Source organism: Lepeophtheirus salmonis, chromosome 14 (genome assembly GCF_016086655.4).
Source record: "Lepeophtheirus salmonis chromosome 14, UVic_Lsal_1.4, whole genome shotgun sequence".
NCBI lineage: Eukaryota > Metazoa > Arthropoda > Copepoda > Siphonostomatoida > Caligidae > Lepeophtheirus > Lepeophtheirus salmonis.
The window spans coordinates 29,881,407-29,942,354 of NC_052144.2; the positions used below are offsets into that span (position 1 = coordinate 29,881,407).

Genomic DNA, 60,948 nt, shown 5'->3' on the forward strand with positions numbered 1-60,948 from the left:
ATTTAAACGATTTTCCTGAAGTGTAAAAATATATTCTCAATTTGATTAGAAACTTAATGTGACATTGTATAATTTAGAGACACCCATTCACAACTTTATCTATGGGAATTAATGGAATTAATTAACGACAATGTTATTAAGTAGAAGGCGGTTTTAGGAAGTACATTATTTTATTCCATGTCGTCACTTTTCCTTACAGATAAAATAATCCTAATAAGTTGAATATGCATCACAATGTACTCACTCTGGAGTACTTTTTCCCCCCATATGCGCAATAGGATTATTAAAAATAATAAAAGATGGATAACCCATGTCCACAAGAAGGATTTGGCTACTGGTTTGAGAACATTTGAGTGTATATTGAGACGAAAAGGGTACCAGTGTAGGGCAACAATCAAGATGAACGAAAACAGTGAACTTATTTAACTGGTCAAATATCATAAACACGCTCCATAAAATTGGGGAACATGTTCAATCAAACGGACGTAGGATTACCACGAACAAACAATAAGGTGGAAGGATGTCAACGTCGGTTTTCCTTGCAAGTTGCTTCAGCCATCTAGTTCTCTGGAAGTTCTCGAACTTTTAAAGGATGAAGAAAACTTGATCTGCATAGAGATTCATTCAACAGCTTGCGGGTCATCCTCCTCCTGTTCAAAGAAGACGATATCGTGATTATAAACAATGAATGATGACTATATTAAATGATTATGAGAATTGTGGAAAATTAGATTATTTACGAGCTCTTGCATAATATTGCATTTTGAATATATTTTTTTTTAAATTGATATATGGGTTTTTTTATTGTATCATGTTTATATTTTTTGTTAATTAAAATATATATACAAAATACTCTTTTAATAGAAAATAAATATGCAAAAAAAATCGACTTAATTTATTTTTTGTCTTTTTATTTGAAATTGGTTTATTAATATACATAGGTGGGGATACACCAAGGGAGAATCCACCCGGTGGAATTCACCAGCGGGGAATTCACCGGAGGCAAATTCTCAAGGGCGGAACTTTCCGGATACTGATGAATACAATTTTTTTTTTTTCAGTATTCATGCGACCTCCGGTATTTATGAATGCTCCAAAGCATAGATTCTTTCAAACAGTTTTATATCTTGCAAGCTCCCACGACACACACATCTCTCTACAGTAGAGCAACTCTAACACTACAAGCAGCTGTATTTACTGGCATAAGAGGCAATAACTGCACAAATATTAGGAACCTAATGTCAGTTGGACAGGTAAATTCAACTTTTTCTGTGTCTATGGATCCAATTTTTTTTTTACCCATTCTCATAAGTTTCATGTATGTCCTTGACATTGACAACAACCTTCAATTTTTGTACGGTATTTGCTTGAAATTCTTGAGTAACTGCAAATTTATTTATGGATGGTTATTTGGAAGGATTTCTAGGTTTTTACAAGATTAATGCAGGCCTTTAAGATATGTAGATTTAATCAATACAAACGGATTTTATGGAGATTTTTTTCGAACCTAATCCTGCTTTAAACACACCGAGGAACATGAGGAAGTACTATATTCAGTATATCCTGTATACACGCTCAATACTACATGCAAAATGCCTGTGAAAATCCATTAATATAACTACATAGCTATTTCGTAGATCAAAAATGTGTATGCGATTTCCAACAGAGATAACAATATACAGTACACCCAGTTCTACTAGTGACGAAGTCCGAAATTATAAAGAAATTTTGAATAAAGTGAGGAGTGAGAAATATATATATATATCTCTGGATTGGTGCAAAGGTCATTCTGATATTACAGGGATGAATTTGCAGATTATTTTGAACGGAGTGGTACTGAGAGTAAAAATCACAAGACTGTAGGAGTGCCACCAAGCTATGCCAAGAAGAAATATATGAATTATTCTGTGAAGTTTGATGCAGAGACTACAAAAAAGATCCAGGCATGAAAGATACACATGTCATGCTAAAAGAACCGAAATCGAAGGTTATCAAAATTGGACGTGAAAGCAAGATAATAATGGTTCAAGCTTACACAGGTCACGACCCTTTTTTGACCCACCTCAGCAAATTGAAGAACACAATTGCAACGTACAGTGCGTTTTTTGAAGAGCCATAAAGTTCAAACCACCTCATCAGTAGGTGTACTGCTCTCTCATATGAGAGACAGCAAACAATGTAAAAAGTAGAAGAAGTCAAAGTAAATATTAAAAACTAAATTGACCAAAAATCAATCAAAATCGACCTTTTTTAAGGTATTTTTTTAAATTGAGTTGTAAGGTCTATTTTATAACTTCAGCTAGGATATAAGGCACTTGAAGAAAAAATAAAAAAGGTATTAATTTCGAAGTAAGGTTCTTCATTTTACTCTATTTTGTAGCGGTTATGTACATTTTTTGTTTACTGTAAGCAGTTGGTATGTCTGACTTATTTCTCTAACTACTAGATTATTTTGGCCCTTTTTTCTGCTTCTTTTTGGATAAAGCATGTGTGATACAATAAAGGTAACGACGTGTGTAATCGTGTTCATTGCATTAAGGCTTATGTTTCTATTGTTTTATTATAGTGCATATATGTATGTATATGGAAACAGCAATAAATTATTTAAGTGAAAAAAATGTCAACATTGAATGTGTTGAATATTATCCTGTTGATTTGCTGGAAGTGCGTTATATTGAGATTGTATTCACTTACTTTATAAGTGGCAAGGTTAATAGAAATACAATGTTATACTATCATGTAATAGGGCTTGCTAGAATTTTCAATTTGATGTATTGTAACGACTGCTGGGCAAGACGGACAGATGTTGACGTAATAGAGAATAACAACGGTATATTAAAACCATATAATACTAGGAATTATATGATAAATATTAATAGTATATACTCTTTAATGTCACTATTAAAAAGCGTGGTGGAAGTCAAACATCAGTCGGAAAAGTGTTTTGGTATACCCTTGTATTTCTATTAACCTTGAATAGTGGTATAGGTGCCTAAATATACTCAGTATACTGTAACTCTCACATACAAACAGGCTACTTACAATAAATTTATATAATTTTGTTAAAAACGTGGAATCCCACGAAAAAGTTAAATCTAAAGCATGAATTCCGCATTGTAAAACTTGAAACAACTACTTGAATGACGTCAAAACATAAATTAAACTGTATTTAATGTATTTTCTTCATTAATTAGTTTTTCTATTTGGACTAGAGTCCTTGAAACTCATGAAATATTGATTTTCCCACAGCAACAACATTTCAAACTCACATAACTTACGCATTTGAAAATTCCCGAAGCGAAGTTTTAATGAAATTTTTAAAATTTTACCATTCATTTACAATTTTTTTATCATCATGTCGTTATATTTTGTTCACAATAAAGAATGACAACCCATCGGCAAACAATAAAGAACTGTCAGCTGTGTAGCGTGGAATACTTGAAATATGGATTTGTATCAGCACCTCTGAATCAGCAGGAACCATAGGGAAAGAAATACATAGAGCTGACAAGGGATTTCTATTGGGTGTTTGACATACTAAGTTATTTGTATATTACAGTCCGAAGGGTGATGAAGGGATATTTTCAATGTTACCAAAAGGGAAAAAGTTGATCATTCAATTTTGTGTTATACAGGGCTGCCGAGATAAATCCAGACAAAATTCAAAAGTCTCTTTATAAAATTGTAGACTAGACAGAGATGTAAGCTTTAAAACAACAATTGTTTGCTTGACATATATGTATTATTTTATTCAATGTGACGGCCCTCAGCGGCAATCACTTTCTCGATCCTGGCCCTGAAACTCTTGCAGACATTCCCAACATCTTCAGCCAAGATCCTCGCCCACTCCTTCTTCATGGTTACCTTCAGGCTGTCCATGCTGTTGTGATGCATTGAGCTAACCTCCTTCTACAACTTTATCTAGAAGTAGTAATCAGCGGATTGCAATCGGGAGAGTTGGAGGACCATGTCTTGGGGGGGCAATAATAGTCCAAGTTGGTCCTGATGAACTATTGGCTGATCTTGGACGTGTGGCGAGGGGCAGAGTCCTGTTGCCCCACGTAGGGATAAGAGACTTGCACTCACGGAAGCACAAAGGGCCTCAAGCACTCCACATACACACTAGAATTCACCTTTTTTCCCTTCTTGAAGAAGAAGCGTGACATGACCTTCCCTATACTGGTGATGACTCCCACGACCATGATGGAGCTGGGATTCTTTGACTTGTGCACATAAAGGACATTTTTATTGGACATGGAGAACCATCTGTCATTTTGAGAGTTCTTTTTGAGTTCAATAGTGAATATTTTCTCATCTGAGAAAATGATGGTGAGACCTGCATCGGACGTCTTGAGCCTAGAGAGCAGAGTCTTGCATTGGGCCAACCTGACCTCATTCTGTTACTCAGTCAACAGATGACGCACAGACAACTTGTATAAGGTCATACACAGCTCCCCCAATGCATTTTGGATGCTGCGAGCCACACCCTTCTCCCTAGGCAGTATTGTCTAATTCAAGAATGGATCAGCGGTCATGATCCTCTTCAGGCCTGCCAGAAACCTAGGAGTGACTTTACGGTCACTTCTAGCACCATGTGAGGATCTTTCTTCCTTTTCCTCGTTTTTGAACCTGGTGTAAATGTCGTAGGCAGTGCTCCTGTTGTATCCCGTGAGCTTGATGATAGCTACTGCTCCATGGCCTTCACGTACGAGTTTAATGACAGTGGATCTTTTGGTTTGCTCCATGACTCTAAGTTTTTATTTTGATAGAAAATCGGAAGAATATTATACACAATACTACAACCTCTTAATTGAGACACTCTGATGTGAACTCAGTGTAAGGATGCCAGTGTTATTATCAATTGAATTAGGTCCGGAACTATCTAGGCAATCTTATACGTGTTCATATTTCAATATACTTCACTAGTTCGGATTACATAATTAACCATTAATCATACTGACTTGTTGATAAGGATAGTTTTAGACTGAACTTTTACTACAATGTTAAAATATTGTGCTAATATTGTTTGCTCAAATTTGTACAAGAGTTTTTCATCTGGACGTAGTTTTCAAAGGTTTATTTGAGATCCAACTAAAGTTTAGATTGCAACTTAATCATAAAGCCCCAGTCAATTTCAAGTTTTATTTTCTTTTATAATTATGGTATATAGAGATTAGGGATAATGGATAAAAGCTGTCCATCGAGAGGACTTCACGTTGTCCTTTCATTCTATATAATGCTCTCATCATTTTGCTGGAGAACTATTTAAACATCCAAGAATACAGAGTGAGTGTAAAAAGGAAATTAAAATACAACGCTGTTCCTAGCAAATTTAGTTTAATTTCTCATAAGATTAAGTAATATAAAAGTCAAAGAAATCAAATTGATGCAAGGCAAATTGACAAAATCAAATAAAATCGCAAAGAAAGAAACTTTAATCTTCATGCCATACCTCTCATTGTGGGGTTTCTTAAATTTTTCGGATTTGTAAGAAACTTTTACTTTTCTTGGAATACGTATCGTACTAATTCCTGCACATTTTATTACATCCCCACTTGAAAATACATTCCTGCGGCAGTGCTTTGAGTATATATTATTTCTTGTCAACCCTCGATCCTTTTTCTTCGATTTAAGTTCCTCACCATGTGTTCCCGTGTTTCTATCCCCCTTGACAATTTTGGTGACGAGTAAATAATATAATTATCGTATACTTATTCAGTTATCTCCAAATACACAACAATTTCCATCCACAGATCGTAAATTTTGGAGATTATTGTAATCCTATTTTGAAATGGGTAGAAATATTTAAAATACATCCGAGGATATTTCTTATGTTCTTTATTTAAACAAGAAACTAACCTTCAATGTTCGAAAAAAAAGGTCCTTCATGGACGAGTTTTGATATGAAAATCTATAAAATATTAAATGAAAAAATGATTATTAGATGTTGTTCCTTCAAAGTTATTGGGTTGTATCAAGATACATGGTTTTTTTATACAATTAAGTAGTGTCGATTAGAACTTAGAAGTATATCTTTTAATAACAACTCTCTAATTTGCCTCACATTATGAGTATTTTAGTCCTAAAGATGTTGCAAGTAAAAAAATAATGGAACTAGGAAAATTGCCCAAGGAGGAAAATTTACAAACGTGGAATATTTTTATCAAAAGCATAATTTTTTGTTAGCTTTGAACATACGAAATTACTTATAAAGTTTTTGAAATTGCCTGAAATTAACTAAGTTTTGTCTGAAAGACAAAGTATTTTGAAAATGTATTTGTTTCATTTACTTTTATCAGAAAAAATTTACAATATTAAGCTTCTCACTGCATTATTTTTTGCTCTTTTGAATAGTGTTTGAATGAAAGTAAAAGAAGATGATTAAAAAAGAGCGCTAAAATTTTGAAAAATGAGCACCCAAAATATCAAAATTGAGTAAGTTATATTTAAGAAAAAATATAATTTTATAAGGATAACTTAAAGCAATTAGGTTTGTTTTATATTTATCATAATTTATGATCCATATTTTCTCTATTTATTCAGTTTAGAAAAATGAGCAATTTTCACACAAAACAGGACAAAGTGAGCAGTTTTTTGAGCGATTGAGTGATCGCTTACAAACCCTATTTCTAATGATTACTTATTGGAGAAGCAGCATTTAAATTTAGCTTTTGTATCTTATTTGGAGAAAAGTATGAATAACCTGTATTCTATGTAAATATGGGAACTCGATTTCTTTAATTATTCTATAATAAGTTAGATGTTTTGTAAATAAGTATAACTTTGAATGTGTTCATTATACTCATTGTCTATGTTTTTGACCTTATAGATATGTACTTATATAATAATATTAGACTAAAAAAATAAAGGACCTATGTTTCATTCCATATCTGAATTTAAAAAATCTAATTCACAAGACAATGATTCACTCTTTTCTTCATCTTGATGAAAAAAGGTGTTTATTCTGATCAAATTTGATTTCAGTGACGTCATAAATTGCATCAAAATTGAATGAGACTCCATTTTGGGAGCTCAAAGTTGATATATTTACTATAGAAAATTTATAAATTTTGATTAAACTTCATCCAATGACATTAAGTATAAAAAAAGACTTAGTATATACATCGAATACTACTAAAGCAAATAATAAAGACTGATATTTGAATTAAATTTAAGAAATATCGACTAAATATCCTTAAAAATGATAAAATGTCTTCATTTTTTGTATGTGATCCATTAAAGACGAGAAAATACGGATAATTTCATATTTTTTCTTATTTAATAGTGAATTTTTATCTGCAATATTGTATAGCATATTTTTAATACATTTTAGGATAAGATATATTTCTCCATCGTTTAATATCTTTCCATATATGTCAATAGGGTTGATCTCTCCGAGAATGATAATGTTAAGTACTTTTGTTTTTTATATAGATATTAACAACAAACGCATTAACTATTTCTTGTTACATACATTGGCGTTGATGAAAAAAGCAGACATATGTATGTTCATTGACAACGTGATATCATTAAAAAACATGACAAACTTAGAATTACCAAGAAAAAAAATTATATTCATACATTTATTATTTTTTTAAAGTAATGGTTTCGTCAAGTTTCTACTTATTTTTAGTAAGAGGCCAAAAGTTAGAACCTTTTTACTACTAACTCAAAATGCTTTATTATGGAATGTCTTTTTACGTGTAGGCGTTTGAATGAAATGGTTCGAATATATAGTATAGATTGGGGACCCAAAAACTTGCAAAGCATTTAATTAAGATTTAATCACCATTATTTTTCATTACAATGTTTTATTATGCGACTAAACGACATTTAAAACAAAAATAAACAAGTTTTGTTTTTATACCATGTATTTATGTTAAAAATGTCAGAACAGCAATAGAAAAGGCAACGTGTGTGCGATCTCCTCTGTACCATGTCAGTGTGGAGAAGACTGCAGGGAACGTTGGTATCTACACCGGATTGCCCACCACACCAAGAAGTCCAGAACGGCGTCATACATACAAGAACATCCAAAACTTCTGCAGCAACATTACGGCTGACTTCTCCATATGACCCCTTTCCAGCCCTGACCTCAATCCCCTGGACTTAGACGTTTAGGGCGTCTTGGAGAAGAATGTCTGCACCACTTATCATCCAAATTTGGATTTGTTCCGAGATACCATCATGAAAAAGTGGTACGCCATAAACAAGGTCTTCATCGTCAAGAGCTGTCAATCTATTCACCGGTATGTCGAGGCTGTTATTGTTTTTGATGGAAGACATACTGAATGAAAAATATAGGACAATATAATATTTAAACGGTACTAGGAAAACTGCTCTGGGGAAAATTGCCAGTGGAAGATTGCCATGGAGAAAAATTGCCAGTGAAAAAAATTTTTTGGGAGAAAATTGACTGTATTTTGTTCAAACTGCATGGTGAATGATAACACATTATAAATTCGCTTAAAAATACTCATGACAAATATCTAAACATATTTGTTTGTTACATCTTATTATTCTTCGCAGCCATACTACTCCAAATTTTTGTTTTTCAATAAAAAATTTAATATTTGATTTTTTTTCCAAAAATTTTAAATTTCATTTCATTTTTCAATTTTTTTTATAATATTTGAAAAAAAATTTAGAATAGCTAAGGATATTTGAAATTTTTTTCGAAAAACTTAAATTTTTTAAATAATTTTTTCAATAAAATTTAATTTTTTGGTTTTTTTAACCCCCCCTCCCAAAAAAAAAGATAATAATAATATATATAATCCTGCTGACGTCCTTGGTATTTAGTACAAGTTTTACTACTAACTCAAAATGCTTTCTTATTCACGTCTTTTTTACAATGATATTTTTCAATGAAATGTTTTCAACATATGTTTAGTACATATACTCGTATGTGTACTTAAAGATAATGAACTAAAAGGATTCATTTACGGGCAATTGACTATTAGGAGGAAAATAAATGAGACGGTCAATAGTAATATTTCTCAACAGTATATTGTACATAAATAAGTAGGACTTATAAGTACATGAACGATTTTTATATGAAACTATCCGATGGGCACACATTGATAAGGACACAGAATGTTATGATCTTCAAATTGATAAAATTATTATAAACAAAATAAGATTTTGGGATTTCTACTATATGTAGAAGCATGTAAATAGAGTTGTGCAATATAAGCACAGCTGGTATGTAAAAATACATGCGCGTACACTTTGCCAAAAAACCTTGCTGGCAAAAGGAACCTTGCCGAATGTCATTTTTCGAACGGACACATGGCTTAATGACCACTCGGCCGAACGGACACATTGCCAATGACAACTTTGCCGAATGGACACATTGGTGAATAGACACATTGCTAAATGGACAATTTGTCAAAAATAATAATAAATATATTTTATGCTGAGTCATGCTGTAATACTATGTAACTATGTTTTTTTGGATGTTACCACAATTTTAAAAATGTTAAATGATTAATCCTTTTCCACAAATTGAAAAGATTAAGTGTTCATTAATAAATTATCACCTTTGACTCTATAATTCTTAAGATGGTTTGTCATTGGAGGAGAAGCTTACACTACTCAAGGAGCACAAATCCTTGCGAAAAAGGAAATGCAAAGATCAACCATTTTGTGTTAGCTTGGTAACCCCGTGATTTATTGGGTAGTCGACATTATTTTTGTTACAAAAGTTCTAATAACAGTTAGAGTGAACTGTTAAAGCAGTCTCATAATGAAAGGACTCAATTAATTATTAATTAATGGCAATAACATAGTAAAACAGAATGAATATCACAGAGAATAATTAATGTGTAAAAATTTCTACTAATGAAATGGAGCCAGAAATATAATTTATCTTTAAGTACAGAATCAAAACGCATCTCAGATCTTATTTGAAACTGATGTAAAGGGGGTTTTTATGATTATAAAAGTGTTTTAATTGATTCTGTATCTTGTTCTGAACTCGACATATTTTCAGTTTTAGGTTAGAAAATACTCGTATGACTTATTTATCATTCATAGTGATAAGGATTATCATACCTTATATATACCCTTAATGAATAAAGAATGATTTTAGGTCTTAACCATTGTAAATATAAAATAAAGATATGTTAATTAGGTACTACAACAATTTGAAGATGTAACCATAAAACTAAAATATTAGTCAATATGAAATTTATATGTAATTATAATTTGACAATTGTTCAAGCCTAATCATTCATAATTCATTAAGATCGGAAGAAATGGACTTCCATGTTCTCCAAGAGATAGGACCTAAGTCAGATAGAGGGAATCGAATGAAAATACTTGATCATCCATCCAACGAGATGTTCTTATTCGGAGCTCTGTATTCTATGGGGGACGACGGAATGAAAATTCATCGAAGGAAAATTACTAAGCTTCATAAGACTTTTTCCTTGGGAAAAAAATTCCAGGATCGAAATAATGAAGAGATCCATTCAAAATGAGTAGGGAATTTAAATATTTCAAATATAATTAGTTATTACTTTATGTAATGGCACAACTTGCTGTAAAAGCAGTTTATTCGGTGAATGTGTTTAGGTTTACTAATTTTTTTTATTTTATCACGTTCATTCAAATTACTCGCCTTTTTGGCCTACATTTTAGTATTGAAAAACAGCTAACCCCTCCGTTACAGAGGAGCCGCATGACGGCCATTCATCACTACCAAAGTTTCACATATCTTTTCAGAGGCCTCTAAGTATAATGACTAAAAAAGTTCAAGCTCTAGAGTTGTGTGAATAACGAGGGTCCTTCATGCTCAGGAAAGCGGTGGTTAATAATCAACTTTTTGGATCAGTGGTTCACTTGCACAACCCATGGACCGGGCTGTATCATATGATATTATAAGGGGTTCTTGATACTCATGATAGTGATGGCGATAGGTTTTGATACCCTTGCTGACAAGCAGTTCACTTGCGTAACCGGTGGGCCGGTGTGTATTACACTTTATATGTGAAGGTGTCTTTGATACTCAGCATAGTGGTTGCGATAGGTGTTGATCCCCTTTAGAGACAAGCTGTCCATCTATACAACCTGTTGGCCTAGGTATATTTTGCAAAATAAAATGAAGTCTCTCGTAACAATTTCTTATCATACAATAGTTTCGATTGTCTGAATAGAATATCAATGATAATACAATAGGTCAGGAATGTTCAAACTTTTCATATAATGGAGTGCATTGCCACTTGAAATATTTTATAAAATTGCTTGTAATAAAATCCTTAATGATCAAATTACCAACAATCATACTACCTGACAATGTAAATGAATGTAACATGACCACTCTATGGGAAATTTGACAAAACCCAGGTATTTTGCACATTGCCCATAACATATATATTTCAATAGGATGAGAGGGAAAATAAATATTCACCGGCTAATAAACTGAGTGACATCAATCTAGTCGAAAATCTCATTAATTCCCTTGGAAAGTTTCTATGTTTGAGAATTCCCGGAACTTTGCAAACTTATTAAAAAGAAACAAATTTCATCGGAAAAGAATAGAAAATTTCTAAATAGGAAAAAATTATCATCCACGACAATCTTCATTTAAGAAAAACTTTGAAATTATCCTTTTCGTCAAAATAGATGGAATATTTTAATGGATTCTGTAATAAAAACGTACTACTTACACTTCAATTATATTATTTAATAATAAATATATGTATATTTATTTTTATGAATTTTTAAAAAAATAACTCTTTAGTTCTATTGTAATATTTAATTACTCATTTACTACACATGGAAAATAATACTATCCTTTTTAGTTGTCTTGGTATAAAAAAAAATCAGCGGCCCTGTACTTCATTTAATTACAATTTTTTCTATCGCAATAATTTAACAAATATAGTTTCTGTAATTAAGATAAAAGTTTTACATTTTCTCTACATTTTAATAGATAGAATGTCGAGTAATACGTAAACTACATAATTTTTTTTTAAACATAATGTACATCCTACAAAATGGCGATTAAATTTCCTTCAATTGTCTTATTACAAGAAATATTTTAACGATATAATTACAAGGCGTCCATAATAAATAATACGTTTAGTCATTACTCTTTACATTCCTTATTGTCAACTTATCGAATAAAATTTTATGTTGATATGTTTTAGACTTATAATTATTAGAAAGGGATGATTAAGTCAGTAGTAAGTTCAATAATTTTCCTTTAAAATAAGAAAGATAATTAATTATTAATATTTATAATTTAAAACAGTTGTTGGAGAACTAAGTATATATTGACTAATAAAGAACTCATTAAGTATCATTTAAATGATTAACTATTTAGGATCATGAGGAAGCTTGAATCCAACTAATCGAGCAGTTTCTTCAACGCTTCGTTCACCTTTTGCGTGAAACTCAAGACGAACGTTATTCCATTCTCTTAAACTGCGAAGATATGTGGTAAAAGTATCAGCAAAGTGATTCATTTCCTCACCAGCTCTACAGTATTGTTTAGATGTTTCAAAATACTTTTTGTAAACCTCTTTTATGTAAACATGCGTTTGTACATTTTGAACTCCAGCTCGTTCTAATTCTCTAAACAGAGATTTAAAACTGGATTTCGACGAAGAACTACAGTTCCTTGACAAATTAAAAATCATTGAAGTCATATTGATGAGGTAATTGATCTGGTTCTTCTAAATCTAAAAAGCGGCAATCAAAGGTATAAAAAGATAGATCCTTGAAAATCGTGGAGTCCTTCTAGTTGCTTTCAATAAGAGTTTATTTTTTTACAAAATTTGAAACTTTGTTTAAATAATATACGGATTTGTGTTCCTTTTCAGAAGTAGAGTCATAGATACGACTAAAACTATTATAAGTTATAATGATTGTATTCAGATCTTTCCAGTTGACCAGAGTAATGTATTAGTTAACTGTTTTGGACAATACAGTTGCCTTGTGGTTTCCTTTACTTTGAAATTCCTTTTAACGTTTTCCTTGAGCACAGTCAATCCTGAATCTTGAAGAACTTTAATCTGTAATGTAGAACAAATAGGATATGAAACAAGTGAATTTTAGATTTTTAATGAAATAAGGAGCAAGAGTTATACTTTCGACGAGTTAAAAATACGATTCTTGGTCAAAAACGTGCCAAATCCAAAAATCCAAGTAATTTGATATCGTAGACAACTATATTTTTTCCCAATAGGATCTTGAAAAAGTTTTGGTAAATTTTGATTCCTGAAACTTTAATAGCGTTAGAGACAAATCCCTAAAATAAATATGGAAATATTATTTAATCTAAATTCATAATAATATTGGTAAAAAAGGAATAAGAATAAACTTCTTCTTTTAATGACTAAATGGTGAAACCGTCTACATCAAATGTCAACGAATGTACTATATAAATTATAATAGAAAGTTTACAAAATGTTTACGCATAAAGAGTGTTGAGGACAATTTTTAAACCAATCAAAGGCAAAAAATATAGTTTGAACGTCACTAGTTACTATATCACTTTAAATTTATAGATATATACAGGGGTCGAAGATGAAATCCGAACCTTCTCTCGTATTTAACAAAAAAGAATGAAATTATTTGGTTTTTTCATGACCAAAAGAAAATGTTAATTAAGATATTTGGAAAGATAATCATCAGATGAAATATCTTAAGTATTTAATTTTTCATTCTACAGATTGGATATTTTAAGTTAGCAGTAACTCTATAGATATTATTAATTATTAAGATTCACCAAAATTTAAATTCACATCTGATGCATACAATATTAAGACAAGTAACACTGGGCCTCTAAATATATTATGATAAAAAAAGGCATTTATGGATATAGCCGTCGAAAATATTAAAAGAAGTGTAAAGACATCCCCTAACATAATATTAATGCTTGTTATGAAAAATTAGATAAATTTATTAATAAATTATAATTACCAATTAAATAGTTATGGGAACAAAATGGAGCCAAAGTTTAGATTCGTGTAGCGATGTATAATTAACAATATTCAATATTTATTGACATTGATTTGAGACACGGCAATGGTCAAAAATGTCTCTCAACCTCTCTTCCAAAAAAGGGAAAGAAAATGAGCACAATTAAAAATATAATAATACTAGTACAGGGAACCAATGTCACCTTGAGTCACCTTGGCAGGGAACAGTGTTCCCTGTCTGGAGTCATGTCAATGAGTTCTATTAATATCTGGAGTCGAACAAGGCTCATTCACTCAACCTCATTTTGGGTGAAGTGCATTTTTAGGGTTAAAAATCAAATGGCTAAACCTATTTGACTTCGTATAATATTAATATGTGCTATTATTACTCCCTTGTTACTTATTTAATATTATCAGCCTTGCGTCAGCAGAGAATCTGTATGCATGAAGTCACGTGCTACAATTAATACATCTTCCACATAATGACGACATTTCTCTCGGATCTAAATGATTATATCCCAGCATTTCTTAAGTAACATTGATTACTTAACTGAAATAAAAAATTATTTTTAAAAAAACTTCCCGTGAGTACGTAAATTTTTCAACCTGGGAGTGCTACATTATTTTTTTTTACAAGTCAGTTATAAAAACTTAGCAAAAATGAAATTGAGATCAAACGTTTTATTGCTTAGTTACAGTACAATTCGTATAATTTTAATTACAAATAATTCATGATTTTTTTTAGTATATCGAATGTGAATTTGTTGATACTGATGAAAATCCTGGGAATCATCCCGGATTACAAAGCCATAATTTTAAGAAAAGTCTTCTATGTCAAAAAAATTTCCTTCAGTATACTAAAAACATCATTATTTTTTTTCTCGAGATAAATAAGAAATTTATTATTATGGCAAGTATGAGATTCTTCAATTATGCCTAAATGAAGATCTTCATTATTGAGATCCCAATCTAATTTTTATGTATTCATAGTGTATAAGTAGGTTAAACTTCTAACAAAAAATTGGCAATATCAAACATGAATGGCTAGGCGCCATTTTTAATATTTTGTAATAATGTTTCCATGGTGTTTTTTGCAAAAATATTATTTTTAGTAAAAGTTATATTGAAGCACTTGCTCTTATAAGCATTTTAAAGCCAACATTTTTGAAATCGGTTGAGTCCGAACAATTTATGTCCCACTGAAGTTAGAGTATTCTTCGAAAAGGGCCAAACTTTGAGGGGCTCCAAAACGGGCACTTGTACTTGCATAAGTGTAAAATTTCGGATATAGTGTTCTATTGTTGGGATTAACACCCTCACCAAAAATTATCGAAATCGGTGAAGGGTATCTCGTGAGTGACATGGAATATATATATTTTAACGTATTTACAAAATGAAGATACTTTTTTTAAATTCTGTTCTAAAATATTATTCAGAATAATAAAAGAATAGTAATAAATCATACATAATTATCAACATAAAATGTAATATTTTCTAGAACAATTTAAACCACTAGCTGATATACATAATATAATTAATCAATTGCCAAAATTAAGGAAATTATTAGAAAGAATAAAACGTAGTGATAGGCTCATAGTCATGTATCCTGTTTTTAGTCATATTTAAGCATTTAAAAGATATTTTGTAGGCTTTTATAAAGCTCATGATAGCTCTGTAATTTATTTCTCACGTGTGGCATAAGGAAATATCTCCATCTCGCAAACTCCATGTGGCATTACAAATATTAAGAACTTTTTTCAACTTGTTTAAAGGCAGTTATACATTTTCACGAAAGAAACGGAATTGCACGGGTTAATAAATAATTCATATCATCTTCAAGGTTATGAACTCCTTTCTGAAATTATATTTCGAGCTCTTCATAGTTAAAATAAATTCTTTGACAATACAAAGTTATTCTATGTGATAATAATGTTTGCCTTTTCTTTCCATCTCCTCATTTGTAACAATGTTTTGTCTACGACGTGATGTTGGCAGTTCCCAAATTGAGGCATTTTAAACACATCCTTTCAGATTGTATGAACAATGATCTTTTAAATTGCTCCTCACAAGTTAAATTCATCCGATACACTTTTTTTCATTAGCAATAGTATTAACCTTGAAACTACATAATTTCAAAGTAACAAGTCTGATTTCATTTTCTTTCAGTGTTAATTACATCAGTTATGACTAGATGAAACATATTCTTGATTAAATTTTTTTTCCAGGACCATTACGAGACGAAGACAAAACAATTTATGTCAATGGTTCGTTTAGTTTAAACAAATTGTTTTGTTTTTTGACGAAATAAAGCCAAAACTATGTGACCAAGACGAGACGAATTAAAATAAAACGAAATGTGACGAAACAAGACTAAATTAACACTAATGACGACTCCTTGGTATTCATTACCATCAATATATATATATACGCAGGCTCTATTTCTGAATCCTTAGATTATGAATGGATAATATGTTTATTTGAAGGTTTTTTTTAAGTGTCACGTAAATTCTGTACTAAGAGTCAGGGATATCAATGACAATACCTTCTTCCATTAACTGTTTGCAGATTTTTTCTGCCTTGCTGGGTGAAATTTTGGCTCCAGGGACAAGTTTCAACGATACTTCTGATTTGTTATGGTTTCTTGTCAAGGTATAAGCCCAATCACTATCATCTAAAGCAGCTTCTTCATCGTCTCCATTAGTAACTATATCTTCATTAGAGCACCTCTTATTTTTCTTAGGGGTCGGATTAAATGAAGAGTGGGAAGCTTCATCACTGTAAGGCATCATTCTCTTGGGAGGATGAAGTGACTTTTTTTCAAAGGGTTGGCTAGTCGAAAAGCCTACATTGGCATTGCTTTTTGATTGTATTGAGTACATCTCTTTCTCAGCAATATTGCGTTTAGGAATCATATTTTTGGTAATATCAAAAAGTTCTTGTAATGGTTCAAAATTTCCTTTCTTTGCACATGTAGAATACAAAAGCATTACTTTCTCTATCTTGGCCCTTATTGCTTGCTCAGAAATTATCGGAGAATTTAATTTATCAACCCAAAGTAGAGAGACTTCTTTTGCTATTTCCACCACTCTATCTTTTCTACCTTTAATTGATCTCATAAGAAATAGGCTCCGACCAACGATATTCATCTTGAGTGGCATTACGCTTCTAGATGAAAGTGAGGACTCTTCAAGAGGTACATTAGCTCGGTGTGAAGTGGACTGGAATTGAACCAAATTTCGTGTCCATTTCTCCTTGTTCAGTTGAACCATAGTTGAACTTTTTTTGTACGACATATCGTGAGGCAAAATAAGGAAACAAAAGCTGAAAAGACAGATAAACTAGCCAAAGCCCAAAGATCGGTTCATTGATGAACATAAAAAAGCTGCATCTCTTTTCTCTTTTTATTAATTGACTTGTCAAGAAGTTGTGTACAATAAAACTATAAGTAAAGATTGCTTGAGGGCGCTTCCGTCGCGTAAGATCACGTCAACTGTTGTGTACCACTAAGGAATACTGAAAAAAGTATTTTACGCAGAAAAAACTGAGACTTGAATGTCCCAGCCTCCGATATATCCTTTCAAATTGCTGTGGGGAAAGAAGAAATTATTTTATTGTTTGATTTTTCGCAAGGTATACCTTGATTTTTCCTTAGTCAGCTTGGATCCAACCAAAGAGAAGAGGAGCTTAAAGTTTCAATTATACATTTGTGATTTATTAATTATTATAATAATTAATATATTTAATATTACAGTTATGAACTTGAAATGAGCTTGAATGAAATTTTAGGACTCTATTGAAATATACAAGGACTTTGACATGACTTAAAATTCGAGGTGGACTTGCAGATTAAGAACTTTTTCCCTGCTTTGATTAATGATGTGTCGTAAGCTGCAAGTGTGGAGCCAACACTCTAAAATTTCCACCTCTTAGCCATGAAAGGGAGTCTAAAATCTTTTATCATTCCTTACCTTGAGTCAGAGAGAATCATCTAAGGATAAAGGATATCTGTAGAAAAGATTAGACACTTACTAGAATTTAAGTGTGGGAACATTACATTTTTGAATAAGGACTTTCAAGACGACCTATCGGATAAAAAATCCTGATTTTCTTCAAGTCTATTAAAGACAATTTAGAAGAAGTAAACTAAAAAAGATATAGTTCCATCAAACTTTATAGCCGAAACTCAATCTTTAATATTGCAAAATCAAGAAATACAAATTAAGCAAGCCGCAGTTAGTATTTGGAATGATTAAATTAACAAATGGACGTTTTTCTTACCTGAAACCAGCTCAACAGTTTGTCAGATACCTAAATAAGTTTGTTTTTAGAGCAGGAGTTTATTTTTTATCCATATCAAAATCATAATAAGATTCCAGTGTCAAAAATTGTACATTTTATGAGGTCAAATAAAGTTAAGATTCTTGATGCAATTTATAACATCATAGCTTATTTGAAAGTTATTTTTGGGGAGAAAGACTATGTGGAACCAAAAGAGATGATTAAAAAAAATGAGGAATTTATTTATTTTAATGTCTCGTATACCAATTAGTTAAATTTTGCTAGTTTTCTCTCTTCATGAATAAGGATAGATGAAGACTAATATATGCAATGGAACTTGCTTATATGTGCTATGTGTATATTAAAAATATATGATGATATTAAATTGATTGAACTAAATGCTCAGAAGGAGGTTAATTTCATAGTTAAAAGCTATGGTCCCTCTGTTAATGTGCAAGAAAATAGAAAATGCAAAAGAGATAGTGATCCTGGAGCAAATAGAAAAGTGAATAAACTGTCAAATGTATTTTGAATGTGTTTCAATCTAAAAGATATTGTATTTAATATTATAATTATCAGGCTTATTGATCGGAATTTTTTCTGATGGGCGATCAATTGCGATGTTATATTGCTGATCGCAGTATCGCAATCGGTACTGATCTTTATATCGCAACAGAAATAGCCAAAAAATTACGATACGATCAATTTGTACAAAATTATAGATCATCTGATAGTGCTGTGGTTTTCAAGACCAATTTTTGTCTTGAGACAGCTCTCGAGACTGCTTTTAAAGGATTTTGGTCTCGTCTTGGTCTCAAAACATCAAAATCTTGGTATTGGGTCTATGCAAGTAAAAAAAATTGGGTAACAACAAGGTTAGGAAATTTCAATTTTCGTACTTCATCCCTCTTTCTTGCATTCCAGAATATACTCATAATTTATAACATATTTCTTAAAAATTAAGAAAATATCATTTATCATACTCGGCAATGTTCTTGTAACATAAGATACTTTGTCATAGTATAAATACCTTAATAACAGCTGACGTCATCTTTAATTGATAACAACAACCATATAGAGAAAGAAATAACAAACTCAACATGAAAAACTTTGTCGCTATGGATTTTTCACCGAACGATTTTTACAAGCAGCCTCTCAATTGTTATTAAGAAACAAAGTTAGGGAGATTGATTGATTACTCTTATGATACTTTCTCAAAGTTAAAAAATTCAAAATTACACGTATTCCGTGCGAAAAGAAAATTGAAAAAAATAATGGGTACTACCTATAAATCCGAACCGAATGTTTTTTTTAAGTTTTATCCACAGGATACACATTTCTCTTAGTATTTTTTTTACATTGATGATCCAAAAACGAGTATTACTTCCTAATTTGAAGTAACTTACAAAAATACCCTCTCATAACAACAAGTCGTGTCTAATTTCCGACAAGAGAACCAGTGCTGCTGTCTCCTGAAGCACCTGGTTTTGAAGGCATAAGCAAAGTTCAGAGGACCAGAATATTATTCATCTATATGTTATAATCATGAACATTGTCGATTGACAATAATTTATATGAAAAAAGTAGCTTTAAAAAAATGTCTTTTTTAAAAGAAAATCTGATATTTTCTTGCGAATGTAAATTATTTGTTCATGAAAATAAATGATCTTTTTGTTCCCCAAGAAAATATATGGGCTAGACTTACTTGAATCTAATAAGGTCAGATTGTTTAGTATATGTGGTTTAAAAATGAAGATCTAAAAAAAATTGGTGGGGGCATATATATATTGTTTGAGTGACAAACTATGAAAATATGTAATACAAAACGGTTTTTTTTTTTTGGACGGAAGCTGTAGCTTGGAATGTGTTTTAAGAAGAACAATTGATATAAAAGAGAATTTAAGAATGATTAAAAGCTAAAATTAAGGCAGGAATCTAAAAAATAATTACATATTACAAACAATAACACATTATATAATTAGTTGGATATAAAAATGGGTTTAATATCATCAGATGACTTAGTTTCTAACAAAAAGGACTTCCAAGAAATCGGAAACTCCGTCGAAAAATCCCTATTAAAAGAATGTGAATCCATCCATTTACCGTAGTTCAACGCCAATTCTGTCCAGTTCTGAACAACAGCATCAGTTAAATTGAGCCACTGTTGAATTGATTTAAATCGACGTGTAACCAAATTAGAAAATTCACTTCCTTTATAGCGCTTCGCCTTTTCACGTATGGCCCTAATCATAATATACCAAACTGTTTTAATTTTCATAAGGCCTATAACGTTGTCATATTCATCAATGAAATAAAAAAACATCTCCTTCATAGCCATAACCCATTTTCACCAACTCACTCTGTCGATTCCTATCCTTGACAACATCAAAAGAAACTGATTTGAGACCAAAATGTTCTTCAATGGTAGCATAAGCTATGTCAGGTCTGATTGCACATAAAGAGCTCGATCTTCCATCAAAATAAGGAAGAGTCCATGCAATAAAATTTAACTGAGGTGACTTCAAATGACTTAAATTCACAACATGCTGTGTACCAGGATTAAGTAACTCAAAAGTCCATGTTAATTTAGTATAATGGGAAAAATTATAAATCCGCTCCAGAGTCTCTTCATTCAAATCTTGAAAAGTTGAAAATACAGCCTCTGCGACAACTTTGGCTACAGAATATCTTGATTCCGTATATTTATTTAAATCATCTTTACTACGAGCCAGCAAATGTACATTTTTGGATCCTATACAAAGAACAAATCCTACTTCTTTGAAGAAATGTGCACTAAAGTGTGCAGCTTCCCCATTGGCTTTGGCAGTAGCAACTATTTCTTTGAATTGTGAAATGGGCTTTAAGAAATACAAATCCACATTGGAGTCTTTTCCCCCTTCTTCCTGATCTTCCTGTACGTCATCTTCGTCAATGGAACTCTCACCCGTGAACTTTTTTAGAGCAAAAATTAAGGGTTGATATGTAATTTGTCCTTCGGGATCTTTCAAGCGTAGAACGGAGTTACCTCGAGCTACTCTTTGTCTATAAATATATTAAGAAAATAAATTATCATTAATCAAATGAATTATGACTTAATAATGTGTTGAAGTTTACTGAATTAGCGGATATTTCTTGAATATTGTATCATCTGGGCCTCCTCCACCGACTCGGACATCAATGACGTCTCCATTGCAATTGGATGGAAGGATCCCTGGTGGAACTGGCCTCTCTATGACTTTAAGTAACCGTTTTTGATCTCTACACCAATTCAACCAATCTTCAATTTGCTTAGATTCACAATTATGATTACTAGAGTCCTTGGCATTTTCTTGGAGGAGAGCAAGTAAGGATTCATCTTTGAAGAGTTTTGATACATCCTCTCTTCCTAATAACTTAATTTCACTCATTTTTAGTCTATTTTTTTGAGGTTGAATACAATTTAAGGAAGTAATAGCAACACGAGTAGATACTATTAATGTCCGACTGAGAGTGACTGTTTATTTATTTATGAAATCTATTATTTAAAATCTATGACGCATAAATATAATAAAGAAAGTAATTTATGGGTATTTCACAATATGTGGAAAAAGCGGTAAATTCCGTTTCAAAACGCGCAACCTCTGAGCATTTTTACTGACGTCATAAATTGCATGATAATTTTATTTGACGCCTTTTTGGGGACTTAAGATTGATATTCCTAATACATAAAATAGACAAATTTCCAATCAATCTTCATGAAACTTCATCAAATGGCTTTAAGAATAAAACAAAAGAGCTAACATCTGCATTGAATACTACTTTAGGCAAATGATAAGCTCTTATATTTGAATTAAGTAAAAGTAATATGTACAAAAATTTGTTCCATTTTTGTATCGAGTTAATTTTTATCTATAATACTATACCAAAATAAAATTGTCCCTGAATTATATATCTAGTAATTCATGAATGGTCTAACACTCCAAAGGTGATTTTAGTGTTCCGTTCCAGAGATTATCGCAATATTTATTCTTAAATTGAAATATCATGCGCAATCAGGGTTTCACTTTAAAAAAACAAAAACATTTTTAGTGTCTTTCAAGGATACTTTCAGAATTTATTTTGCCCTATTTTATAAAAATAACGGTTGCTAACTATCCAACACCTATTTTATGTTTTGAAAAGTGTGTAATCAATTTATAAAATTTGATGAAAATTGAATTCAATGATATCAGTAGCGTAATCTATGATTTAGTTCATGGTTTTGAAAACACAAATATAAAATAATAGTGGTTTTAGTCATTAAAGGGGGCTCATTATAGCTGTATACTCAGTATAATATATTTATTTAAATTGCTGTTAAATATAGTTAAGTTAACTTTTTTAAATTAGCAGTGAAAAATATCAGAGTTCTTTTTGTGAAAAAATTTATTGGGTAAATTAAAAAATATGATACTTATTAAATATTGAATCGGCTCAACACAATTTAAAAAATTTATTAACCCGACTCGGTGGCTAAAAGTCAACCTTGCGCATCGATGCTTAAAATGGATAAGTATTTTATAGTCTTTAATTGATTAATTTTCGGACATTTACTTCGTAAACTTTGAACCATGGGAAAAGAAGTCCGAGATTCCATTAATTTTAAATCTATCTAAAGTAAAAGTAAAATAATGTTGTTTTTACCACATCTTACATCCATCGTGTGTGTACCAGGGCTCCCAGTGCTTGGAGTTTCTCCCCATATATTGGTTTTACAGTATCATCTTGTGTTATAATTTAGAAAATGTACTCAATTTTGTTTTGTTTTTTTGAACATAATACACTTTTAAAACCTTTTCAAACGTTTTGAACACGTTTTAACAATCAATTATACATTTTCAACCTATTGTGACGCTCAAGATACTTAGAGACCTGTTCCCAAGTATCTTGAGTCACAGTGCATGTTCGAGCAATTATGATCGATTGAGTCGATATCCCTCCGTTCCTACTCCAATAATATATTCTTCATTTCAAAGTTATTTCATTATTATTGAAAGGCTGTAATAATTGATTTAAGACTATCTACTGTCGCTGTCCCCGATTTCGAGAAAGTATGATGTGTGGACAAACTTATACAATGTACCCAGGAAGTTAATTGAGCTAAGTCCAAAGTTCATGATATCGTACACAGATTTTTGCCCACAAAAATAAAGTATCTAACCTCAATCCAGTATTCTGAAATAAGGTGAAAATATATTATATTGTTTTCCTATCATCATATTTGGATGAACGGCAAAATACAACCATCCCATTATTTCCATTTTGGAAGAAAGACTTATATGTTTTTATGGAGGGGCGCTAGAAGTTTATATTAAAGCCAAGGAGTTGCCAGCTTCAAAGGGTTTAGGAAACACTGATAAAATATTTTTACATATAAATTTATTAACAAATCTTATTTGAAGCAGTGGATTTACTGTTTCAGGATCCATTTCATACCTTAACTTGGTCATTTTTTTCGTAAATAACTATTGATTTTTCACATTTTTTTCCAAAAAATATAATATTTGATATTTTTTTCAAAAAATTTAAATTTTTGTAAATAACTATTGATTTTTCAATTTTTTTTCCCAAAAAATTCAATACTTAAAATTAAAATTTTGTAAATAACTATGGACTTTAAAAAAAAAAATCAAAATATTTCATATTTGAAATTTTATTCAAAAAAAAATTTACGTCACTCTGTTCTTTTTCTTACTTCTGACGTAGCCTGCGATGTAATAATGAGAATTATACTGATTGATAAAGCAGGCCTAACTCACACTCTAAAATTGCTGTGGGGAAAGAAGAAATTATTTTATACTTTGAATTTTCCTTTTTTGAATTTCTTACCAAAGAGAAGAGGCCGGAGTTTTTTATTATACATTTATGATTCATTGATTGATATTGTCATAATAAATGTATAATTTAAGATACGATGGTCAATTATTGTCTGAGTCAAATCTTCTCCAGTTAAGGTAAATCCGTTTTCTGGACCACGAATGAGCATCTTATAAAAACTAAAATATATTCGATCACATCATAACTCCTAATTATATGTATCTTCAAATAATAACAAAACAGTACTTCTAGCGAAGAAAAATAGTTCCTAAGCGCCAATACATTTTTCAGCTATTGATCACGTGGGTCATCGTTTCGCTACTTGGTTTAAAGCTTTACTCCCTTGGTTCCAGTTCTTTTGAAAAATGAGCATTATTATAGAATAATGTATTACTTGATCAAAAGACAAAAATAATAAATTATGAAATACCCATGACGTATCAAGGGAGAAGAGGGAATTGACAGCTGACAACAGAAGACATGGGGTATTTATGTGTTTGCGTGGTAACACCGTGACCTAACTATTAATATTCGAATGTTTTTGTCAACTATTTCTTCTTTTTTGACGACGTCAACTACTTTTTCACATCATCCATGAATTAAATTCATGCATCATCACTCTATGTATTTGATCTGTATGGGTTAAAAATCAAATAACAAAACACAATTGACTTTGCACTATATTACACTCCCTTATTATTTCAAGAGCATCAGATAATATTTGTGAAATCATGTCCAACAATTAATATCTCTTCCACGATGACAGCATTTTTGCACTGAAATAAAAAAGTTCTTGATTAAACAAAAAGTAAATGTAGAGTAAGTGTTTTAATCTGGGAGTGATACAGATATTATCTTTAACATTTTTTCACAACTCAATTACCAAAAATAAAGTTTAGATCGAACATTTCATCCGTTAAAGTTAGGAACAATCTTTTTTGGAATATATGTACAACGTAAATCTTTAATATAGAATTAAGAAAGAGAAAGGATTGAAGGGATGAATGATGATTAATTCATTTACAATATTAATATTATAAGTAGACTATTTTAGACAATATTTTGTGCGTGCCATTTTAATTTATTCACTCTACATTATTGAATAATTTTTACATTTTAGGCATGACATTTAAGCTTCAATAAATATTTCTACTTAATCCTATGACAAAAAATTGGCAAAACATTGAAATTTACTAGATTATTTTATACAAGGAATTTAGAGATCAATTTTGAATGAATATGTACATGATGCCTGAGAAGGGATTTTGGGATAAATCCTTAAATACAGTGAAATAAAGTCCTGAATATAAAAAAAAAAATATTTAAATAGGTTCTTGAACTCAAGAAAATCATTAACACTATAGACCCTATATACTAATTATGGACTTGAAAAGTCTCAAATTAGCTGAAAAGAAATATGAGGGTCGAATTGGACTCGATGAAAAGATTCAAGGTCTTGGACTTGTGACCAACGACTAGAGAAAGTTGCAGTATAATGACTTTTTCCATCCAAGTATATTTTTTTTTATTCATGACTATTTCACCATATTTTAGTATTTAAATTGTTTTTATTTCAATATTAAAATCTTATTTGAAAATTTTTGTACCAAAACAGACGCAAAGGTGTGTTGAGGACCGGGAAAACTTTTTTGACTCTTCGTAGCATGAATTGGAGAGAAGGTGTTATAGATCCCAGACGAAATAATAGATAATAATTATTATCAATAATAAAGTTTAAATAAATACTGGTGACAAGTGATGACGTCAAGATAAGTCCGATATATCCCTAATAAATGCAATATATATTATTTATTACGTTTACTTGATTGCTAAAAGATTTGGGCGTATGGTTGTTATTTATTGTAATAAGGGTTAAAATGCTTGGGATAGATGACTCGGGGAGTGAAATGCTGGGGGGTAAAAGGACAAAGGGTACTCACTCTGGGGTAAAATGGTGTGGAGGTAGTTGTCCAGAGGGGGGTAGAAGTCCTAGAACGCCATATCATATGTATTTATACCTAGAAGACGCCACAATATAACTGTCATACTTACTTTTAGAGGTTTGACTTATTTCTTTTAAAAAAATATATATATTTATCTGCTAAATTTAAGGGTTTTTTTTTTCAGCTAACTATTCTTTAGAACTCTGTAATATTCTTCATGAACCGAGTTCCAACTCTTTGTAATTTGTTTTATATTTTTCAATAGCTCTAACCTTCAAAATCAACTCTTTAAAATTCGTTTTTTTTTTTTAAAGTTAATTCTCGTCAACTTCCGGATATCTCCAGTAAACTATGGATATGATCTAGTATAAATTAGGCTTTTCTCTATCATCTAGCAAAATTTAATACATTTCTTTAAGCTCACATAGACATTATTGAACTTGCAAAAGGTTGTTTCACAATCACAAATTTAGTAGGATACAAGAAATAAAGAAAATATTTTTACAGGATGAGGACTCAAAAATTGGAATCTTCTTTGAGGCCGTCTAGCCTCAAAGCTAAAATTCTGATTTTTTTTGTACTTGGCGCTATTCAAAAGAACTGACTAAGAGCTACAATTTGATATTTGTTTTGTTTTTGTGCGATCAAAAATGTCCGAGCAAGAAGCAAAACGGGAGAGGAAATATTTGCATAAATCAATTTGGGAATAAAGGCTTCATCAAATAAACGTCTTCAAATCTATTTTTTTAAAGGCGTGTCCTTCTATGAAAGACAAGGAAGTGCAGGTTAACCTGATTCTAGCACAGCCCATTTGAACAGTAAGAATGAAAAACTGAAGAAGCGTATCTTGAGCCCTTTAGGGGGTGTAGAAACTTAGAGACAAGGGAGCCCAGTCATATAAACTATAAACTTGAAAGCGAAGGCTTTAGCGCGCCCTCTACAAATGGGGTAGAAAAACTGAGAAATCACTATAATGACATAAAATAAGTTCAAAAGGCCAATTGTGATATTTTTATGAAAAAAAAATAGTTATTATATTTAAATAGTCGAAAACATACTTATATAAAAAAATCAGGCCAGTGAATTCCATAAATCACAGTTTTGTATGAAATTATTTAATTCTAATAGCAAGCCTATCACATGCCTTTTTTTTTATAGATATAAGCATACTATTTGAATCTAATATATGAGTTTTTTTCACAAAAATATGACCAATGGTCGACAAATGGGCTTCTGACTTATGTTATGTCATTGAAGTAATGTCTAAGTTATTCTACCCCATTGGGCCATTTCTACTAGGCGCAGTTGAGCCTTCTCTTACAAATTTCTAGTATTATATAGGCTAGTCATCATTTTTTTACTGCACCAGGCAGATATGACGTCAAGGCGATGAATAAAAGCTCTCCCTGAAGAAAATATGAAACATTTATAACAAAATATAGTAAGTTGTTTTTGTTTATTAATGATATAATGAATAATATTAATTGTCAATAGGTGTAAAAGAATTATTCATGTAAATCCGGTGTGTTTTTTATGTGATCTTTTAATTTGTAATATAAAGAACGAATTTTATTTTCCTTAGAAGTTGTCATTATTATTTAATTCCTGGGTAGTGAACATCATTTCCTAAATAGATTAAATAATATTAAAAACCTGATTGAGCGTTCGTGTGTGAGCGTAACCCTGAGGATTTGATGCAGAGTTATAATTGTAAATCCTTGTTGGACTCCGAGTAGAATTGGGGATCGACATCGGAGTAATTCAAGCAAATATCCTTGGTTATATCCTTTTCTCCTTCCTCTCTTGTCAAAGCTGATTGTAGCTGATCTAATGAAACATTATGAGCATTATTCTTCCTCTCCTCCAAAACAAGAATAAAAACGCTTAAAGATATTAAATTAAATTTCAAATTTAAAAAAATCTATAAAAGGATTATTCCAAGTATTAAATATTTGATTCATTCACAAAAGTTTTTTTTTCTTTAATTATTTCCAAGTTTTCATCTTTTAACCTCTGACATTTATCCTTAAATAATTGATCCCCTTTATAAAATACTCTCTCAACGGTAGGTGAGACCAGCAGTTTAAAATCAAAAAATATCATTTGTGATTGATTAGATCTAACGTCAATTCTGCCAAATATTCAAATATTTTCGAGTACCAAATTATTAAATTGATAGAACTCACATTACCGCATGCAAATAAGGTAATATTTAGTGCTAATGGATAGTAGTTCTAAAACAGTGTGTCTGGAGGCAAATGCAAGTGTGTGTTATTAAAATAAGTGTGTCAGGAAATTTTTATTTGTCTTTTAGTATGCCTTGGGAAAAAAAAGTTTCGGAATCAATGTCTTAGGGGACATGTTATTTTGAGGTTTCGTGCACCACCATCCAGCCTGATAATTAGTTTGAGCTTGAGCACAGGGTTTTCAAGTTTTGAACTAATGCTTGCATGAGATTTTGAGATCTCTAAGGGATTTCTAAGTCTTTTTAGTGTGGCCAGCTACATGAGAGGCACACTCGTCAACCAAAACAGCAGAGAGCCACAGATACAATATGGAAAAATAATATTCTAGCTTATCTAGAGACATAATTTCAACCTTCTTTTCTTGCAATTTTTAGTCTTAAAATTTAAAAATCTTTTAAATATGATATCTCATTAGATGCAGAAACGGAAGAAGTAGTACAAATTGATATATATGATTGAAAATTCGAGCGATTTTATCGTTCTTTTAAAATGACGAGCGTGCTCCTGCTCTTGAATTTAAGCGTTGCGTTCCACTAATTCTTACGGCAATCACTCTTAAAATTGAAATAATAAATTAGTTTATTTTAATGATAACTTCAGAGAATAATATCTAAGCAAGTGTAAAGTTAATTATTAATTGCTTCAGAACTTCTTTATAAATTTTCTCTACACGTTTGAAACCTTTTCAAATGTGTTGCATTAAAACGTTTTGTGCACTTTTTAATATTCAATGAAATTTTTTCGAACTATCGTGATTGTATGGCGACAGTGCTGCTACACGTTTCAGACATTTAGTCTTTTAACTACTGTTAATATAAAACATTTGTGGATGTTGCTAAATCGATTCGAGTATTATTATAATATAAGTATATATACTTGAAAAAATACATAAAAAATTGACACAATTTAAGTAATCATTGCTACATACTTTTTTTATCTCTACAAACGGGGATTTGTGTGAAATTATGGGCAAAACCATATTTTTCTAATTAAAAAAAAAAAGATCGGGTGAAGACTTATTTTATCACTCAAAATATGTCTAAAAAAAATTTATTGACTGTATTTTTACTGTTGTTTTAGCAGGTTAGGTGGGTTTGCACAAATAATAACCTCTATATCACTAACATATATGTTTCAACAAATTAATCCACAGATACCTGATTATCTGAGATAACTTCATTTATCAGGTAATGAGTAGGCAAACTAATAATTTGAAATTTTGAGACGTAAATAAATAGTCATAAGGGATTTGAATCGAGTATTTAAAAATCAGATTTTGAGTCGTAAAACATTCTCCGACTTCACATTTTTGAAAGCAAGACTATATTGGGTTCGTTTACTAAACTGGAACTAATGCATTGAAGTGGTGTTAAAAAATTTATTTGCTGGAGTTTGGCAAGAACCAAAAATGTATAAATCATAACATATCAAATTAGCTTATGTTAAAATCTTTCTTATTAATCAAACTTATAATTAGAAGCTTGATTCTTTATTCATAACATCCTATTTCAAAAAAATGAATCAAATCTTATTTATTACTTCTCTAGATAAAATTCTATCAACTAGGATTTTAATGGAAAGTTCTAAATTCGTTCCAAACTATGACTATTCCTAATATAAAAACTTATTATCAGCTGTATAGTTTTATTTCACTAAGCTTTTACAAGAGAGTATGCCTCAACATAGCAATTCAGCCTCACTTACAGCTTGTAATCCTAATTTATTTATTCTACTTAATGAAATAACGCTTAAAGAAAAAATAAAAAACAGATGATCAATAAATTAAACGGAATGCATACAAGTCTGGTCTTAACAAATAACTAAATAGGGGATGTGTGTAACGAAAAAACTTACTATAGCGATTAGTAAAGGAAAAACGGTTGATGGGTGTGCTCTTTCTTCTTTTTTGTTCATTATTTAATAAGTCGTGTGTGTGTATTTACATCTCTCTCTAAAAAAAGAATTCTCGCCTATTTTTGGTGTAAATTGTTATAAAAATCTATAATAAAATGAATATAACGAATTTAAATATATATATAATGTCATAGCGTAGCTTTACATTTTTAATTCCCGTATCAGGAGGATTTGCGTTGAATTTTTTGTCTTGAATGCGTCCACTTTATACGTATTCACCTTGTAACGCTTTTGCCTTGTGACATTTCTGCCTTATACCGTTTTTGCCTTGTACTATTTTCCTTGCTTCGTTTTTGCTTGAGACTTTTTGCTTTGGATAATAATAACGGAAATGCAACTTCTTCTTAGTTATATATGTTTTGAATTTTTACCCTTGTGTTCCAGCTTTGAGAAATTTTAAACAAAAAGATAAACAAACTAGACAATCACAAATATTCAAACTTTAATACGTAGGTTTCAATGCATTTGGAAGGGCAAAGTTAAAAATAACGAGTGCACTGGTCAAAAGAGTTTTTAATCCATCGATGAAGTTTTTACAGACGCTTAATTATCAGGTTAGTGTATTTCTTTATCAAATGGCTTATTTGAATGTGATCAGGGGATGCTTGAAATTTATACATTAATGAGCTTGAAATGTTAGCAGAAAGAAAAAAACTCAACTGAACTTTTTTTGTCACTTCAAACTTTGGAGTTCAATTTGAGGAGCGCGTATTCAATCAAATAATTCTACAGTGATTCCAACCAAAGGTAGATTACAAGGAAGACGTATACATCCGTTTTTAATTTTTTTTTTACAAGTTTGGATTAGGAGAAGGGTATCGTTAAGGTAATACGGTGATGAGTTATGAAGTGTCTTCATATAGTGCTATGACAACAACTAAGGTGGGTATAGTAAATAATCAACTAAGGCCAGAGGTGTTAGTATCGGATAAATTTTAACGAGATTTATGAAAAGCTCCTTTAATTTAAATCCTCCGTTGCCTAAGTGTCAGGCTACTTCGGATGTTAAAGCGCTTTTGAATAAATTTAAAAAATTGGGGTTGCCAATTAATCTTTCATAATAAATGTTAGCAAAGAAACCCCTTTGCGTCAGCAGCATTAGCTTGCATAATAAGGGTTAGTTCTTGATTAGGATCGAACTATATAATAAATTTGATGGTTTGGTTTTCCTACCATTATTAGGTATTGAGAAAAATTCTAGTATGAGTCATATGAGAGGGGAGTTAATTTAGCAAGGTTCTATGTCATAGAATATGTTAAGAAATACAAAAGAAGCCAAGGGAAAATTAGATAAATTATTTGTAACTTTAAGAGGGGATTGCCATCCCACTGTAACACACATTACGAGTTGGAAGAAATATAGTGATCTGGGTGAAAGTGGGTGTGTGTTCTTCCAAGAGATGCTACTAACTAAACATAACCTTGATATGCACCAATAGTGTCATCTCTCGGACTTTGCACGGACTTTTCAAACGACCCTCGTGGCTAGAGTAGAGCGGAATTACAAATATTTTGCTACGCTATTCATAAAATATGACATTTATACAATAGATTTAGTTAAAGTCTACTATTTTAGCATTTTTCCCAACACTAATGCTATTTTAAATGTAGAAGGTTCTCCTCTTTATAGCAGTAATTCATTTTCTCCCCCAGAATCATATAATAGGCAGCTGATATAAAAAATGGTCTTGATTCAGTTGTACCCTATGTATGTCTCGTTCCCGCCTTCTCCTCACGCTCTTACAATAAATAAAAAATCATCTCTACAAATTAAAAAATGCATTAGAGTCAACTAAAAGACTCAAGGGAAGGAGAGGACAGACAATAAACCAACAACGACATAAGTATTAGAGGAAAAAATAAGTTCCTCATCTCTGGATTCAGAGAGTATAATTGTAAATACGTGGAGAGTGGACAATTTTCAGGAATACACAATATGAACCAAAAAGAATGTTGTATTTTTGACATAGAAAAATTATATTGATTGTTATTAAAAGGTTGTTATCATTTAAGTTATCATTCTAACTCTCAATCTTAAGTTTAAAAATGGTCTTATCCATTTCTAATCAACTATTTGTAGAACTGTAAGAATCCTTATCCTCACTTTTCTGATGCACTTCATCTTCCTAAATTATGAAATTGTATGTATGTTGTAAAAATCAAAAATTGATACGTAGTATGAGTAAAGAGTATGTAATTCAAAAATGCTTTAAAATGATAAATTATTAAAATATCGATATATCAGAGGGTTTCGATAAACAAAGAATTTTGATTTCTATGTACTGTATGAAGATAAGGTTTTGATAGATGTTCGTCTGTTGTCGTTGCCTTTATTTAGGAAATATAAAGTAATCATTCCTAAATAAAAATTATCTTGACTTTCACGAGAGGAAATGCTCGTCACATTCCTCAAAGCTCCTTAAAATTGCTGTCAAGGAAAGAACTCTATTTAAGTAAATTATCATGTACTATTTGTCAACAAAAGGATTTGTCGAATTGAGGATCGACATCGGAGGGGAAGGGAGCTGTGTTTATTTCCTTCATCTCATAGATAGGCATATCACGATAACACATTTTGCTGTGTGATTAATTGCCCCAGAAATTATTGTCATAAGCGATAATATTGCCATTTTGACTCCATTTTCAACTTATATAATGATAATGGTATAATAACAAGTACAACCTTTCACAGATCAATACACTTTTATTTCTAAAGAACACTGGAACTAGACATCTGGAAGACATTTAAAATATCCAGAATTAATTAACAAAATATCCAAACACAAAAAATAAAATTGTTGTTGTAACCAAAAATGCTCTTGAACAAAAACAAAACACAGCTAATAACAATAAATACAATTTAAACACTAAATAAAAGAATGTGAACCGGATTGCACTTTAACAAATAATAAGAATTATCTCAGACATACACGCAAAACTGTCAATTAGGTTCTTTCTGGAAAAAAAAAGAACAAACCAACAACAAAAAATATGACTGAAGGCGGATCCCTCAACAAGTTAAATGCAAATCTGTAGCTTCTTTAGTCCTGTAGATTCCAAGTAGGAAATGCCAACATGAGATTAAAAACTTTTGATATCCAGTTACTTTGAAGCGTGCAGATGGAATTTACTACAGTCAGCAAAAAATTATCGCTCATATAATTTATCGCTTAATTAATCAATTTATTGCAAATTGCGACAATTGACAGCTAACCTGCTTTTCTCAAAACCATTCTTCAAATTGTCAGGGTGACCATGTTAATTTTCGGTTTCTTTTTTTTGCTTATAGGCAGATCATATTATTTTCATCACTGATTGTAATGACCCTGGGTTCATTGAAATGATTACACACAATTTAGCATGCATACCTTCCTCCTTTATTATTATTATTATACTTATATACTAAATTCAAAATTTTCAAAAAAATTGTTTGAAATGAAGTGCAATAATAATAACACAAAAGGGAGAAATTACGCGTGCCAAATTACTGCGTAAGCACTTAAGTAAGCCCATCTTTAGTAGTCACAGGTCTAGGAGCACATTGCAAGATAAATGATTATTAAGCAAAATAATTTAGGATATAGTCAACATTCCAGAATTTTAATTGAATAAAGTTTAAATTATGTGTATCATGTTGTTACTTTTATTTTAATCGCAATCCATCCATCAAAAAGACACCAAAATAAGGCTCAATAGTATGTCGGTAGTTTGTCAATTATTCAAAAATTGTTGAAAGTTGTTAAAAAATTAACCAGAGTTAATTCAAATTCAACCAACCAGGACACTTATAAGAGAGGGAAAACAGATAAGCTGACAGCCTACATCAAAATACAGTGCAAATTTTGGTATAGCAGAGTTCGAACCATGTTATATTTCAGTTGGAAGGGCATAACCATCGTTATGGATGGGCACGGCCACCTAATGCCATGGGCAGAGTTTGAAATATTACATAAGCTCCCCTAAAACTTTGTTTAATGCCCCTCCCCATACTTAGTGCACGGAAAATATGTTTTGTCAAATATTAATATGCAACATAATTAATAGTTAATATTCTCTATCTTGAGTTTCAGATTAAAGGGGGATTACCCCAATTATTTTGCGTGTACTAGTATACGTGTATATATAAACTCTAATTAGTTGAATAAAGGAAGTCTCCGTGAGAGCAACTAATCTCCTCATATCATATATTATTAATATAGAGATGAGTTTTTGTAAGAGCACAAGGAGAAAATGGGAGCAAGATAAAATGAATTAAGAATATTGTTAATATCACTTCCCTGTTATATAATTTTGGAAAAGACAATGAATTACTGCTTTAAAGAGGAGAACCTTCTTTATTTGAAATAACAGTAGTCTAGGGAAAATATTATAATTGCATTTAAATTCATATATATTTACATATTTTATTATGCATTTTTAAATCAATTTACAGCAGAGATAGGCGAGATTTCTTCTTTTAAAGGGAGATATTAACACATCAATTACCTATTAAATAATGAACAAAAAAGAAGAAAGAGCACACGCATCAACTATTTTTCCTTTTCTAATCACTATACATACTTAGTTTTTTCCAAGGTTAATAGAAATACAAGGATATACCATAACGCGTGTACAACTGATGTTTGACTTCCACCCCGCTTTTAATATTGACATCATAGTACATGAGTAGTTGCGTGTTTTCTCAACATAGGGTTTTCTTGCTCAGCAGTCAGTACGATACATAAAATTGAAAATTCTGGCAATAGTGACGTCATAGACTATGAGTGGTTGTGTAAGTCGCCGTAAGTAGATAATCATAAGTAGAAATTAATAAAGGAATTAAATCTCAAAAGGACATGAGTATTATATACTTATATTAGTTTGTAATTAAGGCTTCAGAGAGTGGCGCCGTATTGCGGAGAAATAATACAACTTCAAGAAGGATAATAGCCAATAGGCATGAACTTTGTTTATTTGTCTGTTGCTTGACAACCACCTCTTGAACATTCATAAATCAATCTCGCCCCCCCCCCTCCCCCAATTATGTGAATATTGAAGGAATCGTAGAAATTGGTATACTATCATGACGCCGGATACGATCTATTCCTTCCCAATGTGAAGTTGGTAGTATGGATAACATAAAAAGGAATCTCGAGATTTGTGTTCCCATCTTATGAGGGAGTATACTCTTTCTTATTCATGTTATATATTTGATATTGGTGAATGTCAAAGGAGTGGTTGTTTACTTATTTGAGTGATATTAACTTGAATACTATCACGAAATCTTGCGTATATAATATATTTTTAGCTTGCTAATTGAATTACGTATGAATATTCAAAATATGAACAATGAAATAAGCGTATCAAATTTGGAAAACTAACAAATATATGTTGTATAAATAAATAATATAGAATTAAGTCCCAAGTCCAAATGTCCTATCTAATTTAGTAATTAATTAGTTATATTTTACGAGGGAAACATAATATCATTAAAAGGAATTTGCAGGATGTTCATGTGTTCTGTTAAGATATGATTATTATAATAGTCAATAGTCATGCATATATTTCTATCGTAGTTGAGGAACGCTCAAAAGTATGCGTCTGATGACGACCCATAAAAAGAGGGTGAGTGACGGCAAACGAAAAGTGAGTTCAAAGTTAGATATAATGAATAATTTAGTTTATATCAAAACATTGACGAAATAAATATCTTAACTACATAGAAGAGAAAAGTAGACAATTGATTTATTCAGTATGGTTGGAGTTGACTCACAAGCCTGGAATGTGATTGAAGAACCTCCCCTAGAGGGAATTTCCTCCTTACTTCCAATGGAAGGAACCTTTCGATTGCTTTCCTCAGAAAATTACGAAGCTTTTTTAGCATGTGTAGGAGTCAAACCCTTGATGGCTTCAATGGTTATGAGATCTGATGAAATGATAACCCTTTTTCGTGATGTGGATCGTCGATGGAAAATTATGTCAGAGAAGAGTATCAAAGCAAAGAGTCTAAGAGGATTTCTTTCTAGAAATTTTAAACTTGTTTCAAATAAATTTGTTTCTGGAGAACCTAAGCCTGAATGCCTTGATGACTGGGATCAAAGGTGAGAGATTAAGGACTTGGGGCTTATAATACTTGGGGTTAACTCCTGGTTCCAGTATAATGGAAAGTTATTCTTGTTATAAAAGATGTACCAAGGCCTCAACATGATAGATAATAAATCATTCTCAATTAACATTGATTTTCGAAATTTCGTGTCAATTGATGAATAATTACTTTTTTTAATTACAAAAATAATGATACAACTCCAAATGTAGGTATTTTTTATTTTCTTTCAACTAATAAAGGTTATTTCGCATACATAAGATATTTGATCTACTCTCAAGTCTATGTAAATATAGATAATTGACATTTTTTTTAAATATCATTTTCCATTAACGAGTAAAAATAGGATATTAATATACACGATCCCGAAATTATATTAGTTTGTAAGTTCAAAAATCAATATTTGAAGAAACTTGATACATAAGTGTATTCTTTATTCAATAGAGATTGAAATTCATTGTTTTAAATACCGACCCATGTAATGATACAACCCCACTAGTTTTAAAATCGTTTATTTATTATGATCTGCGTTATAATAGACTTATTTTTAATCCTAAAAATGCATATCCATACTTGCTCCATTCGAATTTAACAATCAATTTTTTGCAGAATGGTCGTGAGCACTCTAACACTCGAGGAGGATGGAAACAAACTAGTCATTACACAGATTGCAGAAAAGGATTTGCAATACTCCACGGATGCAGTTATAACATATACTGGTAATGGTGACATTTTGACCATGAGTATTGAGACTTCCTGTGGGATCTCTGCAAGCAAAAAATATGTTCGACACCAACATCAACCTCAAGAAGATCTTAAACCAAAGCGAAAAGTCAGCCTTCCTTTTTAAATCAACAATATTTTTGACATCCTTTATTCCTATCATTTATTTTATTGTATTTAATCAACATTAATTTGAACATTATTGAAATAAATAAATATGTACTTTTTACATAATAAATTATCAACTAAAGTTTCTTTAATGTGTGAGTGATTAAAAAAATCTATAACATTCATATAGATATAATTTGGAAGTACGATTTAATGCACTGTTATTAAAGCCGAAGAAATATTTAAGGAATTCATTCATATTTTTAACTTCTCTAGTAGAAATACGTAAACATATTGAATGTCATACCTAAGGGAATTTGCCACATTCCCCTCGTTGCTTCTTTTGAATGCAACAATTTCCATCATCATGGCAAATTATCTCAATTAAACAACAGGCAATACGTATTTTTTTATAGTATGTAGTTTCTTGGAATGGCTAGTTTTTCTACGCATCAATTCATCCCCAAAGAGAGTTATGCAAAAAATGAAGATGAATTGGAGTGTTGAGTGAAGTGTCCTTAGGCTTGTCTCGTCGATGAATCTTTCTATTTAATACAACATAAATACACACATTCCAACCTTTATCCTACACACTAGATTGTTCGCTATTTTGTAAAATTGACCAAATTCAAAATTATCATGGACCACGAGATGTGTTTAGGGGTTGGTAATGTACTCCTAATTAATTTTTTTCTGTGACATCAAAACCCGTTACCCTACATCTGGTCAAATTTCCAGTGTACCGGAAGTACTTTAAAATGAAATCAAATTAGAAAAATATATATCTTATTACAATTAATAAGAAAATAAAAAATATTTTTTGAATTTTTTTGAATTTATAAGTCATTTTTTTGACTTTATTATGTAGTCGGTTTTGTAAGTTAAAACTCATGGAATAACTATTGACGGCATACAAATATAGATTAACAATTATAGATTTTCTATTCAGCAATTTATATTAAATTTTTTATAGAACAAGAGCATACTTATATAGTAGTTAAATTTTTGAATACTCCGTAAATTAATTAATGAAATCAGGTTTTTGAAAGTTTTTATTCAATTTTAATCTTGAGTGATTTGTAACAATTAAATTTTTGTGCCTTTGTCGCGATTTGTTAGATTGTACAAAAGGGGCCGCATTATGTACCTAAAAATTTTCTTGAAAAGCATCCTGGAACAGTACAAGATGGATTATCACTGCTTCTACCCTTTTAAGATTATACATTCAAAAAATCAATCAATAGAGCTTAAAAGAATTTTGATAATGATAGTAAATGTATATGGTCCTACTTTCCTTGATATAAAAGATTCCCTCACATCAAACACCGATTGAAAACAATTTTTATTTCAATAAATCAAGCAAACCAGTATCTACCCTATGAAGAAAGAAATGAAAAAATCTCATTTAAGACAAATTCTTGCTTTGCACATGAAAATGTCCTTATGCATAACTTGTTCGATTCAAACCAAGAAAAAAAAAAACAAGTCGATATCATCTAAGAAAATAGTAAAAGAAGACAAAAAGGTCAAGTCAGACAATTTTTTCCTACAAAGAATTTCTAAATTTACGTCCAACTAGTTACCTTGATTAAATCAACTTGAATACAAATCCTGAAAATGACCAAGCTTAACCTCTTCCAATATTTGATACAACAAATATTTAATTGTTAAAATGTGCATAAAGTGAAGATTTAGCTCTATCAGATATTCCGTGGGATTCTCAAAACATTGAAAGATATGTAGCATCAAAACAACAAAGGAATCATAGAAAAGATATGGTCAAGAGAAAAGACACAAAAATTTAATTTTTACAAATCACTCAAGATCAAAATTGAATAAAAACTTTCAGTAGCCTGATTTCATGAATTAATTTACTTAGTATTCAAAGATTTAAAAACTATATATGTTTGTTTATACCCATTTGTATCTTATCTTGAAAAAATTTAATAATAAAAATTGCTGAATAAATATAAAATCCATAATTATTTATTTATATTTATTTGAAATCAATAGTTACTTGATGAGTTTTAACTTACAAAACCGACTACATAATAAAGTAAAAAAAAATATAGAATAAATTTTTCTTTTCTTATGCCTTAATTGTAATAAGATTTTTTAATTGGACTTCATTTTGAAGTAATTCCAGCACACTCGATCTTCGACCGGATGGAGGTTAATGGTTTTTGATGGCACATAATTTTTTTTTACAAGGTCATTAGTAACACCTAAACACATCTCTTGATCCGTGATAATTTTGAATTTCGTCAACTTTACAAAATAGTGAATACTCTTCTATTCACTCATCATTTACTCAAGAACCATATAGAACATTATAATAATATGAAACGTCATGAGCATTATTCTTTATATAATCTGATTTCCGTATTGTTGATTATAATTAACTATTACAATGGATGTAATAAGGTATTTCTATTTAGTTATCGAACTTGTCCCTAATCGATTATAAAAAATTGTACAAATCTAGCTTTTTTGGGGGATTTTTAGTAGATATTACTTTGATTTAATTCAAAAATCAGCATTTATCATTTGCATAAAGTAGTATTTAGTGTAAATGTTATGTTTTTTTAAATTCTTAAATCCATTTGATGAAGTTTACCCAAGATTTATTGGAAATTTATCTATTTCATGTTGTATAAATATTAACTATGAGCTCTCAAGTTGACGTCTCCTTCAATTATGATGCAATTTATGACTTCTGTGAAAATGTACTATCCATATTATATTGCTTATAAGTTGCAACCAAGAAATAAGATAAATTTTTCTAAATGAAGGAGTTGTGGTCATGAGGCTAAGGCAATAATTGAATATTCCTGAGATGTATCTTACAAAAAATTCCAAATTTTGTTTTTAAACCTGTTTCATCTAATAGATAATGGTAAAAAATACATTTTGATACCAAAAGCATGTTTCTAGCTTCAATATTAAGGAAGCCTGATTAAATGTGTGTGGTGTTACCATGTTTCCTGTAAGTTTCAAATACCACCGGTATGGTTTTATAATGAGCCTTTTAAGCCTCAAGCTCCACGTTTATCAATCAATCCTCCGAAAAATATATCAAATGGATACCTGAATATTTCGAGAAACCACGATCCAACTTAAGTTCTAAGTTGGCAGAAGGACCATATGAGGATTTAGGCTTCTCTCAATAACCAAGGTTAATGAAATTAATGGACTGTATTACTTACGCTATAATAAAACACAAGACAATAATTACAGATGTGTTTCGGTACAGAGTTATATATTTGGAATAAATTTTATAATTAAAAGAACAGAAAAACCCTCCTTACTTTTTGTAGGGAAAAGACAGGTGAATATAATCAGGATTGTCAATAGGGGATTATTTGGGCAGGTATGCAAAGGACTCAGATTCCCGTAAATAGTATCTTATAAACAGCATATGTAACATAAAGATAAAATCCATTGTGTGATGATTAGTGATGAAAATTCTTTGTATAATAGGCATGTTTAAAATACTGAAAATTGATAAGGTAAACATGACAATTTGAACAATGTTTTGGGGGAGAGAAGGAGAAAAGGAAATAAACAAGGACATTTCCTAGAATAACTCCGATGTCAATCCCCAATTTTACTATGAGTCCAACAAGGGCATACAATGTTCAATCAGTTTTTGAATATAATTTAATCAAGTTAGGAAAGAATTTTCACTACTTTCACTTGCCTTCATAAAATAATTTGTTCAAAGAGACTTTATTAACCTTTTGATAACTCTAAATTTATATAATTAACGTAATAAATTAATATTATTACAATAAACATTTAAAAAATAAAAGTATTTAAAGAGTCATCTGGGTTTTTAACATACCTAACTACCTATTGTAATTCGAAGGTTTGGTAAACTATTTCTTCTTTTTTGACGGCCTCAACCACTTCTTCACATGATCACTCTAAATGTTATGTGTATCTCTATGATATGTACATATATAAACAGTGTGGCCAGTTTAGCTGATTTTCAGCTAAATCTAGCCAATTTTTAAAATGGAAAGAATAATTCCTCTTTGAGCGCAGAATTCTCAAATCTCAATTTTTCATGGAGGTTCTTAAGGCTCCAAAGACGTTTTAGTAAGAATTTTTTTGTCCTTCAAGGTAATGCCAACCTTAAAGAAGCATTTTTTAGTACTTCCCCTCTACAACCTGAGAGCGGTGTTGCATTTTGGGATATTAAGAGGTTTCCTTGATTCTCAAGGAAGCGGCTGCGAGACTGCGAGTTCGAACGCGAACCCAGAATAAAGCAACTATTTCCTCATCCTGTGAAAGAAGAGTGCTTATACAATGTCTTTATTTTAGTATATTCATATTCATAAAACCAACATTAAAACAATTCTTAAAATTTTATAGTCTTTAATTTTTGTTTTATAATAAGAAGAAGAATTCTTAATTTAGTTAAATTTATTAATGTTCGGGGCAACGCCGGGCAAACCTACTCTAGTAACTAGGAATGATGAATAAGCTATAAGGTTCTTAAGAAGAGTGTCGTTTTTCATTATTTTCGACCCTAAAAATGGAAATGTCGAGTTCAGAACAAAATAAAGTATCAATGAAATCCTTTTTATAATCATAAAAACCCTTTTACATCAGTTTTAATCATCGTACTTCAATTTTGTGATTGTCTTAATGGTGAATAATGACTCTGAAAGATAATAGTCCCAAGTTACTATAATTTCAGGCTTTTCAGAAACCCAATGACCTAGATAAAAACTGAGATCAGTTTTGAATTCTGCGCTCAAAAATAAATTAAATTCGTGCTTTCATTTCTATGCTAGAAATTTTGTGTTCCCTATTGTAATAGGACTGATCAAGGAATTAAGGCATTGGAACTGAAACTTGTGCTATTATCAACTGTTCTTTTTCTTCCTTTCCTTAAACATCTTCTGTAAATTGAAAGTATTACAAGACTAGATCAAAGTCCCTGAACAAGATGTACTAAAATATATTTGGCCGATTTTTGTCTGTTTGTTGTTGAAACTAGCGGATTTTTAACCGTTTCAAGAGATAAACATAGCAGATTTTCTTAAAACCCACCTGGTAATACTGTACTTATACTAGTGATTTTTAGAATGATAATTTATCTTTATAAAGTCACAGATACTGTAAAACTTCATATTTGGAATTTATTTCAAAAATGTTTGATATGAAATAGATCAAATAATTATACAAAAATCAAGACAATTTTGTTTGTTTACAGGAACTTTACACAAAGTATGACTTATCATATGTCAAATGGAACATATTACGTAGATTCTTTCTGATTTTTTCCCCTTCAAATATCCAAGAAATGTATTCATGAACTTGACATAATCGAATGATTAAGTCATATTGAAAAAAATGGTCAAATTACGCAACATTTCATTTAAGACTTTTTTATTTAAATATATTGAATCAGAAATCAATCAAACAATGGTATAATTCAATTTAGTTTTGAGTAAAATAAAAGGTTACGTCATAATACATCGTTACTTTTTAATGTACATTGAAACCTTTCTTCTGAAGGGCCTCCGGAAGAAACAAGGTACAAATTCAGTTGGTAGTTGGCTTTTTCTTCTCAACTATTGAAATATATAGATATTCTTTAATAATGGAATGGTTCACGGTTTACCAAGAGGTAAATCAAAGTCAACCAATCAACGTTTTTGCTTCATAGTTACTAAGAAGTAAAAAAATCGACAGCTGACAAAAAACAAGTTGTAAATTATTATGTTTAGTGAGGTCAGGCCACGCTAAGTATCCCAAAAAGTTTGATTATTGTCTTGATTTGGGGGTATATTATTCATGTTGTCAGTTAATTTAATTCTTATTTATTTTTAAGGCTTAAGTAGATTTATTTTGCAAAAAACGACTTTGGACACTTCTTGAAGTCAAATGACTAAATCTATTAAAAATGTATAGAGTAGGCAACCAGAACTTGCAATAACATTTAATTACGAATTTATAGCCATTATTTTTAATTACAATGTTTCATTAGTCAACCAAACGACAGTTGAAACAAAAATAAATAAGTTTTGATTTTATCCCATTTCTCTAAGTATAAAAATGTCAGAGCAACAATAAAAAAAATTAGGATGTACTCCGCGCTAGTGTCATTGCTGAGAAGGACTCACAGAGTGTTGGCATCTCCATTGGACCGCATACAGCATCATGAAGTCCAAGCAGAATGGTAATAACCCAAACTTTTGCAGCAACAATATGGCGAACTACTAGCCTGCCTCCATGTCGCCCTCATTCAGACCTGACCTCAACACCCTGGACTTCGCAGTTTGAGGTGTTTTGAAGAAGAAAGTCAACGCCAACTCTCATTCAAATGTGAATTCGCTCCAAGCTGAAATCATGACAGCGTGGTACGCTACGGAAACGGCCAAAAACTTGGAATCTGTTTCCCCAGTCCCGTCCGATTACACTATCCAACAAAATCACACTTTTTTTATGCCCAAGAACAGCATAAACTCAACTTAGTACCATTTGATCCCCTGAGATGAAAGGATGAACTTAGATTTAGAGAAATGAGCCTCTCCAAAAAAGCTCTATATCGTTGTCAATTTAAGATAAGGCCACGGCAATATTTCAAGGAAAAAAAAAAACTCTAAAACTGTTTCTATCTCTTCAAACTAGCTAGACACAAGAGGACTCTTTATATACCAGTAGTGAGTAAGGGACGAATCGGAACAAATCCTTTTCTTTTTTTTCGTCTTTGTTTCTATCTCTTTTCTTCTTCCCTGTCTTTGAGCCTTGAGCCTTTATTATGAAATCAATTCAAAAATGAGTTTTTTCCTTGAAATATTGTCGTAGCTTTATCTTAAATTGACAACGATATAGAGTGTTTTTGGAGAGGTTCATTTTAAAAAATCAAAGTTCATACTTTCAGCTATCTATTGAGATTCTTTTAAACTTTTTTAATATATTCGTCTTGAAGCTATGTGCCTCTGAATAAAAAGCACATATTTTCCACTTTAAACAAAAATAATTCGAGTTAAAAGTATGATGCAGACATTTTAAAAATGGTTTTAGAATTTTTTAACATTCGGCTTTAAAAAGTATTAGCATAATTTATCCCTATCTTCAACACCGAGGGCTTAAAATAGCTTTGAACCATGAGGCTATGGGAGAAAAAATAAGGCCATATTTGGAATTAAGGGATCAAACTCTAATAAATATAACATATACTGTTTTTGTACCATTTTTGCTATTGGACAGTGTTATTGGTCCTTGAAAAACATTCCAAATTTTTGAAGAATCGAGTGATCATTTTCAGTAATATTGCACTAAGATACCTAAGTTTACCATTTGAATTAGTTTAGTAATACTGTATATTTCTTTCAAGCAGGAAAATAGTTTTAAATTATTCTTATATTAGGCCTAGTTAAAGTATTTGTTCTTCTTATTAAAATCATTGAACATTCATTTATAATGACGTTATTAATGAATATAAATAATGAAATCATTAAGCAACTTTTGTTATATTGGATGGCTTTTGCGTCATGTTTTAAAGCTTCCTTAAAATTGACGGAGGGACGTCTCAATTTTGGAAAAGTTCCCAAGCTGTTGATTTCAAAATCTTTGACCAGAAAGGGGCAATCCACAAGGAAACTTGCAGTAAGATTAGCTTCAAAGGGGTATCCAATATCCCAGTCATCTGTCCACAACTACCTGAGGCACTCATTGAATGCTTTGTCATACAAACCTCGTCTGCACCTCAAACTTTCAGAAAACCAATTCTGTCTTGAGTGAAAACACTGGACTGCAGATGACTGGAAATGTATCCTCTTCAGGGATGAAAGTCCATTTGAGCTACTTCATGTCCCAAATCCCCAAATAGATCGGGGTTGGGCAAGAGATAAGGGATATGTGGTACTCACTCCAACTGTGAAACTTCCTCTGAAAATTCAGGTTTGGGCCGTTGTCAGCCACCAGGCAGTGTCAGATCTTCACCTGATTCCACGAAACCAAACTGTGACGACCGAGTACAACGAAACGAAGATTCTCAACAAGTCTCTGATGTCAGCTTTGATTATTTACGAGCTATTGCTCATAATGTTGTATTTTGAATATGTATTTCTTTTAAAATTGATGTTTGTTTATATTTTTCTATTATCTCATGTTTATATTTGCTGTTAATTTAGAAAATATATAGAAAATACAATGTTAATAGAAAATAGATATGCATAAAAAATTGAATTACTTTATTTTTTGTCTTTTTATTTGAGATTGGTTTATTAACATAGGTGGGAATTTTCCAGGGGGAATTCACTGAGGGGTAAATTTTCCAAATACCATTGGAGATAGTGAACCTCTATATTCAGGGAAAGACAATATAACCTCATTTTTCCAAAAGGCTATAAAACAAGTTTTATTACTCATAAATTTTTTTTTTTCATTTCATAATGATAGTACACATTTAAAGTTGTCTTTTACACGATTTTAAAAATCATATTAGATAGGTTGTTCAATGTCCCATTGTCCAATGCCCCTACACTTAAAATTGGTATTTTAATACCGGGTGATTTTTTCACTTTTTTGTTTCTCTTTAAATAACTTTTCATTGAGAGACTTAAGGGATAATTAATTTTTACAAAAAATGCAAAGTTTAATTGGCAGCATATCTTATTTTATAATTGGGGATGATTGGTTGATAAAATAATTAGTTATTGACAATTTCCCAAATATCTTAAAAATGTTTGTTTTCGGAATAAATCCAATTTCAATTACAGGATATGAACAAAGGGGCCCAATTTAAAATTCTTTTATAACACTTACTCTGGTGGTACCAATTTTCCCTGGATATCTTTATTAATGCGGGAGTTATTTTGTTCAATTTTAAACAAACAAATTTTAAATTATGAAAATGAATTGAAATAATTATTAACGCTATAACAGAAATTAGTTAGTAGAATAATTCGTATTTTTGGATATTTAATTTTTGGTGTATTTTTGAATCAACAACCCATACTTTAAAAAAATTTCTGAAATATCGATCTTGTTTTAGAAAAAAATCAACTTATTAGTGAAAAAACAAACTTGCTCTCCAGATTTCAGAAAGCTAGTCTGATCAGTAGAGAACATAGCTTAAGATACGTATTTAGAATTTTAAACAACTTTTATTTTATGTCTAAAGCCTGCATCTCTCTCCATTTTTGAAATAAATACTCTATGAGTTTTTATCAGGGGACATAATATTATATTATAGTAGTTGGTAATATTTATTTTTGACGGTGAAATATTCCTTACCATTGTAACGCATGATAGCCTCCGACTAAGAAAAATTCTAATTCTATTTTTTCCTTTTAAACCTGTTTTATCTAATCGGCATATTTTGTAAAATATCTAGACTGTATTATCAAGAAAACTTAGGAGTATTGCCTCAAGAATAAAACTACGTCCACCTCGCTACTATTTCTGCAGAGTGATTAACACATATTATAATAAAGAAATTTCTGTTAATCCACCCTGTATTAATAGTCTGACGCAAAAATGTGTAGAAAACTTTTTCAAGTATGAATATGACCTGTGAGTATGTAAATAGCAAAAATGAAAGTTTTCCTTGTTAGAATAAAACACTATTTATGATGATTTAGATACATATTAGAATAAGAAATCAATTTTGTATTAATGACATAATACACCATTAATTTCCCTCTCTAAAGGTTAAACAAAACATGAAAAAAGCGAGAAATTTCTTAGAACTCGTCTGCTAACGTATTTATGGAATTGTATTTAAAGTTATGCCAATTTTTGTTTAAAGCCTAAATAAAGAAGTGTCAAAAGTCCATAAATATTTTGTCACTTACACTCAGCAAACTCAAAATATGTATACTTGAAAATTATTTAGTGCAAATTTTTATAGGAATCACAGTATATGAATGTGCTCTTGACATACTTTTGATTACTCTGGTGTGGTGGGTGGACAGTGGATAGATTATTCTTTTAAAAGCAATAAATGATAATTTCAAGGATGAGTTTTTTTTTTGTATTTGCATATTTTGCATCAAACTACTAACATTTTGTTTTTTTACGAATGATTCGTCCTCAATTATGGTGGGTAATATAAATAAATCTATTGATTCAACTATAAAGTTCGTGTAATAAGTTTCTAAAAATAGCATTCATTTTACATGTATAATAAGGGGTATTATGAAAACCAAAAAATAAGTTATCACGGGTTTAGGCATCTCAAAAATTGCCCCTTACCTATAGAAATCCTTGGATTAAAATTAATTTGCTGGAATGGTTTATGTATAAAGTAAACTATTGTTTGGTTATAAATAAAAAAACTTTACTTATTTTAAAAAAATGACTTAGTGTGTTAAGTAAAATAAATCCGTCACTTATATAGTAGAATAAATCTTGAACGTCTCTGCATTTAGTTAGAAAATATACGAAAAAAAAAAATTACATATGAAAATGATAAAATTCCGCAAATATTTAATTTATTTTTTTCTCCGCCAACGAAGTAGAACAAAGTTAATATTTTTCCCTTTGTTTCTATATACATACTTATATGTATGGAGGAGCGTTTAAATCAAATTCAATTCTAGCCCTACTTTTCAAATGCAAAAGTAAATTTAAAGGACTCCTAAAAAAATAACTGTTAATTTCCGGACAAACCTCTACCCATAAAATTACTTTTTTGTAAATCCTCATTTAATCCAATTTTACAGTATTTTTTTGTGCTTTTTTTTTCCCGACATATTTATTAAGTATTTATAATGTCGATGATATATTCTATATATTTGATGAATCAAGATGTAGCTTATACTACTGGCCACACCCCACAGGTGAGGCCATGGGGGATACGACCCCTCACTTTTTGCAATTTATATAGTAACAACAATATTGGTAATACATAAATTCTTTTTTTGGCTTAGAAATAGGCTCCAAAAATAAATATTATATCTAAAATTGCGGAATGTAAAATATGTAGAATTTAATGTGCGGATTTACCCTTGTGCCGTGATTATGTATCCTTCACTTTGATCATTTTACTAAAACTTTATATTGATTTGAGAACAATAAAGCCTATAGATATCCTACATATTTCACAGCCAGCAGCCAGTCTTTTAATTGATTCAAACAGAATTGTAAGAGTCATTTCTCTTTTCAAACTAACCAAATGATTCGATCGACTGAGGAAATATGTCTTTGGACTTGAAGATTTAGACAAGATGAAAAGGTTGATCATATCTAACCAAAATAAGTTCAGAGGGTATTAAATGATGTCTTAGGCGAACTAATGTAGGCATCATTAAATACAATTTCAAAGTTATTTAATGGTTATTGTCATACAAAGTTGAAAATAAATCAATTGGAACACATACATTATTCTGAATCATGCCCAAAGTGTTATATTTATATATTTGTTAATATTGAGCGATTTATTTCCAATGATAAATATGGCTTCTTTTAAAAGAAACGTACGGACTAAATAAGTGAGAATTCATTGTATTGTACTGTGGTTTCTGACCGTATATCTATGTATGTACATTGTACTCCTTCACTCATATTAATCTAAATACCATCTAAAATCAAATTTATATATGCCAGGGGCGTCAACAGGATATGGGATATAAGGGTTTTAGCCCCCCCCCCAAAAAAAAGGAATTTTTCCTTTGGAATTTTTTCCTTTGTTACAAGAAAATTTAGCATCTAAAAAAAAATTCCAAAAAAATTAATTTTTCAATTTTTTTTTTCAAAAATTTAATTTTCTGTTAATAATTATGTGTTTTTGAAATTTTTCTCCTAAAAATTAAATTTTCCGTGGATATTATGGATTTTTTAATTTTTCTCGAAAAATTAGATATTTCAATTTTTTTGTAAACAACCGTGGATTTAGAAATTTTTTTAAAGTACCTATGTATTTTAAAAGAAAAACTTCAAAAAATTTATTTTTTGAAATTTTTTTCCAAAAAATGATAATTATTGGAATTTTTTCCTCAAATTTCCATAAAAAAATAAATTATATATATCTATAATCCTACGTACATCAATCCAAAAATATTCAAAATATCCATTACAAATATTAAAAATATTTGCAAGGATGACACGCGAGCAATATTGAATTATTTTTCTACAATTTTTTTTATGTATTCTCTTACTTCATAAACAGTTTCCCTTTTTATCTGTTGTCCAACTATGTGTAAATCTTTTCCCTAATGACGCTTGCACACGAGAAGGTTGTGCACACATTTTCGCTGTAATTGATATTCTTCAAAAATGGGGGAAAAAGGTACATTTTCTGGGTAATAGGTAACTTCGGATAAAACATATTCGTATAAGGACAATTTGTAGGACTTTATGAATCGCCATTTTGTTCCCCGAATGTTGGGGTTGTTTTCGTGTACCGTCGATACTTAAGTCACAACTAAAAGCCCCTCACAACCCCCATTTGCACCTGGAATGATGGGAGTGTTTTCGGATACCACTGGCTCCCAAAACGGGATGCAACCCACTGGCGGTAGATTTAGAGTTGCAAATCATAAGTATTTTTTAGCCTGTGAGTTTTTTGTTGTTGTAGGCCGCCTGGATAATATTTTTTTTTTTTAATATTTTCTCAAGTTGCTATCGTTATTCTTTCATTATTGAGAAGAGAGGATCTAAGTATGTAGTAACTACCGGTGAGTGTGGTAATAGAGGAGTCTGCCGAAAAAATACTATAATTTTATATTTTTTCTGCAAAGCGATAATTTTTTTGTAATAACTAGGGATGTAACGTACCAAATTTTCAGCCGGTTCCGATACCAATTTTATGGAACTTTCCAATACCGATTCTTTATTTTTTATAAAGGAATTTAATAAACAAATAACAAAATAATTTACTTTTTTTAATGTTTAACCCTTTATTAATTATGGATAGGAACAAAAAAATATCCAACATAATTAGTTATAAATCAATTGAAATTTAAAAAAATTAATTACTCTATGTTTTCAGGAGTCAATTATTTTTTGGTTGGCTAATGTTAGGAAATTTGACGCACTCCTTTGTTAGATATTTAAAGTAAGCCTCCTCGCCCCTCGGCCTCTGATCTAATTTCCACTCTCTCATTGATAAAAAAATTATTGCAACACTTTTTGAACGACTCATGATACAATTCAAAAGTATGTGTTACTAAAAATGTGGTTATTTCTAAATTTTTATTTACATGTAAATTTTAGTCTAGCCATTTTATTAATTTGTAAACGTAATTTTGTCTCCAAAAAAGAACTCATATAATTATGTATAGGTATTGGTGGAATCGGCATTATTGAGTCGATTCCGATAAACGGTACTTGAATACTTAAAAAAAGGCAATTTTTGGCTGATTCCGATACATTGGTTACCCCAAAAATCCCTACCTTCTATTACAGAAGCTTTGGGCCATCAGCAATGGAATAGTTAAAAGTGGGGGTAAATTATGTAATGGTGACGTCATCAGTAGCGCCCACATGATTTTATTGTGGGGAGGGGTACGAATTTATTTTTTCTTTAAAGGACTAATCCTTTGGGCTTTTTTGACAATTTTGAAAGAATGTCTTTGTATTTGACAAATAACTTTGAACATTTTAAAATTCAAAGTTTTTTTGGAAGAAATTAAAATTTGAACGAATAAACAATTCCTTTATAGAAGACAAATTTAAATAAAATATACAATTTAAATGTTTTAGGCTAAAAATTATTTTTAATAATTATAAAAATTCCCCATGGCTAATTAAAAACAGAGATTAAGACAGATGATTTGTAGGGGAGTCAAAGTAAAGTTTGTCTGTTAGTCGATGCGTAATAACTCAATGCTGGGCATTATTGCTATTAAATAATTAAATACAATTAAGGAGTAATAAGATAAATACATTAAGTTGTTGATGTTTTAGAGACATTTAAAAAAAAAAAAAACATTACGAAGAAAAAATCAAATAGATAATTCTTGATAAAATGTAACAATGATTAGATGTAAATGAAAGCAATCAAATTATCACCTCCTCATATATACAAGATGTTATCTGTAATTGATTTGTTGTACATGATAATAATATATACATACCTCGTAAAGCTTAAGATAAAATATGGCCTTATTGAAATGCAATGAAAGTTGTGCAATCGAAACTGTGAAGGTCATATTATATATGTATATCAAAAATTATAAATAATTTCAACTATGATGATACAAGAGTTTTAATAATGGCATTTTAAATGTCTCTTGAGATTTTAAATAGAGGTGTTGCTTCAGCTAGTTGCATAGATTTATATTTATTATAGTTTTGGATTACATGAATGTTTTTTTTTTTTTTTAAATAGACAGTCTATTTATAAACGTAAGATATTTATTTTCTCATTTATAAATGAATTGTATCATTATCTTTTCATTCTAATTATAAATGAACAAAACTTGTTAAAAGTGAATGTTTGGGGAAAGACACGCTTAGCTTTTATGACGTTTCATCACATTAGCTACAAGCAGCCATGTAAGAGAGGGAGGGATGTAAACATTAATCCCACTCAGCAAGGATATAGGAAGAAATTACTCTGTTATCGATCCTCAATTCTAAAATTAGTTCAACAAGGACTGGACAAATCCTCTCCCTCTTTCAGGAGTACACCCCCTTTATACTTAGATATTGTTTTTCCCAAAAAGTAATGAATAATGATTTAATACAGCTTTGAAAAAAAAAAAAAAAAACAATGCTTAGGTCAACAATAAAAAATTATGCACACAACAAAATGCTTATAATTTACAACTCTATGTATATTATACGCTCCTTCCTTAAATTTAGAGTTCTAAATTTGTGTTCAAGTATACGTGGAAATTCTGGTTTGTGGTTAATCGGCATTGTAGCATACAAAACGAGTAAAAGGTTGACCATAAGTCCTGTTGAATACAAAATAAACAAAACTTGAGAAGAAAGAGTTTTTATTAATGGATTCAAGTAAAGATTTAAAAAAACCTAGCAAGACGCACTTGTTAACTTGAGGAGATATATGATCGTGATGATGTCTAGAGATGATATTTTGTAAGGAACAAACTAAATTGAGAAATTAAAAAGGAAAAAATGTTGTTGCGTTCATTATTTAATATGTTAACTTCTCCCTCTGAAGGAAACATTCTTGCCTATTTGAGGTGTCAATTGTTTTAAAAATGCAATTTAAAATAAATAAATATATATTAAGATATAATTATAACATAAAACAATAGTTCATTTTCTACCACCAAAAGCATATAACAGGTAGCTGATAGGTACAAAGGTCTTAATTCAGGTGTACCATATGCCTCGCTCCTGCCTTCTCCTTCCTTTTAGTTTTTCCTTTAAAAAATGTCAGCTCTAGAGATATCTTTTTCCCCACGCAAGATATTGTCTTGTTAGGATACCACAGATCTTTATCATTTTCCCGTATCCTGTATAAAACTTATTCTTTCCTTTGCTGAATTTACCTTGTTCATTCAGATAAAATCGTGAATTTATGAAAGGTGAATACTTAGTTATGGAGTAATATTCAACGTTCTAATTGGACAAAAAAATATTTCGCAACGACCAATACCTTGTAGTAATATTAATTATTTCGCTTCTAACTATTAACAGTAGATATATTGTATTAAATCATCTGCTCATGTAATAAGTACTTCATATTTGAAAAATGTTTTTTCAATCTACCTAGACTTAAAAGAATTTTGACTTTTCTGAGTATCATCAAAATGACACGTTATTAATTAAATGCTATACATCATTCCATCAATTGACTTTCTCTCTTTGATGAATGTCTTTCTTTCAGACAAGGCAATTTATCTTGTATTTTATCTATCAAACTATTTCCTCTATTCTAATTGCTTTGTCACAAATGTGTTGTAGATATTTATCGTACCTAACACATGGACTGAAAAGTTCCAGGCTTCACATATAGATGGTGCTATTATTATTTTTATTTCACCTCATTTTCAGTTAGTACCATCAGTCAGAATCTCATGTCAATCTGTTCTTTAGTTTGTGAGTTAGTGAGCTATGTGTGACGCTACTTTTGTTATTTACAAAATAATAGATCAAAAACAATTTCTTGCTATAATTTGACACTACTTCTTGAGGGGGGAAGGGGGCCCTTTAAGCTAAGGAATTGCTAGAAAAGTGTCATGTGGACTCTGGTCTGTAAACCAAATAATAAACCAATTTTGAAAAAAAAAAAGTAATTTCTTTGTAAAGGTTGGGAATTCTCCAGTGAGGGGCAAGTTAACTTATCTTTTTAACTAGTTAAGTTAAAGTTAATTAACTTATCTAAGTAAAGTTAAGTTGCATTAGCTTCCCAACTCGTGAATTTTCAGCGCAGGTGTTATACATATACCTATCTCTTTCCGCTAATTAAAAAGTTACTCAATGACCTTTATTTTTAAAAAAGGGTATATATTCATAATTTTTTCATGCTGTTTTTAATGTATATGTATTAGAGTTGAATACACCAAATTGAAATGATATAATCACTTTTTTTATGTAAGGTAAGAGTGTTATTTTTTCATGGACTTGGGACCAAATGAGCTCAGAATCGTAGTAACTTGACCTTGCTTTGGCAATTAAAACAGTGCTTAGAAGACGGTCGGAGTCCATGATTCCCATTTTTATCCACACTTTCGAGGACTGACCTTCCAGAGCGTGGTGCATCTTTACCATTAAAGATTACTGGACCGAAATCGATGAAACCAAAATTGTGCGTGATATTAAGTCAATAAATACTATTCACATTTTAAGTCGCTTGGTTTGCGTTTTACCCTTATCAAATAAAAACCGTAAAATATGGCCTATTTTATCTTATATGTGCTCAACCAATACTATACCAATCACTAGGGAACACGAATTTTGTAAGTATGAAATTAAGAAAAGAATGGAATTTATCTTTGAGCTTAAAATCCCAAACGGATCCTAGTTTTTCACTGAATCATCAAGTTTCTGAAATATCAGGGAATATGGGGATTCTAAAATATTGTCGTTTAAAGTCATTTTTCACCGTTAAGACAATCAAAAATGATAGGTACGATTAATAAAACTTATGTGAAAGTTTACTTAATGGTTATAAAAGTGTAATTATTGAATTTGTATCTTGTTCTTAACTCAAAATATTAATATTATACCAAATGAACAACATGATCGGGAGAAATTATTCTCATAAACTCAATCTGCATAGGTTTGCACCCCAGTAGTTCCTAAAAAAAGGAAATATACTTTATGTTAATGGACTAGATGGAGAAGATTCCTATTTCAGAAGAAGTTCATGTAATACTATAATCTTTACTTATACTTAATCAGTGCACCCCATCAACACAATTCAAGGAACATTAAAAAATCTTTTTTTAAATCTTTTTTAAGCTGAAAACTTTTAATAAATCTGTTACCAAATGAAATTAATGTTGTCAGGTTTGTATTCATTTATTAGGGTTTAATTTAACTCTTAATTCAAATAAATGAGCAAAAAAAAATCTTAAAAAACTGTGGTCATTGTAAAGCTTTAAAAAATTTCCCAAAAGTGCTAAATTTTTAATAAATTTGTTAAAATGAAATTAGGATGTCAAATTTTTAATATTTCACAAGAACTAATATTTTAATATCATTTTTTGGTTAAAAGTAACAGTAATAAACTTAAATTTTTTTTTAAATATATCGATTTGGGATTTTGTCAAAAAAAAACAACAAGGGTTGTTGTAAAACTTTGACATTTTGTATCTTAGACGGGTTAATGCTTAAATAGCCAGACCAACCCCTGCACATTTCAGTCTGTTAAAAGAATAGTCAAAATTACAAGTGAAGCATCTCATTCTGTGTATGGGCTATTTAGTCTAAACATAAACATATACTCATGTTAAAACTAAGCCGTCAGATGATAAATCGTTTTACTTTTAAAGGCAACTTATAATAAAAATTATAACGATATGAAGTTACAAAATGTCAGCATTTTTAATTTTTAAGCTTTAAGTGATAAATTTATTACAAAATAAATCTAGGTAAAGTATTAAAAACTTATCATGATTTTAAAATCTTCATACAAATTATCTTTAAAAAAAGATTTTGTTTACTACTGTGGCATTATAAATGTTTAAATATATAATTAGGATAATGTCCCACAAATATGTATATGGATGCAAATTACCTATTCAGCTCACAACATAAATATAAATTTCCTCCCTTTTTCATATATTTCCTTGATTAAAGGCTGAATATATGAACATACTCTCACTATGAAGGTCTGCTCATACTCGAAAGTTTGAAAAAAATGTTCAAATCAACCCACCCTAATAAAGTTATTCTAGAAACACAAAATCAACTTTTTTCAAGAATTTATTTTCATTGTATCCTAATGTTTCTTTTAATAATATTGTCAAATAAATTCACAAATCATATACATACATTTTTGAAGCTTTAACTCCCCAATAGCAATTAAATTGGACCGTGAAATTTGGCTAATAGGAAAATATTTCATCATATCTATTTTAGACGTATATAATACGTAATTAAACTTATTAAGTGAAAATTATGCATATTGTAAGTTATTTTGAGTTCTTTTATAAATTCTATGTTAATATATTAAGAAAGAAGTTTCTATGGAAAACAATACTAGTTTTTAAGATATATGGCTTTCAGCTTTTGAAAATGCCCACAAATTGTATGTGATGTCGTAAGAAGTTCAGTTTTTGAATGTTTACTCCATGGTCACAATATAAATATATAAGAACACATTTTTGGAGTAAATTACTTAGTAATTTTCAATAATTAAACATCAATAATTAGCATTTAGGAATTTTGAGCTATACAGAAGTACAACTAAGAACTTCTAGTACAACAAATACATCAAGATCCTAAAAATATAATAATTTAGTGCATTTCGGCCAGCAAACTATCTTCAATCACTTTTCGTATTATGCGATTGTTTCTAAAAATTATGATATGTTAAGTTAAAAATAAGTAAAAATCGAAACCATTTAGCAAACAAAGAAACAGACATTCAAAAAAATAATACTATTGAAAAAAACAAAGATTTAAAGGTTCATTCTATTAATGTTTGTTATAATAGTAGACAGTTTTACTCAAACCCGTTCACTGTCTTCGCCTATTCCTCTGAAGTTGCCATAAAAAGTTAGAGAGTAGGGAAGGTAAACATGGTTCAGGAGAGCTTTAACATCTCCGACCTTTGCATCCTTAATGGGGACGAAGTCAAGATGGGCATTCTTTAGCTTCCTATGGGAAAGTCCATTCTTGATGTTGCTTCAGGAATGGCATCAGAGTATTTAAGCGCAGCGCGGCCATTGATTGTCTGCCCCTGACACATAGGAACTTCTAGTTCTACATGACTGCACATAGAAACATCTTTCACTACAAAGGTGCTGATGTGAATATGAAGGTGTGTACACTTGACCCTTTATTATTTAAATTTTGAAATAATACCACATGGAAATTAAAGAGTACATCACAACAACTTAAAAAATGCAAGAAACTCATTTTCCCTAAAATGTGTCTTAGGTACATCCTTTACTATGCTCTTCAATTATTCAGAGGTACTCAAATTCCATAGAAAAATCTTATTCGTAGCTCCGGTTTTGTACTTGCATCAAATTAATTGAAAGCGGTTTAGTTATCCATAAAAGCGGATCATAATTTTTGAATTTGTAATAACTCATTACCATAACGTAGTCAGAGTATTATAAACGTAAAAACAAGTCGACACTACATATTATAAATAAAACAATCACAAAAAGAAAATCGGGAGGCGAGAAAATTAATAAAAAAACCTCAACGAAAAATCATGATAAAAAAACAGGATTTAACAAATTATTAATTATTACAATCATCCATTCAAAAAATAAATCAGAGGAAGAATCACAAAACGGATTTTAAAAAACTCAATTCGTTAAGAGCAGCGTTATCTTTATTTGTTTGGAGTTTAATCTTTTCAAAATTGGAGCTTGCAATCATGTTTTGCAATAGATTTGGATCCAATTCTGAACGGAAGAGCCATGTCGGGTGGTCCCTTTAACTAGATAGTAAGAGAGTCAATCTGATATTACCGACCATATCACTTGTAGTTGCATGTAATTACCAAAACATGGGCGAGCATTTGTTGTTGTTGCAGTCTTTGCATCTCTCTCTATATAAATAATACACTCCAAAGGTGACCCGGTGTCTAGTAGGGGACTGCTTAGGAGTGAGATACGGATCGAACAATGTTTCTGGTTCATTCTATCCTTTGTTGTGCATTTAGAGTATTTCAGAGGTCGTATGGAGAGTCTCATTTTCTCACTCCTTCCTTAATGGTTTTATTATTAAAATTTATCGCTACTCTTAGATGAAGCGTTTTTATTTTTTGTTGGTTTGAAGACCCTTAGAAGGGAATCACGAAGCATACTCACGATCATTTATGATGTTAAGACCCAGCTCATCTCTGATCTTATTAGAAAGGCCTATTTTTACCCCTGGGTTTCCAACTAAAGGGCAAATCGCCGCCCTCACTGACCTCTCACACACCTTGTGGATGTTGTTGGACGGCTTTAATTCCTTCTTTGGAGAAATATATCGGAGTATTCGTGATGGCCCTTCCACATGCTTACATGTAGAGTATTTTCCAAGGATAATCAACAAGATGTGCTCTCTTGTACCAAGAGAAAATAAAAGTTTCCGAGTGCAACTCCATGTCCATCATTCTGAGCCCCCCTCTAGCCTTTGGTAGGAAGAGTCTCCTATGACTGATTGATTTTCGAGTACAAACAAACTCTATACTTTTTCACTTCCAATACTGGGACTTCAATTTGTCGAAAGGGATGCATTAAAGAATGTGATTAAGTCCTGAGATCATTGTGATATTCCAATTTTTCAAGTGATCTAAAATCCCAACTTTGTGCTTCTGGATCTATACATCTATCCGATGTATGTTATGGATCTCTGGTCCACCATTGAAACCACATTGCCAAGGACCAATGATTTTTGAACGAGATAAGTAGTGCTAATTTTGTTTATTTTTTTTCCTTGAGTTTGTCAATATCTGTTTCTTTTTTAATCATTGATTACTGAACCAGACTTCCTCGAATTTGGCGCTTCTTAATCATAAATTAATTACAACGTCTTTATTTGAGTGCATTATGAAAATGACGATATATCACTAATTAAATCGTATCAAATGCTTATCATATTTAAAATTATATTTAAAGTTATTAATATTTGGATACACTACTATGTATATATGACGTATTTCAGTTCTAATGATTCCAAGAAATATGATTCTAGTCCTTAATTCAATTTGATGATTTTTTCATGAATTTTGTAAAACCCTTATAAAAGACACTGCTTTGAGCTATATATATAAATATATATTAATTCAGGATAATCTATGAATAAACCCATCTCTTTTTTTTACTTTCACTAATGAATGCATAGAACACGCGTACTTTCTTTTCATTCATTCATTTTTTTTTTTTTTGACCAAATATTTTTTATAAAAGTTTCTATTACATCCTTAAAAAACTAATATTAATATTGTTTAATTTAAATTCTCCTGAAAAAATAGCCGTAATTGTTAAATAAAAGAAAGATAAAAAAAAAGATTGAATAGATTGTTTTAATTCTTATAAATATATTAATTTTACGTCATAAGTTGTATAGTGAAGAAATTCTAATATAATTATGATTGATCAAGAATGATATACAATTCAATATTGACAGTATACTTTCATTAAAATGTATACTATTATTAATAAATAAGAGCCTTTATTAAGTATGACGTAGATTACAAAAATTAAACAAATTTTTATAAATATATTACAAGTCTATTTATGTTAATATATATTGTACAAGTTGCAACCGAAAAACGAGATGAGGCCTTTGTAGTTGGAAAATGTCTAATACTTTCAATAAATCGATATATTGCAATGATTCTATTAAATGGTTGATATATTAAGACTTATCTCTTGATTCTTCTCATGGAGATTAATGGTTTGGAAAGTCTTCTATTGCACATTAAAAACCTCAGTTCTTTCATTCGTCACTTTCTGGCGAATAAATAAGTAAGATTAATATTAACTATGGACCCTTTCTAATTCCCAGTATCGTTTGTCGTTGAGTCTTTAGGTCAATTTTTGGTTTGAAACTATGTACTCATACTCCACAAAATCCACGAGAAACGATACAAAAAATAAAGGAGGGTGCAATGGGACAATAAGGCATAATTCTACTTTAAGCGTTGATCCACCAAACCTATTAATAGATCAAAATAAAATGATAGTATCAAATAATGGGGCATAGTCTTGGATGGGTCTTTAGACTGCGTTCCTAATCAGTCCTTTTTTCTTCTCATTTCTAATTGGTCCTTAGAACTTATTCACAGAAATACAACAACTTTATTCAAAAAACCTAACAATGTCCCAAAGGAATTAAATACGAAATGTAAAAAAAAAAGATGAAAGAAAATCAACGATAACATGAATTAAAAAAATAAAACAAACCCCTTAGTTGAGAATCTAGGCAGGGGGGGTTTTTGGGCATTAAAATTTATAAAGTATTTTAAAAACTTTCATGCTAAAATAGTTTATTTTGTCTTGGTAGGGACCAATAAAATAGTAAGGTAATATGACTTGGTCTTAAACTTATTTTATATTTTTGGTATATTACTTCTATTCATTTATGTCTCCCTATATCTTTTCGTGCCTTAAAATTCTGAGGAAGAAGTGATCAGCAGTTCCCCCTTGAAATTTTGCAGAAGAAGCTATCCTATATGGCACTCCCAAGTATACTTCCTATAGCACTTTTGGAGCGCCCGCAGTCCAAAACCCAGATTTATTATTGATAATGGAGCCATAGAGCACAAAAATGATCATTGAAACTTTCAACCTTGACAGGTTTGGCCGTAAGATAAATAAATATGAAATGAATAGAAACATTTCAGCATTATTTTGGTTTCAGTTAAATAATTTATAGCTGTTTACCATATACATACATGAACTATAATAAAACAATACAAACATAAGGCAATGAGCACAACCACACAAAGGGGTATATGTGCTATTACAGCATTTCCTTAAATCTAAAGGACTCAGGGGAAAGAGTGAACCCTTAGAAGAAGAAGATCATGATTTTTACTTATCTTTGCTGATTGGCTAAAATTGACAGCTCCCATAAGGTATATTTTAAAGGTCTTGAAGGCAATTTATGTACTACTTTCTGGGCTAAATTTAATTATTTAAAATAATTATAGAGTACTTATTAATTGTAATGCATTTTTCATAAGGGTAAGGTGTTGTAATTTAAAACACCAAGCAACAATATGTATTTTAGTGCCCAGGCTGAAACCCACATTTTTTATTGTTATTAAAGCTGTAGAACACGAAAAAGACAATTAAAATTATCAACCTCTACAGGTTTGGCCTTTCAAGCCTTTAAAAAAAATCAATTTTTTTAAAGTATAACTACGATTTAGTGCCGTATCTCGACATGAAAGAACTGTATTAATGAAAATCAAAGTAAATAACAAATTCATAAAAACATTCACTATTTGAAAAATTAATTATTTATTACTTTATCTTGATTACAATAAATAAAAAAATGTATATAAACACCAAAAAATCGAATAAAATGAAGGACCTTACTTAGAAGGTAATATATTTTTTATTTAAACGCTTTATATCCTACCTTAAGTTATAGAATATACCTAATATTTCAATTTTAAAAGAAATGCTTTAATAAAGGTAGATTTTGATTGATTTTTGAACAATTTAGTTTTTAAAATTTATTAAGAAATTTAATAAAATATGAGAGTTAAGTTGTGTGAATATAAATTACAATTATAATCTGTGTGTGGGGGGGGGGGATTGGTTTTTTAATTGTCATTATCGTGTTCTACGGCTTCAATAACAATAATGAATGTGTGTTTCAGC

The 60,948-nt window shown here is 30.5% G+C and overlaps 2 protein-coding genes and 3 long non-coding RNA genes across 8 annotated transcripts; 2 read left to right on the forward strand and 3 right to left on the reverse strand.

Annotated features, from left to right (window-relative positions):
* Positions 1–11,800: 11,800 nt before the first annotated feature.
* Positions 11,801–14,308, reverse strand: LOC121129341 (uncharacterized). Of its 3 annotated transcripts, none has more exons than XR_005868425.2 (4): positions 14,145–14,308; positions 13,933–14,063; positions 13,098–13,258; positions 11,801–13,022 (listed from the first exon to the last, which is right to left on the reverse strand). It is a non-coding gene; the product is annotated as an uncharacterized lncRNA (long non-coding RNA). The 3 variants fall into 3 exon arrangements; XR_005868424.2 differs by having other exon boundaries at positions 14,135–14,308; XR_005868423.2 differs by lacking the exon at positions 14,145–14,308 and having other exon boundaries at positions 13,933–14,073.
* Positions 14,309–15,352: 1,044 nt separating this feature from the next.
* On the forward strand, positions 15,353–18,368 carry LOC139907290 (uncharacterized). 2 transcript variants are annotated; one of them, XR_011783774.1, is made up of 2 exons: positions 15,353–17,620; positions 17,683–18,368. It is a non-coding gene; the product is annotated as an uncharacterized lncRNA (long non-coding RNA). The 2 variants fall into 2 exon arrangements; XR_011783775.1 differs by having other exon boundaries at positions 15,353–17,561.
* A 1,608-nt stretch (positions 18,369–19,976) lies between these two features.
* On the reverse strand, positions 19,977–21,722 carry LOC121128992 (uncharacterized). Its single transcript, XM_040724622.2, is given in 3 exon segments — positions 19,977–20,532; positions 20,534–21,251; positions 21,324–21,722. Coding segments are annotated over 3 exon segments (1,356 nt in total). The 5' UTR covers positions 21,617–21,722; the 3' UTR covers positions 19,977–20,187.
* A 2,177-nt stretch (positions 21,723–23,899) lies between these two features.
* Positions 23,900–24,786, reverse strand: LOC139907286 (uncharacterized). The gene is made up of 3 exons (XR_011783768.1): positions 24,291–24,786; positions 24,057–24,223; positions 23,900–23,989 (listed from the first exon to the last, which is right to left on the reverse strand). It is a non-coding gene; the product is annotated as an uncharacterized lncRNA (long non-coding RNA).
* An 11,008-nt stretch (positions 24,787–35,794) lies between these two features.
* Positions 35,795–37,206, forward strand: LOC121129754 (uncharacterized). Its single transcript, XM_040725475.2, has 2 exons — positions 35,795–36,227; positions 36,839–37,206. Exons 1-2 carry the CDS (start codon positions 35,881–35,883, stop codon positions 37,077–37,079), a joined length of 588 nt encoding a protein of 195 aa, XP_040581409.1. The 5' UTR covers positions 35,795–35,880; the 3' UTR covers positions 37,080–37,206.
* Positions 37,207–60,948: the final 23,742 nt, after the last annotated feature.

Bases quoted from the DNA above. Each gene is read 5' to 3' on its own strand.
- LOC121129754 (XM_040725475.2), top strand. From the start codon at position 35,881: ATGGTTGGAGTTGACTCACAAGCCTGGAATGTGATTGAAGAACCTCCC. The intron at 36,228-36,838 runs GTGAGAGATTAA...AATTTTTTGCAG, and splicing joins CTTGATGACTGGGATCAAAG to AATGGTCGTGAGCACTCTAA.